At 38.3% G+C, this 72089-nt stretch overlaps 1 protein-coding gene across 1 annotated transcript; it reads right to left on the reverse strand.

Moving 5' to 3' along the window:
- Positions 1–7126: 7126 nt before the first annotated feature.
- On the reverse strand, positions 7127–19864 carry LOC107830426 (triacylglycerol lipase 1-like). The gene is made up of 9 exons (XM_075254737.1): positions 19495–19864; positions 18737–18847; positions 16751–16891; positions 13623–13733; positions 13396–13539; positions 13271–13311; positions 13099–13175; positions 8113–8208; positions 7127–7707 (listed from the first exon to the last, which is right to left on the reverse strand). Exons 1-9 carry the CDS (start codon positions 19663–19665, stop codon positions 7382–7384), a joined length of 1218 nt encoding a protein of 405 aa, XP_075110838.1. The 5' UTR covers positions 19666–19864; the 3' UTR covers positions 7127–7381.
- Positions 19865–72089: the final 52225 nt, after the last annotated feature.

Below are 72089 nucleotides of genomic sequence, written 5' to 3' on the forward strand. Positions count from 1 at the left end.
GTTACTTTTAATGATGATTCTCCACAAACCTTATGGGTTTATATTTTGAAAATCAAAGATCAGGTGTTTCAAGTTTTCCAGAAGTTTCATGCTCTGGTGGAAAGGGAGACGGGTCGAAAGCTAAAGCGACTCCGAAGTGACAATGGAGATGAGTACACTTCAAGGGAGTTTGAAAATTGGTATAATTCCTAACCTTGTTATTATTCCTTCTACTTCTAACGATCCCACAAGTACATAAAGCGGAACTGATGAGGTTGCCGAGTGGGGGAGCAACCTGATGAGGTTATTGAGCAGAAGGAGCAACTTGATGATGGTGTCGAGCAAGTGGAGTACCCCATTCAGGGAGAAGAACAACCTCAACCTCTGAGGATATCAGAAAGGCCAAAGGTAGAGTCATGCAAGTACCCTTCCATAGAGTATGTCCTCATCAGTGATGAGGGGGAGACAGAAAGTCTTAAGGAGGTGTTGTCCCATACAGAAAAGAACCAGTGGATAAAAGTCATGCAAGAAGAGATGGAATCTCTACAAAAAAATGGCACGTACAAGTTGGTTGAACTTCCAAAGGGTAAAAGACCACTCAAATGTTAGTGGGTCTTTAAGCCAAGAAAGATGGAAATGGAAAGTTGGTAAGATACAAAGCTCGATTGGTGGTTAAAGGTTTCGAATAGAAGAAAGGTATTGATTTTGACGAAATTTTCTCACATGCTGTCAAAATGACTTCTATTCGAACAATTTTGAGCTTAGCAGCTAGCCTAGATCTTGAAGTGGAGCAGTTGGATGTGAAAACTGCATTTCTTCATAGAGATTGGGAAGAGGAGATTTATATGGAGCAACCAGAAGGATTTGAAGTAGCTGGAAAGAAATACATGGTGTGGAAATTGAATAAGAGTCTTTATGGATTAAAGCAGGCACCAAGGCAGTGGTACATGGAGTTTGACTCATTCATGAAAAGTCAAACTTACATAAAGACATATTCTGATCCATGTGTATACTTCAAAAGATTTTCTGACAATAATTTTATTATTTTATTGTTGTATGTTGATGAATGTTAATTATAGGAAAAGACAAGGAGTTGATCGCAAAGTTGAAGGGAGATTTGTCCAAGTCATTTGATATGAAGGACTTGGGCTCAGCAAAACAAATTTTGGGGATGAAGATAGTTCGAGAGCAGACAAGCAGAAAGTTGTGTCTATCTCAGGAGAAGTACATTGAAAGCATATTGCAATGCTTCAACATGAAAAGTGGTAAGCCAGTCAACAGACCTCTTGCTAGTCATCTAAAGTTGAGTAAGAAGATGTATCCTACAGTAGTGGAGGAGTAAAGGAACATGGCTAGAGTTCCTTATTCTTCAGCATTCGGAAGCTTGATATATGCAATGGCAGGCAACAGACTTGATATTGCTCATGCAGTTGGTTTTGTTAGCTGATTCCTTGAAAATCCTGGAAAGAAACATTGGGAAGCAGTCAAGTGAATACTCAGGTACCTAAGATGTCACGACCCAAAATCCACTCTAGGTCGTGAAAGCGCCTAACGCTGCCGTCAGGCAAGCCTATGTTGATTTATCAATTTATTTACTCATTTTATTACTTTCGGAATCACAATCTTCATTAATTCAATGATATAAAATAGAATTTACTAGGAAAATGATGACAATTACGTGATCTATGATCAAAAAAACAACCAATAGTAAACGAATAGAGTGAGGAGAGAGAAACTCTGGCGATCATATTGGCTTTCAGGCGATTTTACTTTTAGTCGCTGCCATGGCCGTTCCGGCTGGCGGCCAGCCATCTTTACTGGCTGGTCAGCCTCCCCCTCCCTCGCCCCAAATGATTCAACTACAAACAACATTTCACAGCCCCTAGATTATTCAGATATCCTAAAACCTAATGCACTAAACACTGCCATACATGACAAGCAGCGTCAGTTGATCCTATACCCATGCGACGAGGTTCTTTTATGAATAGGCAGCCCCTAGTCAAGTTTACTGAAGCAGAAGTTAATTGTATGAATGTCATTGAAGGATTGCAATATGTTGTGGTATGCAAATTTTCATATGGATGACCAGATTTGCAAGAACTTCGAAGAATAATTCTTGCACAATGTGGTGTCAAGGGTGAATGCAATATTGGATTACTCAGAGATAGACATGTACTGATTCGACTAACTCTATGGCAAGATTTTATAGATTTTACATTGAAAAGTGCTTATTATGTGAAATCCAAGGATGGCTATGAATACCAGATGAGGACACTAATTTATGATGCTAAATTTAAGGCAGGTGAAGAAACTCCCAAGGCGATCGCTTGGATTTTGTTTCCTAGCTTGTTGCCTACTTATTTTTTCAAAGAATGTTTACTCTCTTTAGCATCATCTGTGGGGAAACCATTACACTTAGACATGGCAACAATTAATAAGACACGTACAAGTTGTGCAAGAGTTAAGGTGCTTAATGATTTGCTAACCGATTTGCCAAACAAAGTTCGTATGGATATATAGAACGAAGCTATTGGGTAGGTAAGAAATGAATGGGTAAAAATTCAATATGATTATTTACCTAAGTACTATAAAACGTGAAAGTTACAAGGCCATGATGATTTTGAATGCTGGAAATTGCATCCAGAACTTATGATGCAAGACAAGAAAGGGAATATTGCAACAGGTATTGTGAATTATAAGGATAATAATAAAGGAGCCTATAATGATTCTTACAAGTGGAAAGGTAGTTGGGAACATTGGGAAACAGTGGAAGGAAGTTAGGGATAATCGTGTCGAAAACAAGTCCAAGCAAGATGGTGTGCAAGAGATGACTGGAAAAGAAATTATTCCAGTTGAACATGGAATAGGAAAATAAGTACAAATTACTAACAAATTTTTTGCACTTTAAGAGAAGGAATATGGTAATGAAGCCAATAATCAGCTGGCAGTAGTGACATAAGAGAATGAAGATCGCAGCTCAAGACCTAATACTAATGAATATGGGAGATCATTAAATCCGGCAGCACCTATTTTTAATCTTATTTCACCTGGAAGTAGGGCAACAAAGTAAAGAGGCACAAGTAATGAAGATACTAATGGCAAAAGGAAAGAAAAAGCAACTGGGAAAGAGTCTACATCATAGTGGGTTGCTCGAACCTTTGGAAGTAATAAGGAAGCTACAGGTATACAAGTAGAGCAGTAGATGCCACATGAAAATAATAATGGAATGACTTAGCTGTTAACAAGGAGATACAGTGTGATTACATGGCCAAGTTTGTTACTACGAACCAATCATGTCAAGAAATTCCATCCTAGACCCTTGATGGAAGCAAAGTTCAGCTTGGAAAGTTATGGAGTGATCAAATTGAAAAGAGTTTTTAGAGGAAGAAGAAGGAGAATTTCAAGAGGATGATGAACAAGAACATGATTAAGAGGATGATGACCATTTAGTGGATAATGAATCTATAATACTGCCATAAGAGGAAGAAGATCAAGCAAATGTTGATGGTGGTTTTATTGTCAACAAAGAGGACAATGCAGTTAATATGGACAACATTCAACTGCCAAAGACAGGTGTTCAAGGTAGTAGTTCAAAACCAAAGCAAAAGGTACCAAACACCACTCAAACAGTACAACCATCCAACCCTAACCCTAACCCTAAATAGAACTCTAACCCTAACCCTAATCCTAAACATAACCCTAACCCTAACCATAGCCCAGAAGTTAGTAACATAACTGTTTTTAATCCTGAGATTGGTACAATGACTAAAGGTTCAGTTGGGAAAAGGTTAATAATGGTAGTTAGCTCTCCTAACAATCAACCTTTGAAGGTGGCCAAGGAGCATTTTAATAAGTTATTGATACCTAAGCCTATACATAATCAAATGGTGCAGCAGACTGATGGAATGGAGGAGGATGAGCAATGTGAAAGAGGAAGTAAGGACCTTGATGCAGAATCAACGATTCAAAACATTATGAATGCAGCATAACAATGAGACTTATCACCAACATTGTTGGATAAGGCTAAATCATCTGGCCGAGGGAAGAAGAAGAAGCAGAAGGAAATGTCTTGTTCCTAGCACTAGAGTACAAACAAGAAGGGCCCTTACAAAATCTAGTAATTAATGTTGAATGCCATTATCTGGAATATAAGGTCAGTCAACACAATGCAAGCCTTTGAAAGACTTGTTACAATGTATAGGCAGTATGAATTTCACTTTATTGGGGTGATGGAGCCAATGCAAAATCAAATTAGAAACATACAGGAGACAGTTGGGAATGTATCATGCTTTTGTTAATGTCTCAAACAAGGTATGGGCCTTTGTCGAAGAAGATTATGAAGTTAATATTTTATTTGACATAGAACAACATCTTACACTAAGATTAATTAATGCATTGTCTCAAAAGGAATTCATAATAACTTTAGTGTATGCAAAGTTTGATGCAACTGAGAGGATTGAGCTATGAATACGGTGTATGCACTAGCTAGTGAAATGTCTATTCCTTGGCTTGTTGGGGGACACTTTAATGTGATCGTTGATGAAGAGGAAAATTTTGGAGGTCGGCATGTATCAATGAATGAAGTAGAGGTAGTCAGACATTGTATAAATACTTGTAATCTCACTTATTTGAGTTTCAAGGAAAGCATATACACTTGGTGGAATGGTAGGACTGATGATGATTATATATTCAAGAGACTCGATAGATGTTTAGCCAATTTGGAGTTCCAGCAAATGTGGCGTGGATTAGAGATCACTCACTTATCTAAAACAGGCTCAGATCATTGCCCTCTCCTCATATCATGTGATCCAAATGCAGCATCGATTAAAAAATCATTTAGATTCTTGAAATTTTGGCTAAAGCATGAAACTTTTCAGGATGTTGTTAGAGAGAACTGGAAGGCTGATTTCAGTGGGAATCTATTTCATATGTTTAACCATAAGCTGAAAAATTAAAGAGAGCTTTATCAGTTTGGAGCAAAGTAACGTATGGCAATATTTTTCAGAAGGTAGCCAGTCTTGAGGAGTTAGCTATTGCACATGAAACTCAGTTTGAATTGAATCCTACTCCACACAATAGAAAATGTCTCTTGAAGGTACAAGCTAAATTTTTTAGATATCTTGCACTAGAGGAGGAATTCTGGAAGCAAAAAGCTGGGATGAATTAGTTTCAGGATGGGGATCGCAATACAAATTTTTTTCATGCCCAAGTCAATGGTCGAAGAAAGAGGTTACAAGTTAAAAGAATTCAAAATAGTCAAGGAAAATGGAGAGCTTCGGCTCTCATTTCTACACACCAACAGAGAAAGAAAGAGTGAGGTTTCACAGACAGGGTATAAGAAAATAGTGAGAGAGTGAGGCTTCGGCTATAAAAGGAGAGCTTCGTCTCTCATTTCTACACACCAACAAAGAGAAAGAAAGAGTGAGGTTTCACAGACAGGGTATAAGAAAATAGTTTGTGAGAAAAATAGAGTGTGAGCGATATTGTAGTGAGGTGGGAATATCAAAAGATGGTTATTTCTTTTGAGTATTGTAGTAGTCTTTGGAGTATTTTATTCGGACCTACAAAGTATAAAATTCTTTACTATAGTAATATCAGTTGCTCCTCTCGGAGCCGTGGTTTTCTCCCTTATTCAAAAGGGTTTTCTACGTAAAAATCTTAGTATCGTTATTACTCTTTTATTCTTGTTAATTACTGTATCTCGCTGCTACATTATTATTCCGCTTTTATTACCGTGAATATTATTTCTGTAGGGGATTTATTCCCAACATAAAGTTTACATGGCTCTCCACCATAATCTTGTGTTTAGAAACTATCCTTTCATCGAGTAAATATCTGAAAAACCTGTAAAATAGATGTCACTTTTAGAAGAATAATCGAATAGCATACTGCATTTTATTTTATCGTTCAAAAATAAAATAAAATTGGAAGGACACGTCTGTTGATGGCATATCCAGATAACCTAATCATGAGTATACAATTTTTCAGATAACATTTAGAATATCTGTGTTTAGAATGTATTTTAAGATAAAATACATAAAATAAAATGCAGTATGATAACATTTAGAATATCTGTGTTTTATAAGATAGTATAAAACTTTTAAATTAAATTAATACTACTTCGAAAAAGAGAAAAAAGAATTTTACTATCAAAATCTTTCAAAAAGAAAAAAAATTAAGCAGCACAGGTCTATGCATGGTGGGTTTATGCGGGGGCGGGGCGGTTTGAAAACAGTAAATTATGCTTTGTGGAGGGTGGGGGCAGTTAAAATCTTCACGGATATGCCCCACAGCTATATTCTTCGCACCGTTTGCCATCCCTATCACCTCTGTATAATTATCATCCAAAATGTAAAAACACGGCGGGAGAGGACATAAAACCTTACCTCCCAAAATAAAAGATATGAGTTGAACATTTCCAACACATTACACTGATGAGGCTTCCAAAATATAGGAGTTATAGTCCTAAAAAATATTAGTACATTGTACATTGTCACCAGAATTTCTCCTTCTCGTTTGTCTAATTCGAAAGTTTGGAATTCTTACAAACCTACGAAAGAATTGTCCATTCTTATAAACGTAGATTGACAACATTATATTTATATTTTGTTTCAGGCCTGAAAGTAGCATTTTCAACATTTGTCTATTCAATCCAGTGTTTTCCAGCTTGTTGGTTCCAGATTAGGTTTTCCATGTCAGGGTAGAGTGATTGGGTTCTGAATTATAGAATCTAGTTAAAACTTATGAATTACGAAAAGTAGAATCCCCTCAAAGAAAATCCCATGTTATGTTGCCGGCTTGTTCAGCAAGTGCAATGTTTTGAACTTTACATAGTACTAACTCAGAGCCATACAATAGTGGGTATAGTGTTACTATGTATCCTCTGATCATGCAAATCTATTTGCACAACAATTTGACGAACGAATCAGGATTCGGTAACCATCACAGATCCAATTTGAATGATAGGAGTACTACAGCCCATAATAATCGAGTGTTTGGCAAATAGCAAATGCTACATACCCTACACGAATATATACTGAATATTGATTGGTTGCTTGATTCCTGATTAGCTCTTGAATGTTGCATATGATTCAAGATGGAGGTAGGAGCATGTAAACAAAAATTTTCGAGTCCCTTGCTGCAATGAGTAGGAATGCAATACTTTTCATGGAAACATAATGTATTTTAGGAGTAGCTTTTACCTAGAAATTGGAGGGGCTGACAGACTTGTACACTCGTATACCACTAGTTTAAGGATTGGCAATGGATTTATATACACACCATATTTGCCAGAAGCTATTACAGTCTGAAGAGGTAGGTAGCACCAGCAACATCATCATGCTATATACAAGACTTTGAACATGGAATAGGCCAGCACCACCACACGTATACTAATCAGCCACTACTTAAAACTGCTTATCTTTTGTACAGAATTGAAAAACATAATCATGTCGTCATAAACATCTTCTTTTGCCCTTATACTTAGGAGGAAGTCAATATGACCATATTCCTCAATATAAAGCAGATCTGTCTTGCGCTTCAACTTTTTTAGGGTATGTTGGACGTCTATGACATCTGCTAATGCGTCATTGCCCCCATAACCCATCCACAATGGCAATGAAGTGGGAATCTGGCTGATATCAAATTCTGGGGGCTCAGGTTGCTTATAGTGCATGAGGTTTCTCCACATTCCATAATCATACATAGCAAAATTCCCTTTACGAATCACTGCAAAATTTTGATCAGGAATATAAGGACCATAATGACAATATGAGCAGTTAGACAACATGTGCACGCACTCCAAGTAGCAATGATCATAACAACATCAACATATTTGGCGAAACAAAGGAGGTAAAACAGTGCCCAAGAGGATGAAAGTCCTCATTTAAACTTCGACCAGGAGACATTAACAAAAACCTGAAGATAGCTGATTCAAGAAATTGAGATGAACAGGGAATAGGAGACAAACCCCACGGTATTGGTTCAGTGGTCGAGATTCTGGCTTTAAACCAGATCTGACATCCAGTCCTTGTAACCCCAACGGCCAAGCTTGCTATTCCCAATCCCACTTGGAAAAAGAAAATAAGAATAACATATAATGATATGTATAATAATCTGAACATATATACATACTCTGGAAGAGGTGATGCAAGTTTTTTGAGGATGATGGGTGAGGTTCATATTCAAGATAGAAATCAATCCGTGAATCATTGAAGCAACAATTCTTCCCTGCACGAATATTGATCAATGAGAAAACATGGGGAACGTAGTAAAGTTCATACATTTTGAGATAGTTTCATGCCTCAATTAGAAGACTGCAAAAATCATTGAGCAACAATTCTTTCCTGCAAGAATATCTTAGGTGCCATATCACATAAAGCTTGGTTTGTGAGGGAAGAAGAAAAAGGGCCCATAATGCCATCAATAGTGATGAAGGATATCAAGGATGAACAAAAGAATATAACTGAATTAACATGACCAAAGCAAGGAAATATTTTTACACCTTGGAATCACATATTTTGATACTGAATGCCATGACCAAATGCCACTACGCCATAAAACCAACCAACCTGCTATCTAAGGATAAGCAAACATGCTATTCATGAAGTTGAACATAACTATCAAGTATTTTTTTGATAAGGTAAGATAAATTTCATTAATAAAGTACCAAGAAGGTACTGCAAACAGCAAAAGAGAGATCACAGTGAAAGTATTTAAAGCAAACTTGCTCAGATTCACTCCATGCGTTTCTATTTATGCAACGTAGTTTGACTTGGTACGGGGTTTAAGAAAAAAAGGAAGACTTTTGAAACTTGTGGTTTTAAAAGCTTAAAGGGTAAAAACTTTTGTGGGCCTTCAATTTGTGTGGCTATAAAAGCTTCTCATTAAAGGTAAAATGGGTAAAATGAAAAGTTTTGTTTCCCAATATAGAAATATGTCGTTCTTTTTAGAATAGACTAATAAGGAAAGTGTGTCACATAAATTGAAAAGGAACGAGGAGTTGTTTTTCAACCACAGTATATAAGCTACGCAGAAAGCGTGAAAAAGCTTGAGAACAATGTCTCTTATTCCTTATGTATTTATAGACACAATGCTACATTATGCGAGAGGAAAACAAGTTAAGAAAGAAAGAATTGAGTGAAAATGCAACTTGATTATTCCCTCAAGCTACTGGGTCTTAAATAGTTAACATACAAGTGCTAAGATAGAAAGGAAAATATTCTACCTAATTACGAAATCAATCTAATTAAATTCGACTAATCATAATCGATACACTATCATTTACAATATTATTACAACATTCTTAACAATTCCTAATGCCATTGATTGTCTGATACCATTCGGAAGAAAGTTGCCTAGTTATGTTAAAACAACAATAACGCCTCAGTCGCAAACAAGTTGGAATCAGCGATATAAATTCTCCATTCTTCCTTTAAGCTTATTAATAGTTGCTAAAGAGAAGTAGGGATATCCAACGTGCTCAATGAAATCTAAAGGTATTGCTTCCAAGGCTAGTCATATATAACTGACAAAATAGAAGTTTCTAGTGGGTAGAGCAATAAAAACCTTAAGCAGCAAACTAAGTTCAAATAGAGGATATATTCAAATGACTTGGAGGCTGACTTTTAAGATGTTTCTAGGATCTACCTTCTATTTAACTGAAAAGCTGCTTATGCCAATCAGCTTTTTTTTGTTCTTTGCAAACAGCACAACCATTTACATATTGTTAGGGCCAATTCTTGCATAAGATAGTTGAACCATTCACCAGCAATTAACCTAGGTTATATGCTTATAATGGACAGCTAGTATCAGAAAATACTCATTTTGCCAAGCTGCAGAGACAAAAGAGCGAAAAAAATATCTCTTTCATATGCTAGTGCCAAAATAATGTACTTTCAAGGTTTTGCACCGCTCAAGCACAAAGAAGAGAGAAAAACAAAAGTATCCCGCTAAAGTTTTCCACAATACTAGTGAAAGCGTTCTTCAAACTCACGTGAGAAGAATGTAAAATGGAAAGAACCTTACCCACTCGTTCCTCAATCACGCAAGATTGCACTAAGTGTTGAATAATGGGAGAACGAAATAAAAGACAAATCACGTTTTTTAAGCAAGAGATTAGAAAAACTAATCACCGCCCTTTATTTTCAGCATATTGAGCCCTTTAAATAGGTCTTTCAACGAGTAAGATAGATGAGATTGTTAAGAAAAACCTATCCTAACTAAAATAGGAAAAAGAAATCTAGTAAGAATGGAATACCAACTAACAATCCTAGTTTGACTAGAACTACAAATATAATCCTACTAAAACAACAACAAAAAAAACCCCGATGTAATCCTTCAAGTGGGTCTAAAGAGGGTAGTGTGTAGGCAGACCTTACCCCTACCTTGTGAAGGTAGAGAGCTTGTTTCCGATACACCCTCAAGTCAGTGTTGTGTAAAGCGCTCGCTTCAGCGCTTAAAACGCAAAGCGAAGCGAGGCGACAAGTGAAGCGCTTCACCTATTTGAAGTGTATTAGGTAGTTGGATACGAGCGCTTCTGCCATAGTGGCGAGAAGCATAGGTGAAGCGCATTAGGTAGTTGGATGCGAGCGCTTCTGCCATAGTAGCGAGAAGCGGATGAGAAGCGTGAAGCAATAGAAGCGATCGCTTTTGTGTTTGAAATACTGCCAACGGTCTTCTTAAGGGAAAAAATAAAAAATAAAAACCAGTTCATTTATCACAAAATCAGCAGTACAGCGACAGAGCGACTAAAAAATCTAGGGTTTCCGGCACTCTTAAGTCTTCAAGGTTCTTCAAGGCTCAGGTATGATTTCTTTTCTTCCTCTTTCTCCTTCTCCTTCTTCTCCTCCTCCTCCCCCTCCTTGTTCTTCTTCTTCGTTTTTTTCTTTTCCTTTTCCTTGCTTAAAATTGCAGCGAAATGCTGCCAATTTTTTTTTTCTTCTTTGGTTCTTTTTCTCATTCTCTTCTTCTTTTTCTTTTCGCTTCTGGGCTAGAAATTGAAACGAGTTGCTGCCAATTTTTCTTAATGTTCTTCAGTTCTTCTTTTCTCCTTCCCTTCTTCTTCTTTTGCGTTTGTGTTGTGATTGCTTTGGTAGTTTCTATGTTGTTACTGCCAAATTTTTAATTAAAATTTTCAGCAGTTGAAGCTTTTGGAGAGCGTAGACGAGAAGGAGAAGAGGAAGAACAGGGAGCGGTATAAGGTGGCTAAGAAGGAAGCGAAGTTGGCAGTTACCACGACTAAGACTGTCGCGTTTGAACGCTTATATGAAAAACTTGGAGGCAAAGGAGGAGATAAGAAATTGTACAGGCTAACCAAGGTGCGAGAAAGGAAGGCTCGTGACCTGGACCAAGTGAAGTGCGTCAAGGACGAGGATGGTAGAGAATTGTTGAATGAGGCACTTATTCGACGGAGATGACAGACAAACTTCCATAAACTCTTGAACGAAGAGGGGGATAGGAACATTGTGCTGGGTGACTGGGTGACTTAGAACACTCCGAGAGTCATCGGGACTTTGGGTATTGCAGACGTATAAGAGCTGAGGAGGTAGATAGGGCTATGCGTAAGATGAGCAGGGGAAGAGAGACCGGGCTCCGGGCAAGACGAAATACCGGTTGAGTTTTGGAAGTGCATGGGTAGGGCGGGCTTAGAGTGGCTCACTAGGCCGAAGAAGTATTGGGGAGAGGTGATTAGGCGAGACATGGCGTTGCTCCAGCTTACTGAGGACATGACCATGGATAGGAAGGTGTGGAGGTTGAGAATAACGGTAAAGAGTTAGGTAGTCGAGCTTTGTCCGTATTTATAGCAGTAGCTTTGATACATCAATTAGAGCCCGTTTGGACATAAGAATTTTTTCACTATTTTTTCCGAAAGATTTTCATTTTTTTCGAAATCAGTGTTCGGCCATAAAAATTTCAATTTTCACTTGAAGATGAATTTTGGAATTTTTCGAAAATTTGAAAAATTCCAAAAAACTATTTTTCAAAATTCACTCAGATCACTCACAAAAATTCAAAAACAATCCAAAATTATATTCATGTCCAAACACAACTCTAATTTTCAAATATCATTTTCACTTAAAGAAATTTCACTTTTTGAATTTTACAATTTTTATGTCCAAACGCCCACTTAGTGTCCTTTGTGTATTTTTGTATCCCTAGACTTCTATTATTACTTGCTACTGGCTTTGTTTCGATTTTCTGTTTGCATTCCTTAGTGTTAGTTTTGTATTTTCGCTTCGGTTGTCAGATTTGGTTTGCTTGTTATTGCCTCTTCCATTTATCTTTCCTGAGATGAGGTTCTACTGGAAACAACCTTTAAAGGAAGGGGTAAGGACTGGGTACACGCTGCCCTCCCCAGACCCCACTTGTGGGATAACACTGGTATGTTATTGTTGTTGTTGTTAGTATTTATTTATTTTGGTTTTTCTTAATTCCACTTTACTTCAAAAAGGCAAGCGATTCGCTTCTCGCTACGCGCTTTAAGCGAAAAGAGGCTTGTCGCTTTTCCTCACGTCACGCTCCTCACAACACTGCCCTCAACTCAGGAAAAGCAATTCTTTTTATCAGAAGTCGTTCAACAATTAGTATGCCACCATTCACTTTGCTATTTTACCAAACTTAATTCGCATAGGATAGTAACCACTTTTAATTAGCATAGGATAATCCTACTAAAACAAGAACCATATAACTAGGAAATAAGAAATAAGAAATCCTAATCTTGAATGGATTCTTGGCCTTCTCGATCTTGCATCACAAAAGAAGCTAGAACCAACCAAATTCTTTTTCACATCACTAAGCTACAGCCAATCCTTCACATTCCAGCTTAAGAAGTATAATAATTATATAAGCAAGAAGGAAGTGCATAGAAAGTGAAAATAGATTCTTGGCCTTCTTGAATTTGCATCACAAAAGAATTGCTTTTTCTTGAACTTCTTGAATTTCTTGGATTCTTGGCCTTCTTGATCTTGCATCACAAAAGAAGCTAGAACCGATCAAATTCTTTTTCACATCACTAAGCTACAGCCAATCCTTCACATTCCAGCTTAAGAAGTATAATAAGAACTTGTAATAAGCAAGAAGGAAATGCATAGAAAGTGAGGATGGACAATGAAGAAGAACCTGTAATAGCACTGAGCCAGATGTCACAGTGAATATGCCCTTCACACATCATATCCATGATTTGAGTCCCCATATAACTGCAAACATTATAGTAAAATGTGTCATATCTTTAAATAAAGGCAATAGAAGATCATGAGAATACTGGACAAAGAAGTGAAAGATTTAGTGGAACCTTTTGAAATTAAGCTGATGGATGCCCAATCCAAGAATTATCTAATCCATAGCATAAAATTTGTCAGAGTATTGTTGAAGTCATATATGTAGTGAAACTAACATGGCGACACACTATTTCAGCACCTCATCAAGACGCATTTTGACCAATCTAAGGACAAAATTTGTGGTGATATGATCTAAATATGATATAGGACAAAGGAGTGCTGCAGCTTTGACCATCTCCACGATATCTGGCTTAGTAAAAGCAGCAAGAGACATGATTGTTCCCTGAAAAAAAAACATAAGATGCTATGACAAGGAGAGAACCCTTATAATTACATAAGAACATGGATGCTACGAAAGAATAAAACCTGTGAATGTCCAACAACCAAAATTTTTGCTTTTGTGATTGAATTTGCATATCGAATCATTTCGGCAAGATCATAAAGAGCCAACTCTTCCCAGCTCCAGTCCCAGAATTCCTAAGACAAATTCAACCGAGGAAGTAAGACGCTTCCATTACAAAAAGTTGTGTATATTTAGTAACTCGCACATCATCAGAAACTGCAAAGAAACAGGCAGGAACTGCATATGTGATTTCTGGAAGAAATTATTCGTTTGAGATGGCTTTTGGGGAAGAAATTATACTTATATAAGAACAAGGAAATGCATGAATCTCTGGCAGTAACTAGCACATCCTCTGTCAAATAGGAGAAAAATATTGGCTAAGCGTGGAAAAGAGTTTCACTGGCATATTCAACACCATTAATAGAAGTATATTAGACTGATTAAGCCGTGGAATTAACCACTGATGCTTGCATCAAGGCTGCCTAAACCACACCAGTGTTATCAAAGGCGCGCTTAAGCACTGAAGCGAGGCTCAAAACATGTTGAGCGCTTCACCTCCCTTAGCGAGCCTTCAGTGTAGTCACCAATGCTCTAAGGCATATTTTCCCTTGCCGATAAGCGTAATCCTGAAGAGGCGACACTAAACAATTGTTATTTCACTATATCGTAAATTTTATTCAATTTCTTTATCCTTATATTTGGTATTCATGCTTATAGATATTAGTGTTAGACTACACATACATATTTTTAGTTTTTCTCCATTTGCGCCTTTCTTCGTTAAAGTCCACTCTTTATTTGCGCTTTGCGCTTAAAGCCCCAACAGACCATAGAATTTTTTTGCGCTTTTCGCCTTTGATAACACTGCATCACACCCCCTTGGAGTGCAGTCCTTCCCTGGACCCTACGTGATCAGGGATGCTTTGTGCACCGGGCTGCCCATTTTTTTTATATTAGACTGATTAAAAAAGAAGAAAAAGTATACCAAATAATGACTTAGGTTTTCTATGAAGATTTAATTTGCAAAGAAGAACATCATCAAAGTTTCATCTTTCAAACTGAAATCTCAAGCCAATTTGAATTCTTAAAAAAATGTGTATAATATGCAAATCAGTATTACTAGTAAATTTGTCAATGTTCTGAGACAACGCTGAAATAAAGTGTCTCGTGAATTGCGGGATGAAAGAAGTACATTCATTTGCAAGCAAACCAAATCATGTCATTTCAAATCTAATGAAAACACTATATTAGGAGTGAAAGTAAGTAGGGTACTAAACAATCAACTGGGGCATGGCTCAGATTGCTTTCCATTTTTGAGATTGAACCATTGAATGAGGATTCAAGCAATTGACCCTTGATCTTTTTGAGGAAAAAAATAACATATTAACCTTGCCCCTTTCATCTTACAATCCACTTCAAATTAATTCTTATTTTCTTAATACAACACACACGCACACACCTCATCCTTTGTGAACGTATACCCTTGAATTGTTCCTTCAGCCCATTGAATATGTCTCTAAAAGATTACGTCGTTGTGCACACAAAAAATCATAAAAAGACCTACCGGTTTCTCTTCTATGCATTCTTGGAGAACCCTGGCCGTGAGGCTTTCCTGGTCCTTCATTATCAGCATTTCTCTAGCTTTTACCTCCCCCCCCCCCCATGCAACCAAAAAGTCTTAGGTGTAATCATGAATGGTCATCTCTCACCCCACCTCCATTGTCATCAATGTTGTACCCAGCATTCATACTGGAATTACCACTATTTTTCACCACATATACTTCAAACCAAAATTACACAGAAAAGAAAAGAAACTATGGAGAGGACTCGATGATGGTATCATGGAAAGAATATATTTTCTTCACGGACAACCTAAGGGGGGGTATTGATAGGATATTTGTTTAATTGTTTCTTGATAGGAAGATGTGGAGGTCGAGTATTAGGGTTGTGGGTTAGGAGGTAGTTGAGTCTTGCCTTACTTCGTACCTTTATGAGACTAGGCTGGTAGGGTTTGGTCTAAGATAGCTAGTGGCAATGTTGTGTCTCACTATTTCGCTTTTTTGTGCAAGACCTATTTACTAGCTATCGCTTTTGCTTTGCATCTTTCTTCTGGATTTCATGTTTCCCTATTTTTCCTATGATTTCTGTGGTGATATTAATATTGTCTCCTTTTGTCTTTTTATTTTTTTTGAGCCGAGGGTCTTTCGGAAACAGCCTCTCTACTCTTTCAGGGTAGGGGTAAGGTCTGCGTACACACTACCATCCCCAAACTCCACTAGTGGGATTTTATTGGGTTGTTGTTGTGGTTGTTGTATTTACTTGCAGCAAAGGTGTTTTTGTTGGAAGGTGAATTTACTTAGTACAGTTGTCGGTTAATCATTATCTGTCTTCGTTTTCCTTTGCTTCTTTTTCTTTTTTTTTTTTTTTTTGTGGAAAAGATGATGATCACGATAAATGTATTGAAAGAACTGAGCTCTAAATTCTTTGTGATACAGTAGCCTACCACCAGATCATGTACCACGTTCCTACATACGACATATTTAAAATTCATTTCAACTTTGTTCCAGTTGAGCATCTAAGCATCACACAGTTAAATTCCTCCTATGAAGCTGCTCTGCATATCATTTGATCTGTAAAGTCACTATCTGCTTTCTTCTTCTTCTTCCTTTTTTTTAATAAGCAAAACAAAACCACCATGGTCTACAGTAGACTTTCCATGACTCAGCCTTTTATTTCTCATGACAAAGATAGCCTACGCTTTAGTAAGCAGGAAAACAAAGGCTTGACCATGGCATGCAAAGCAAATCCAATGCTCAGAGCAAGAGTTCACAGCTTCCAATGGAGGATGCAATGTAAAATGAATGGGTTCAACACAATATCATTTTTGACACGGAATATGTATGTGTACATTACAGACACACATAATATATATAACTATATACTATGTGTCACTAAAATTTCAAAAAATATCAAATTTTGAACTTACAATTTTAAAAGTCAATTGGTTAAGTGCTAAAGAATAAAGTTTGAACCCATCAAGTATAAATCTTGCATTCGCCTTTGACAGCTGCTAGACTACCTCATGAAACACAAAACATACGCAAAACCAGAGAAATAATCATATACATTTGACAAACACAAGATCGAATGTTACCTTATTTTTCACTGATAAAGATACATGCCCATGACTCCAGCGTGTACCACGCACATTTCCAACCCAGACATCAAAACCTTGTTCAGCAAGGATAAAGCCCAATGACTCACTAGCAGAGTTCATGAACCATGCATCACCTGCCTCCATAAATCAAGATTCGACGTCAGTATTAAACTCTACCAGAAATGTAAGTAGCGGTCTGTACTCTCTTGCAGGATATTTGTGTGCTTCAAGCAAGGAAATCTAAAATTTAGTTTTACTTTTCAAATGACTTGTAAACAGGGCTTGCTACCTTAAAGAACTCCAACTTAACTCTTACTTTTCGATTGACTCGTAAACAGGGGCTTGCTACCTTTGGTGAATTAGGAAATGGTTAACAGCAGTTACTGAGCATGTGTCCAGATGCAGCTAGTGTATTTCAGACACTTCCTTTTTTTGCAGAAGATTTAAGATGATCTAGGTAGAGAATCTATATAAGTGATTTATTGTCAGAGAAACTATCAGTGGAAGCAGTACTAGCTGAAAATGAAATGATCTGAACTGTTAAGGCTGAAATTCCAATAAGATGGAGGTTAGTCAAAGTTCGCGCTTGTACTGGAAATTGGCCCAAAATAGACTTTGTCAGTAGTAAGTAAATATGGTTCACACTGTTTATACTGAGGAATGTGCCCATGGCATGTCTGTCGTCACACCATGTTCCACTATAACAGAAGAAACAGAGGATGACTTGTTTGCTTTTATTATACACTGAATGCCACGAAAAAGGATATTGTTTTTCTTATAAAGTCACTGAACAGGGTATTGTTATTTGTTTTTACTACATAACTGTTCAATTCATTGAGACTCCAAAACATGGCAAATACCCTGATTGGTTATTACTCAACATCTGCAGAATCTTACTGTTGATCATTAATATCCTGGATAGATGCAAAAGAAAATGAACCTGAATGAGCCATACTCCCAACCGTGAATATGAATCTTAACTCGAGCTCAATGTCCGTCCTTAAACTCGACCCCCAAAGCTAGCTCCAGAGGTGAGGATCATCTAAGACCATATAAGAAGACAACAACCCACTCCCTCAACCCATGTGGGACACTCTAATTAAGATCCGAATACATTAACTTCGAGTTGCATTTCTTAGGAAGTAAGGTTATAGAACAGATAAAATACTAAGCAATTATACACATATACCTAATAAGATTGAGCTACATTTGAGTTTCATAGTACAATTCTACTGACACATAATTTGCTTTATTTCTCAATTTCTATGAAAATGGAGAGAATAATTGTTACCTAAGATGCTTCAGCAGAAATTTTTTTTACCTTGTCATAGCTATCTGACCTAATATAAGATGCTTTCTCTGAAGGCATTCTTACACAAGATGCTCTCTCCAAAACATTCTTATACAATCTCCTTCACAAAGACACAATATCTCTTTTATCGGAAAAGAAGAAATTTACTTCTTGGTATCTGTTTGAACTTCAAGCTTCATTCTTCTTTAGGATTAAAAATTCATCCCAGAATGTGATAATTGAGCCAATTTAACCAGTAAGACCCGATATCAGATGTAGTCTACTGCTAACAAAGAAGAAATTTCAATTAAAAAAAAAAGGCAGCCCGGTGTTCAATTGATTGGAAGAAATGCCAGTGTTCAGAGTGGTCTAACCATTATAAGATTCAGTGCATAGATCCTACAACATAGGACTGTGCTGAAAATCAAACAAGCTAGGATGGGCCAAAAGAATGTTTTCTAAAAAAATATATAATAAGATGTTTCCTTGTTCTTTTTCTCCTTTGCTTGTGCCTAAGTTCTCATTTCTCCTTTTTCTTTTTCTTTGTGAGCACAGCGCAAGTGTGTTTCTTCTGGTAAGTTGGCCAATATATTAGGAATTTAATTCTGCTCCAAACAGGTGTACCAAAATGCAATAAAGTCCTAGTATTCAGAAGGTAGCAAAATGAAATTTGAGACTGGCAACAACATTACCATAAAGAGTCCATGGATGAGCAGGACCGGAGGACCCATTTCACCTCTGACAATTGTTGAGCGAGACGACACACGTTGAAGTCCAAGGAGGTAACCATCCTTTGTCTCAGTCTACACGGGATTCATTATACAAAAATATTTTTCAGCTGAATCAGCAACTAGAAGTATCACACAAGGCCTCTTATGATTGAATACAACAGGAAATAGAAAAAAAATAAAGATAACATTCCAAAGAACACTATGTCTATATCAACATACATCTCGAGTTCAAGTAATTCATATTTTTCATAGTTCCAAGATAGAAAATATCACATATCGATTAGGAACAGCTCGATTGCAAACTAGTTAGAGGCCGACTATATGAATCAGTTCAACTAAATCCCTCAGTTCAGGCACATTTACGAGTTCAATGTTAAGATAATTAATTATACTAGCTATGTTAGTTAAGTCCTCCCCTATCTCATTTTACATGGCACCCTTTTCCTTTTAGTTTGTCTGGAAAAGAATGTAACATTTTATTTTTAGAAAAATTTAACTTTAAACTACCATTGTATCCTGATACAAATGATTTGTTATATACCACAAATTTCAAAAGTTTTTTTTCTTTCTTAGACTCCTGACTAGTCAAATAGTGTCACATAAATTGGGATGAAAGGAGCAGTAACTTATGAGATTATGAGAAAAAGAAATTGCACAGAAGAAAAAGCAGAAAATGATCCGCATGTTATATATACATATCGATGGAGATTATAGTGTACCGAGTGTTCTGTGCAAGGGAAACCAGCAGGTTCTATGAGGTGAGCGCATAGACCTCCAGTCACTTGAGAGTTTCGCCGGAGCTTTGAAACGGCGGTGAAATCACCGGCGGAATCGGTAGCATAAGACAAGAGAAACATAGTAAGTGCTACAAGCGCCCGAGTATGCTCCATTTTCTCCAGCGACTAAGAGACCTGGAAGCGTCTTAACGTCCGGGAGAGACGAGCACAGCCGCACAGGGAAGACTGAGGTAGTGATGATAATGTTTTTGATCTCTGACACTAAGTTTAGATAATTGCTTTTGACTTTTTGCTCATGTAGGACGCGCTATCTCTGCGAGTTGTTCGCACTCTATTTCAAAGACCCAGCATGGTTTGCTATGGTTTGGTAGCATGCATTACATAACATAATGCGTGAATTAGCATTTGTATTAATAATATCTTGTTTGGTAGATATTTTAAACTTATGCATTAGTATACAAGCATTAGTTATACATTCTATTTGGTATTATCTTATGCATAACTAATGCATAAAAAACTATGATTAGCAATGCAATGGGTTTTAATGCATGTATTAGCTTAGTTAAAGACAAAATTGTCCTTCAATATTTATGCTTGATTAAAATATGCTAGCTATTATATTAATGCAAGTTTAAAATAATTCAAATAGTGAGAAATAAAATTATATCTCTAGTAAATAAATACTTAGCATATTTCCTTTTTTATAAATAAATATTTAGTTCTATTTTACAATATAGGTAGACAAATTAAATAATTTTTTAAAATTTTTTCATATAAAAATATTTCTCAACGTATGTTTCTTTTAAAAAGTTTGAGTGATGAATTAGTTTTGAAGGTATTTTTGTAAACAAGCAATTCTTTTAGAAAATGTGCAATGCTTTAATACATCAAACCAAACAATCGATAAAAAATATGTCAGCATAACTAATACAAGCATAACTAATACTAGCATTACTAATACACCATATTCAGCATTATTCTTATGCATTCTACTAAACGACCCCAATTACTTAACAATAAACTTAATTGTACTCAACGTTAACATCAGATCAACAAAGAAAAAATATATTTTGTGGAAACATTTACTTAATTATGGTTAGCAGTTCATAGTTCGATTTCATCAAAATCAAAATTAAATTAATTATTTTTGGGTTTTTAGTTTTTTTTCTTGGCACATGAAAATACAAAATTCATGATAATTGTCTAGGGAAAAGGACAAAAACTCGTTCGAAGCATAATATTGACCCGACGTGCCCCTGTTTACTAATTTCCTACAACTGCCCCCAAAGTAGCCCCGCCCAGTCCTCCCTTTCGTTCAACCCTTTGAAATTATTCAAGTAGTGCCCCCAATATTGTTGGTAGACTATATATTGGTGTATACGTATAAACTCGGGTCCGCACGCATCCCAAATTCTCGCGGCACAGGCAGTTCAACCCCATGCCACGAAAAGAGGCTGCTTTAAGCCTCGTAAAAATTAAAGGCCCCAAAAGCTACTCTTCTTATATGTAATTTAAATATTTATTATATTTATTATTAAATAGTAATAGAAAATTTTTTCAACCACCTTTTGCTGCCTTGTTACCAATCGTTAATAACATAGTGTTATATTTTATATTGTCTTTTTTCAGAGTTGGTTCAGAAAATTCAAATAATAGTGAAAGACAATTAAATCTGCAGTTACTTTCTAGTTCTTCCTCCAACTTAATAATATTTTTTATAACTCTAACTTTGTAAGATATTTTTTTTCAAGATATCTGTTGGCACGCTTTAAGCTAATTCGATCATAAAAAATTATATTTAATTTATTTATCATCTTTGTAAATACAAATTTTCAAATGATTGTTACTTTGGGAGGCAATGATATATAGTGAGTAATATTGACAGTCATGTAAAAAGAAAAAAATCAAAATTAAACTTAATAAAATCTTAACAATGGTTAGAATGTTTCAACAAAGATTAAAGGGGTTGGTTATATCATCAAGATTAAATTGCATCTCAAAAAGTAAAAGAATAAACTTCAACAAAAATATCTATTATTATTAAACAAGTTTAAGGCTTCTTATTACGGCTTGACTTTAGGCCTCTAATATAGTTGAGCCGCCTCTGAATCGAGGCTGAAACGACGTACTCGCCGCCAAGGCTGATGGTGCAACACCCCCGAACCTGGAACGAGCTCCGCGACCTCGGAAATCATTACAAATGGTTGCACACGACTAACAGAGGTCCGTGATTTTCGCGCCCAATCGGATATCACAATGCAGGTCTCGCTTGATGTCGGTAGCATATTAGTAATTGGTGTACAAGGAGAATTTTTACCTTTTTTGGATTGTACTAGATGTAAAACTCCCCTACTATATAAAGGGGAATTTTTTTTATCCAATTGACATATTGTAACACACATATCAAGGCAATACAAAATTGTTTCTTTGCTTTTCAGCTATTGAAAAGTCTCTACTTTATTTTTGTTCTTTGTTCTTGATTGGCCTCGAACCCAAGACTCAACCGAGGGCAGAAACTATTGTCCAATCCAGGTTCAAGCCAGGGCATAACGTTACGATTGTTTCTTTGTTCATACCTTTAACTCAATTATTTAACATTTTTGGTTATTTGTGTTGAATCAATCCACGTATCTTTAAAATCACGTATAAATTCAATTGTTATCCATTATAAGGGTAAACAGTTTGGCGCCCACCGTGGGTGTTACGCCCCATAGTATTACGTCGATATTACGCTCTGTAGTTTTATATTACGATGATCCTACGCTCCGCAGTATTATATTACGACGATGTTACACCTTGTAGTATTGTATGTTGAATTTGTTGTAAGATAATTGACATCAGTTCAAGAACAATATTATTTGGATATTATAAGTATTATGCTATTTCAAACAAGTGATAAGTAAATTTGTGAAGGTAAGAGGGTAAGCGAATCGAAGAAAGTGAGTTCTGTCGAAGTTTGTCGATTTGGGATAAAATACGGTCGGAGCTATAATACCCGGTATTTATGGACTAGTGTCATATAAGGTACCACATGACCATGATAGTAAGGTGTATAAAGTATGTTAAAAGTGAGTAGTATTTTAAGTAATTTTGAGATAATTCAAAATGACTGAGTGGATATGGGTTTTTATTTGGATTTTAGTGGAAGATTAACTAATTCTAATTATGTGTATAATTGGATAATTAGTGATTTTAGTGGAAGATTAACTAATTAATTTGTTTATTTGGATAAGGTTAAATAGTCCCCAATGCGGCAGCAAGAGTGGTCAATTAAATGACTCTTGAATCATAAGGCAAGGTGTCACAATTAAAGGATTATGTGGCTTAGTCATCTAAAGTGTGGTGCCCACACTCATTTATATAAAAGACCTCTCAAAACCATGAAATGGAGACTTATGACTACATGTAGTAACATATGGAGTTCAAGATTTGGATTAATTCAAAAAATTATGGAATTCACTAAAGCCATAAAGGACTTTCAACGTTATTACTTCAACAAATATAAACGGATATGATCCAATTCACAAAGAGATCATATGGAATTTGCTACAAAAATCCATACAATAGTATTTAGCAACGTGAGAATTTGCGATTCTAAGAGAGTACGGTGCAATCTTTCTCAAGAATATCATAAGGATTTTTCCCTACTTCGATCCGTCATTACGTGTTTTATCACAAAAAATGTGTGTTAGAGGGATTGTCAAGAGAATCGACTCAGGTATGTTAAGAATATTCCTTCTTTCTTTTTGGCATGATCCATAAGATACAAATGAAACAAGTAAATACACAACTTCCATAAATGACTCTATTCATAAAAGTATTAGAGGTGCTTATATTCTTGATTCCCCATATGTCTTATTATTCCATCGTCTGTTCATAGGTCTCAAAAAATACGTAAGTTTAAAAAGTTTACTTCATGATATTGCTCAAAGGCATAATGGTCTTATGACATTCCGAGAGATTTTATTGATGTATTTCTCATGCATTGCATTCATTTACATGCACATTAACTCATGACCAGATGGTGTTGTATACGTATATATATGTATATTATATGTATATGGGATATGAGAAAATGTTACGGCATTATATACGTACCACCACTTGATCAGCTAGTATACGTTGATGATTTTGCCCACAGTGGCCGAGATGATATGATGGGAGGCTTGCAGAGGCTTGATAATGTTATGAACACATGTGCCTATGTACGACATGACATTCATACGCATATGCATGACACTATAAGTATTTCATGATTTACAGAGTTATCCAGACTTACAGGTTGAGTTATTTACTCCATGTTTCTTCCATGTCTTTTATATACTTATTTATGTGCCTTACATACTCGGTACATTATTCGTACTGACGTCCTTTTGTTGGGAATGTTGCATTCATTCCAACAGGTATAAACAATCAGTTTGACGAGCCTTTATAGTAGATGAGGTTAGCATTCAATGAAGGATCGGTAAGACTCCACCTCATTCGGAGTGCAGCCGAGTCTATGAGTCATCGTATTAGAATTTTGCTACAGACTTATGGGTCGGTCGGTACCCTGTCCCATTTGATGTCTAATACTCTTAGAGGCATTGTAGATAGAGGTTCATTTTATATAGTATATCAGAGGCCCATATGTATACATGTCTTAAGAAAGATGGTTCATTGATACAGTGCTTTCCCACTTATAGTTATACATTACGAGTTGTGGCCATGTTGGCCCAGTTACTAGCACACCTCCTTTTTACACACCCGAGGGTATATAAGGGAGTTTTTCCAATTAAAGTGACATTATTCGAAATGGGATTATTTATTTATTTTTTAGAGTCGCCACTTGGAATATTTTAATTGGTGTCCCAAGTCACCGATTTATTTTAAAATCCCAAATCGAAAAAATTTGACTTTTTTTTTTAAGTCTGTGAACCAGAAATTCTAAGTAAGGAATTATGTTAATCCGGGAGAAGGTGTTAGGCATTCTCAGGTTCCATGGTTCTAGCACGGTCGCTTAAACTATTAATATTAGCCTATTATCCGATTTATTACATGTTTTAGCCTATGGTACAATTTAACTTATTAACCGCTTTTAATTATTTTAGGAAGATTCAACGTTATCTAAAACACGTCTTAAACCACGCCACATGAAATGCACCCGCGGTCCACGACTCCTTTTATTTAACGTTGTTGAGAATTGGAGTTGGGTCACATGAAATGCACACCCGAACTTGTTTGCTAGGTCAGTCCTTTTTCCACCTTGCAGGAAATTTCCTAAATCAGTTATAAAAGATTCTCTTGCTTAAAATCCCTAGACTAACCTTAGAACCCTCTATTTTTACTTCAGCAGACCACATGGGTCAAGACCGACCCAAGAATACAAACCAAAATGGGTGGGCTTCACTCTAAACTGGGTCAGAAATGACCCTAAAGCCCAACCCAAATCAGCAAGCAATTTTAGTAATTCATGAAAAGCAGAAGAGAAAACAACTTGAATGATTTTAACAATAAAAGCTTGACTAATTTTTTACAAACTAACATAAATAAGCTGGAATTAAACTAGATGACCAAATCAAAACAAAATCTAATTAAATTAACTCGGATTAATATGATTAAGCTAATGGACTACAAAAAAAAAATCAGAAACCCTGATGACATGAATAAAAGCTAAACAAAGCAAATGAACAAACCAAACAAAATCAACGAACAACCTTTAAAAAATGGAAAAGAAACTGGGAAACAGATGGAACAAATATGAACACAAACAAAACAAGGGAAAGGTTTAGGTTCAGAATTGTAACCTCTACCAAATTTTGGTTAGAAGAAAACTACCTAAAGAAAGAGTAGAAGAAAGGGAATGGAAGGTGAAACAAAAATAAAAATGAAAGAAAGATTACCTAATTAAACTTGAAACCAACATTGGATGCTCTGATTTAAATAAAACCAATGTTAATCGCTTGTTCTTTGTCAAGAACAAGCGGACAACATTAATTTTGCGCTAAATCAAACTTCGAAACTCGAAAACTCGAAGGTTTAGGTTTTGCATGCTAGAAATTCGAGGGAAGTTGTTTTTGGGGTTTAGGGCTTCAACCTTAGATTCAAGATTCGAAAAGATGTAGAAGGATTCAAGGGAAATGGTTTTGGGTTATGGAAAAAGGAAGGGCTAGGGGTTATGGGGTGTGATTTCAGGGGTGATTTGAGGCGGCGCTGCCATCGGAGAGGGCGAGGAATATTAGGGCGACGCTTAGGGTTTTTTGGTCTCTGAAGAGATGATGAAGAGTGAAGGGAAATGAAACCGGGAGGGGCGGGGGATGAGGCCATTCAGACAGTTTTATATTGTATTTGAGATCAGTTCCCATCCGTTCGATGATAAGAAAATCGACGGATGGGATGCGCTTGAACGAAACGACACTGTTTGGCCTAAGGAAAGGCTGTACCGGGTTTAGATGGAGCTTGGGCCAGGTCTGAGACGGGTTTAAAGGGGAAATTTATTTGGGCCTGAGGGAATCTCATTAAAATGGCCCAACAAAATCAGACTTCTTTTATTTTCTTTTCTCTTCTCTTTTTTAATTTCAAATTTTTTCTTTTCTTTTTCCAAATTAATTTAAAACCCTAAATTAACTTTTGAAACTAAATTAACCTACCAAATTAAGCTAATTACTAGTCAAAGTATTTATAAAAATTAAATAACTCCTAGATTGAAGGAAAAATTATAAAATTCAAAAATTAAAAGTTAAAAAATGCAAAGTGAGTTATTTTTTGTGATTTTTTCTATTTTTGTAAAATGACTAATTTACTAATTAATCTAAAATGTAAAATTAAATCCTAAATGAAAATGTAATGCATTTTTGTATTTTTCATGAATTAAATAAAATTAAACATGCACAGAAAAAATGCAAATAATTAGAAAAATTCTACAATAATACCTAAAATAATAAACAATTAAAAGAAAAAAATCTAATTCTTTGGGATTATGTAGGAGTAATTCATGTGGGACAAAAATCACGTGCTCACAACTGTCCCTCTTTGCTCATAGACACGAAGGGTTTTCGGACAAAAATAAAATGAGCAATTATGAGGGATTTTTGCCCGTTTGAAACTCCATGAGAAGCATTTTAGAAAGAGTCTGACCGAAACCTTGCTTCAGAGGTTGCCTACATATCCTTGTATATAAAGGAATCAGGTCAGTGTAGTTCTGGAAGTTTCGGTAGCTGAGACTACAGGAAGCTGTGATTTCACTATTGCTGTTGCCGCTACTGCTTGCTGAACTCCTTATTACTCCAAAATGGAAAATAAAAAGCTAAACTGGCTAAGTCTATCAACTACGAGTTACAAGATTCCTATTTATAAATCTTCTGAAGCTTGATCTTGACTCTTGGCTGGTTCTTGCTGCAGAATCCGATTTGAATCTTGATATGCTCGTTAGCTGCAGGTCAGTTCATTCTTCAGCTTTGGATCAAGGCGGGACATGCGAAGCTCGTGACTTCAATCACATCTTGAGCAGTCTACATCTTGCTCTGCTTCAGCATTTTGAGTTTACTTCTTTTTGCTCTTTTTTTTCTCTTCTTTATTCTGGATTGAGACTCATTCTTTTTGTCGTCTCGAACCCTGTGCCTCGAGGTAAAACCTGCTCAGACACCAAAATAAACAAACGAACGAAATTTTTTTGCCCCAGTTTTCACTAGGAAAATTTCATGAGTTATTTGTAACTAAAAATCTAAACTATTTCTTTATTTGAAAGCAACAAAAATCAGGGTCGTGTATCCTTGGGAAAGAGATTAGTGAGTGGAGCCCTATATCTATACTAAAATCAACTAGGGAGTGGAAACATATGGTTGGAAAAAATGACTAGGGATTGGAGACTCCATGTCAAGAATAAACTCAACTAGGGAGCGGGGACCCTATGTTGGCAAAAGGTGACTAGGGAGTGGAGACCCTATGTCTAAAATAATCTCAATTAGGGAGTGGAGACCCTATGTTTGCAAAAGGCAATGTGGAGACCCTATGTCTAAAAATAATCTCAACTAGGGATTGGAGACCCTATGTTGGCAAAAAGGCGACTAGGCAGTGGAGACCCTATGTCTAAAAATAATCTCAACTAGGGATTGGAGAACCTATGTTGGCAAAAAGGCGACTAGGCAGTGGAGACCCTATATCTAAAAAATATCTCAACTAGGGATTGGAGACCCTATGTTGGCAAAAGATGACTAGGGAGTGAAGACCCTATGTCTAAAATAATCTCAACTAGGAAGTGGAGACCTTATGTTGGCAAAAGGCGACTAGGGAGTGGATACCCTATATCTAAAATAGTCTCAACTAGGGATTGGAGACCCTATGTTGGCAAAAGGCGACTAGGGAGTGGAGACCCTATGTCTAAAAATAATCTCAACTAGGGATTGGAGACCCTATGTTGGCAAAAGCATGAAAGATTGAGAGATCATACGTCTAAAAATCTCAACTAGGGAGTGGAGACCCTATGTTGGCAAAAGGCAACTAGGGAGTGGACACCCTATGTCAAAAAATCTCAACTAGGGAGTGGAGGCCCTATGTAGGCAAAATGCGACTAGGGAGTGGAGACCCTATGTCTAAAATCTCAACTAGGGAGTGAAAACCCTATATTGGCAAAAAGTGACTAGGGAGTGGAGACCCTAAGTCTAAAATCTCAACTAGGGATTGGAGACCCTATGTTGGCAAAAGGCGACTAGGGAGTGGAGACCCTATGTCTAAAATAATCTTAACTAGGGATTGGAGACCCTATGTTGGCAAAAGGTGACTAGGGAGTGGAGACCCTATGTCTAAAAATCTCAACTAGGGATTGGGGACCCTATGTTGGTAAAAGGTGACCAGCGAGTGGAGACCCTATGCCTGAAAATAATCTCAACTAGGGAGGGGAGACCCTATGTTGTCAAAAGGCGACTAGGGAGTAGAGACCCTATATCTAAAATGATCTCAACTAGGGATTGGAGACCCTATGTTGGCAAAAAGGGTAAAAGATTGAGATTGGAGATCCTAAACTACTATTTTTTTTTTTGAATTTTCTTCTTATCTCTTTTTTTTCATCTTGTTTTGTTTTCTCTATTTTTACTTATTTCATGGAATGAGTAAATGCGAAAAAAATTTGGAGGGGACTTCCCTTTTTTGTGGACTATTGCTGCAAAGCTGTTTCTAGCACTTGCGCATTTCTTTTTGGTTGCACCTGCTTCTCGTACGGTTGCCTTAGATTGCACCTGTTTCAAGTTTTCAAACAAAGAACAATTGTTAGTTTGAAACGGTGGTTGGTTTTGTGACCTTGATTGTTTTTAATCACTTGATCTCGGCCCAACTCTTTTGGTGAGAACCTCTGTTGCTTGCTGGCTTTTCTGAAGATTGACCTCTCTCCTAAAACCGAAGAACTCAACTTCCCAAAATTTCACATGACGGTTCACCCGTGTGGGACTTTGGCCCTTTCATCTTATTCTGCCTTTATGGGCATTTGACTTCGGATTTCTTTCATTTTCAATAATTTGACTTCAGAGCATCGGCCATCAAGGCCAGTCGGGATCGACTTGATGCACCCGCTGAGGCTGGGTATTTTCTTTGGACTTGGCTTTTGTTAAGCAGAACCTTGTAAAACCAATCTTGCCACCTTTTCTTTGTATTAGTTTCAGAACAGAGTTAAACCCAAAAGGATTCAAAGGAAAGTACACGAAGGACAAGAAAGTGAATTTAAGGAGAAGTGACCCTTTTGGGGAGGAAAGAAGGACTTATCTGGAGTGCATGCAGACTTCAATAGACATGACATGCTTCTTGGACTGGATACTTGATCTGCACAACTATCCAACTTCTCGTAAACCCATTACGACCCGTATTTTAAAAATGAGAAACCTTGCCAAGACTCTTTCAGTGCCAATGGTGGTGAGAGATTTCTTCTTTTCGATCAACGGCGCCCTTTGCAGGTTTTCGCCAATCGACCTCTCTCATTTCTCTTCTCACCGTCGCCTTATAGTGCTCTTTACGAGGTTTCACTAACAAGACTCTCTCATTTTGATTTCCTTGCTTATTGTTGCCTCACGGTGCCCGTATGGGTTTTCACCAATAAGACTCTCTCATTTTATTTCTCTCATTTTGACTATATCGAATCCAAGCAACTGTATTCTTCGGTCCTTGAACATTCTCACCGATTGATTAGAAGGACTTGAACAGGGTTTGGGTAAAAAGAATTTGGATCAAATTATAACTTTGGAACCATTTAGGCGGGATTATTGCCTAACTATTATAACATCTGCCCCAGTTTCATTTTTAGGGGAAATTGGATTTTTGTTTGGTGTGACTGAACCCCAAAGAGAGGCTGCCTACGTATCCTTTCAGAATCAAGTCGAACGTAGTTCAGGAAAACATTTTTTTTTGTTGTTTTGTTGTTTTTCTTTTTCTTTTCTTTTCTTTTGATGATTTTTTGTACAAATGTCTTCAAGTTCCAAAGAGGGTAATGAAAGAAAGGTAACCGGCTCAAAGGGTTAGCAAAGGATTGGAGTGTTTGGGGTAGCGAGAATGAAAGCCTTCATCATCCCAATCGGATAATGTTGTTGCTGTAGAAGGATTAGACATAGTACCATTTGATTGCGTCTGCATTTACAGCTGTTTCGGGGTCATTCCCTTCGATGTCTCCCAGGTATAACGCCCTTTTTGGCAACAATTTTCTGATAATGTATGATCCTTTCCAGTTAGGAGCAAACTTTTCTTTTGCTTCCTAATGATGAGGGAGAATATGCCTTAAAATGAGTTGCCCCACTTCAAAGTTTCTAGGTCACACTTCCTTGTTGTAGGTACGGGCCATTCTTTGTTGATACAACTACTCGTGGCAGACTGCGGCATTCGCTTTTCATTAATTAGAGTTAACTGCTCTAGACGAGTTTTGACCCACTCACTGTCCTTAATTTAAGCTTCAACAATGATTCGAAGGGATGGAATTTCAACCTCTGTGGGTATTACGGCTTTAGTGCCGTAAACCAATAGATATGGGGTTGCTCCGACTGATGTGCGCACAATAGTGCGATATCCTAATAGGGCAAATGACAACTTTTTATGCCATTGCCTAGAACTTTGGATCATCTTTCTCAAAATCTTCTTGATGTTCTTATTTGTTGCTTCGACAACACGACTGGCTTTGGGCCGATAAGGAGTAGAATTTTGATGCGTGATTTTAAACTACTCACATATCTCCCCCATCAAGTGACTATTCAAGTTTACAGCATTATCTGTAATGATAGTTGCAGGAATACCGAACCGGCAAATGAGATTGGAGTGCACGAAGTCTACCATAGCTTTCTTGGTGACATATTTGAGAGTAATTGCTTTAACCTACTTTGTGAAGTAGTTGATAGCGACCAATATGAATCTATGCCCATTTGAAGCTTTTGGCTCAATCGGCCCAATGACATCCATTTCCCAGGCAGCAAATGGCCAAGGTGCTGACATGGGATGCAGTTCTGTAGGCGGTGCTTGAATCAAATCATCGTGCACCTGACATTGATGACATTTCCGGATGAAACTGAAGCAATCTTTTTCCATAGTCATCTAATAATAGCCTGTTCAGAGGATTTTCTTTGCCAAAACATATCAATTCATGTGAGGTCCACACACTCATGCGTGCACTTCATACATGATTCTTCCGGCCTCTTCGGCGTCAACACATCTTAACAAGTTGAGATCTGGAGTCCTTTTGTACAAAACCTCGCTGCTCAGGAAGAAACTGCTTGCAAGTCGTCTAATAGTCTCTTTTGGTCTCCACTGGCTTGATCGGGATATTCTTTATTTTTCAAAAATCTCTTGATATTATGATTCCATGGTTGAAAATTCAGTTCTGCCTCAACCATATTGAAGTAGTCATGCCTTTCCTGGATTTGGATTTCCAATGGGTCAATGTGGGCATTGCCCGGGTATGGCAGCATCGAGGCCAAAGTAGCGAGCGCATCGGCTAACTCATTGTGACAACGAGGAATGTACCTGAACTCTACTGACTTGAACCGCTTGCTAAGAGCTTCCTCATGTTGCCTATAGGGAATAAGCTTGACATCTCGAGTTTCCCATTCTCCCTGAGCTTGTCGGATAATCAGATCTGAATCTTCCATAATCAATAATTCTTCGACATCTTGGTCGATTTCCATATTTATACCCATAATGCAAGCTTCATACCCGACAGTGTTGTTTGTGCAGAAAAACCGAAGCTGGGCCGTGGCTGGATAATGCTGACCAGTGGGTGAGATCAAGATTGCCCCAATTCCAATGCCTTTTGCGTTCACAGCTCCATCAAAGAACATTTTCCAAGCATTGGTGTCTTCTGATGTTATCTCAATTGAATTCACCTCTTCATCCAGAAAGTAAGTACTCAGGGGTTGGTATTTATCATCAACATGGTTTTCAGCTAGGTGATCTGCTAAAGCCTGGGCTTTCATTGCCTGTGCGGGTGACATAAACAATGTCAAATTCAGTGAGCAGGATCTGCCATTTTTCTAACCTCCCTGTGGGCATTGGCTTCTGGAATATGTACTTTAGAGGGTCCAACCTAGTAATGAGGTAGGTGGTGTAGGCCAACAAGTAGTGCCTAAGCTTCTGAGCGACCCAATTCCAACAAAGTGTATTTGGCTTCATAACCGGTAAACTTCTTGCTCAGATAATAGATTGCCTGCTCTGTCTTCCCGGTCACATCGTGTTGTCCGAGGACACAACCAAAGGAGTTTTCCAGGACCGTTAGATACAAGAACAAAGGCCTCCCCCAGGTGGGAACAAGACTGGCGGGTTTGATAGATATTCTTTGATTTTGTCAAAGGCTTCTTGACACTCCTCCGTCCATTTAATCACTGCATCTTTCTTTAAAAGCTTGAATATGGGTTTACATGTGGAAGTCAACTGAGCAATGAATCGGCTAATGTAGTTCAACCTTCCCACCAGGCTCATGACCTCTTTCTTGGTTCTTGGAGGAGTCAAATACCGAATAGACTTTATCTTTGTTAGGTCTAACTCGATGCCCCTCCGACTGACTATAAATCCCAAGAGTTTGCCGGACGGAACCCCAAATGCACATTTCGCCGGATTTAGCTTCAAATCATATTTACGCAGCCGCTCAAAGAATTTTCTCAGGTCCCAAACATGGTCGTCCTGGGTCCTAGATTTGATGATCACATCGTCCACATACACATATATCTCTTGGTGCATCATGTCATGAAAAATGGTAGTCATGGCCCTCATATAGGTTGCCCCGACGTTCTTCCGACCAAAAGGCATGACCCTATAACAGTAGGTGCCCTAGGGTGTGGTGAAAGCTATATTTTCCGCATCCTCTTCATCCATCAACACCTGGTGATATCCTGCATAACAATCCACGAAGGACTGTATCTCATGTTTGGCGCAGTTATCAACAAGGATGTGGATGTTTAGCATAGGGAAATTGTCCTTGGGACATGCTTTGTTCAGATCTCTGTAGTCCACACACACTCGAGTTTTCCCATCTTTCTTTGGCACTGGAACTACATTGGCTAATCATGTGGTGTATCGAACCACTGGGATCACCCCCACTTTCAATTGTTTTGTGACCTCTTCTTTAATCTTGTCACTAATATCAGTTTTGAACTTTCTTTGCTTTTGCTGGACATGGGGATAATCGGGGTAGGTTGGCAACTTTTGAACCACCAAATCGATACTTATCCTGGCATGTAATCGTATGACCAAGCAAACACATCTTTGACTTCAAACAAAAGTTGGATCAATGCGTCCTGGGTTTTTTCATCTGTGTGAATGCTTATCTTGGTTTCTTTGACTTCTTCAGAACTACCCAAATTAACCGGCTCGGTATCATTTAAGTTCGGCTTAGGTTTATTCTCAAATTGTTCCAATTCTCGATTTATTTCCCTAAAAGCCCCTTCTTCATCATATTCCGGTTCTTGGTTCATTATTTCACAATTAGACAGCATGTTTGGATACGAGAACGAAGTTCGCAAGCATGTTATGTTATTTAAAGCCGCATTATTAGAATTGAAAGAAGAAATAAGAGAAAAATAACAAAAATCAGAAAGAATAAAGAGAGATGAACGATGAAATATTAATTTCATTTCATTGAATTTTGAATATAACAGGGTTTACATTGGAAATTAAAGACAAGAAGCTAAAAAAAACATTTGAGTTACACCCTGAAATAACTCGTGGTGCAGAAAAGGGTGGCAGGACTGGACTACCAGAATTCCTGCCTGATTGGGAAAGGAGTAGCCTTCTAATTTTGCAACTTGTCATTGGGCCCCATATACAGCACCTTAGCGGTGCTCGAGCCTTCTCCCGGCTGAACCATGTGGGTTTCGTACAACATCTGCCTCATAGCCCCACATATTTCTTCAATTTCCTCGGCCGTGAAGGCCTCATCTTCCTCTTTCTCATTGTACTTGGGCCTGATGAATGTTCTATAAAGATGTGGAACCGGCCGAGGCAAGACCCAACCATTGTTCTTTCGTTTATCTGCCCATTTTTCATCAGCTGACGTGGGTTAGAAACCTACCCCAAAGAACTTCTCGCTAGCAACCAGAGTGATAGGTTCGGTGATTCCTTGCAATGACGTCCCGAGTCCCTTCCCGGGTTTGTAACCATGCCTGATCATTTCCTTGGCAGCCATAATTGACGCATTTGAGAGAAAGGGTTGAGGACAAGGGCTTCCCTCTTCACATTGGTCTGCAACCACAACCTCGAAAGCTTGATAGACTATGTGTTCACTTCCTTCCCTAACTTCGAGACATGGGACTGACAGGTCCCGGTAAATTGACTGCTTATCCTCTCCATGGACTACAATCTCCTGATCTTCATGTTCAAATTTCACCATCTGGTAGAGAGTGGAAGTTACAGCCCCTGCTGCGTGAATCCAAGGTCTTCCCAAGAGGATATTATAGGAAGTATCCATGTCCAAGACCTGAAAGGTCATCTCGAAATCTACCGGACCAATAGTCAAGATCAGATCGATCTCACCTATGGTGTCTCTTTTGATACCATCAAAGGCACGCACACAGACATTGTTGGGCCTGATTCTCTCGGTACCGATCTCCATTCTTTGCAGAGTTGAGAGAGGGAAAATATCTACTCCGGAACCACCATCCATGATGGCCCTTTTCATATAATATCCCTCGCATTTAACTGTCAGATGAAGGGCTTTGTTGTGGGCAGCCCCTTCCGGGGGCAAATCACTCTTGCTGAAAGAAATTTGATTGACTACAAAAAATCTTTCTGCCATCCTTTCCAGCTATTCCACAGTGGTTTCAATGGGAACATACGCTTCGTTGAGAGTTTTGATCAACACTTTATGATGTTCAGTTGAATTCATTAGCAAAGACAACAAAGAGACCTGAGTAGGAGTCTTCTGGAGTCGGTCAATTATCTCATAGTCTACCATTTTCATTTTTCAGAAGAACTCTTCTACTTTTTCAGCACTAACTGGCTTCTTGGGTGGGAAACGCTTCTTCGTGGCATTATTCACTTCTTCCAGATTAAGGTATTTCTCGGCCGGGTTAAATTCATTTGCTTCTCCCGAGATCTCTTTACCCATGTAAGTTACTACCGACTTATTGTAATTCCATGGGACGGTAGTGGGATATGTCATGGGCCTCTACGGTGTGCGGCCAATAACCACGGGCTCATTTAGCCTTGGTGAAATTACTGGCTCCCGTACCACATAGGTCCCTTTAGGAACATACATTTTAGATCCTTTGTTCAACTCAAACCTTCTTGGAGGGCTCAATGTCACTTGTCCTTTCCTGTGACCCCGGGGAACATAGACAACGACATCTTTTGAGGGTGCTGCCCCGCTTTGGTTTCCTCTTTCTTTTCTGTATTCTGAGGGGTGGGTTTACGCTTCTTCTCCCCCTTATCTTGTTTTGCGACAGCCTTTGGATATTTTTCCACATCAGCTATGGCAATGATGGATTTTAGAGCTGGGTCAAACTCTTTATCTTCACAAATTATTCCAATAACCGGTCCATTGTTGTGGCCCGATAATGGATTGTTGGTCATATTAGGAACATCTTCGTCCTTTAGCACTATCCGTTTTTGTTCTATAAGATTTTCAACAGCCCTTTTCAGGGTCCAACAATCGTTTGTATCATGCCCTTCCGCTCTTAAATGGTAAGCACATTGAGTGTCGGCTCTGTAGGAGGGCGATTCTGGGTTCTTCCTGCTTTGGGGTACGGGCTGCAACAGACCTATCTGGACAAGTTTGGGGAAAAGGATGGAATATGACTCACCAATGGACGTGAAGTTTGCCATCCTAGGTGGTTCCCAGGCACGTGCATTGTAGGGGAAGTTATTCTGTAGAGGTCGAGGGTTATACTGAGCTTGGCGAGGAGGTTGATTTCTGGGAAATGGAGCTTGGTTTTGATTGAATTGTTGTTGTGGCCTAACGTAGGGGTGGGCATTCATCACTGCGTATGGCTGAGGAACCATAGCATAGGCCACATCCTGATGGGGATAGTAATGTTGTGGGGTTCTTGCAGGGAAGTAAGGTCTGGGTGGACGGGGTTTTCTTACACTTGAAGTTGCCATTGCCACTTCTTCCTTCTTCTTTCGGTTTGCCACACCTCCAGACCCGCCTTGAATTGTTTGGGAGGTAGCCCTTATAGCAGATTGACTCAATATTCGCCCTATTTTAAACCTTTCTCGACCATTTCACCAATTTTGATGGCCTCGGCAAACGGTTTCCCTATCGCAGACATCATATTCTGATAATAATCAGCCTCTTGGGCTTTAAGAAAAATGCTAACCATCTCTGTTTCATCCATTGGAGGCTTGACTCTGGCCGCTTGTTCATGCCATTTGACAGCATACTCTCGGAAGCTTTCCGAGGACTTTTTCTTTAGATTTGACAATGAATTCCTGTCAGGGGCAATGTCGATGTTATATTGAAATTACTTGACAAAATCCCGAGCTAGGTCATCCCAAATATGCCAACAAGATATATCCTGATCCATGTACCATTCAAAAGCAATGCCGACCAGGCTCTCTCCAAAATAAAGCCATGAGAAGCTCTTCTTTTCCACCTGCTCCTCTCAGTTGATTGCAGTACCTCTTGAGGTGGGCTATGGGATTCCCATGCCCGTCATACTTTTCAAACTTTGGGGTCTTTGAAACCCAAGGGTAGATGCACGTGTGGGAATATACATAGTTCAGCGTAAGCTACGCTCTTTTGCCCGCTCAAACCTTATATATTTTTGAGACTCTGCTCCATGCTCCTTATCTTTCGGGTAATCTCCTCTTGTTCAGGGTTTTTATGGTTTTCTCCTGCCCCGCGGTAAACTCGTACCGGGGTGGCTAAGGGTAAGCATTGGTAGTAAACTAGGTAGGTTCTAGTGGGAAAGATGGCTCTTGAAAGGTAAAAGATGATGGATCAAAACTAGGCCTGGGCAGAGTTGGTTGTGCCGTGCTAAACAAGGTGGCGCGGTGAATATGTTTGAGGCCGCACCTGACATTAACACCTGGGGGCAAGCCTCAGAAGGTGTTCCAGCAAAGTGGGCTGAGATGGTAGGATATCCCAGTGTGGTATTTGGATAACTTATGGGGACGTTGGAAGTCCCACTTGCCCTGGGAAATAGCTCAGGGAATTTAGGTATCTCACTTGGTGGTTCTCTGCCGTTGGACCAGGCGTACCACATTTCCATCACACGGAGACGCAAAATTCTATTTTCCTCAGCAGTTGCTGACTCAGAAGTTGGGATGACCGAGATCGGGCTATCCTCCGGGATAGGAACTGTTGGTAGATGACTTTCCGAAGACATTTCAACACTTCCTTTTGACCTTGTGAAGTACGGATGTGAAGACAGATTACTACAAAACCAACCACCTTAATATAGAACTTGTACTTAACATTAGACAATAAACCAGTCAGTTTGAAGCAATTAACACATAGGTAATCGTACATTGGGGTGTGATGCACCTATACAATTGAATGTGTTTCTACATGTTTCGCAACGATTGCGTGTTTCATCTCGGCTCTTGCCTATTTTTCCCAATTTTCTTTTCTTTCCACTTTGGCTCTTTGATGCTTCTCCTCTTATTCCTGTTTTTCTCTCTTTTTCTTTCCTCTCTTTTCTTGCCTTTTTTTCCGTTTTTCTTTTGGCTCTCTTTTTCTTTCTTTTTGTTTTTTCTTTCGGTTCTTTCTTCCACATCCCTCTTTTATTTGAGTTATTTACAAAATCATGATCGGATCCAATGAGGATTGCCTACGTATCATGACATCGCATGAATCAGATCATCACGTAGTTCAAGAAATAAGGAAACAATTTTCTTTTTGGGAATTTTCAATTTTCATTAATAAAACTCCTAAATTTTTCTATTACAAAAGACTCGAACATACTCATTTCTTGGAATTTTAAAAAACTACAAATAGACTCAAAACAATATTTTAAATTAAAAACTGAAATACAGACTCGATAAATGATAATCAAGAGTACATAAGTGCTTCTACTTCTGGGGCCCGTGGGACATCATTCGGTCTTGCCATGGGTCTATGTGCAAGGTCCCCTTGAAGACACTCCAGATCACTCATTATTTGGCGAACAAATGTCATTACTGCAGCAAAGAAAGTGGTTCGAGTCATGTCTTCACATTCGTGGCATTTCATGACAATGTAATCAACATTTGCTCTAACCCTCTCCAATATTAATAACCCTTTTCTTGGAGCAAACGCTCGATTTGTTGAGTCCTAACTTCTAGCACTTGAGTGTCATGATGGTTTTGACTCTGCAACTGTTGCATATCTTCCTCCATTTGGGACATTAAGTCATAACAATGTTCCCTTTCAGATTTGAAGCTCCTAACCTGCTTGGCCACCTCGTTTTCAAGGGTAGTTAACTATCTCTTCAAATCTGTGACTGTTCCCTTATATTTTCTTTTCAATTGCCACACAAATTTTGCCCGTCCTTCTGCATTCTTTGTCAGCTGTGCTCGGGCTCTTGCTAGACTAGCCTCAGACTTTTCCAAGTCATCTTGACACTCGATTACTTTCTTTCTAAGACCAATTATACGCCTTTCATCTGCCCGACTTCTTTCCTGGTTCTTAGCAGCTATTCTCATTTTCTGGATCTAATCTCTAAGGGCTTTGTTTTCTTGAACCACCTTCTTCTTTTCCCCTTCATCGGCAGCAGCTTGGACACTATTGTCAAATTTGAGGTCCCTGATTTGTCCGTCCAATTTACTTATCTTGGCCCTATAGCTTGTTTCTTTTGCCAGCCAGCCCCATTGCTCTTGCGAATCGTCAGTGAATTGCTGGACGTGAGGTCTTTTAGCTGGCCTTTTGGGCTCCCATGGGGTTTGAAACCTCTTACCAAACCAAGCCATGTAATTAGGGTCTACCTCACCTTTAGATAGATCCCGCACCAGAGTCTTAGGTTCTAGAAATCTGCACTCATTCCAAATTTGATGAACTTTTCCTTCTGGGAATATAGCTTTTGGGCCCAATTTTATGACTTGTCGGCTAAGATTTGCATCTTGGGGAATAGTTTGAAATCTTCCTAATTGGCATAACACCCCGTGAGGAGCGTATGGCTAAACGCTCCGGAGACCCATTAGGAGAAGATAGCATACCTCGACTGACATGTATATGAATTCGGTGACAGGGAGCCATCCGAAAGTCCACTCAATTTTGTCCAAAGTTAAAGAACTCAAGTCTACAAACCAAGCCTCTGTACCTTCTAGAAATTCAACACCCACCACTCGATTTCCGTACTCTTCAATGCAATTCAGACCAGTCTAGTTCATATACCCGATATGGTGACAAAGATGGTCTTGTATCCAAAGTTGTAGTAGCAGGTTACAACCCTGGAAGAATCTTCCCCCTTCTCGGCATATGGTTAAGGTTCGGTAAATCTAAGCTAAGATCATTGGAACAAGGGTGGCATTAGCTTTCTTAATCATGACATCAACCATTCCCACGAGACCCAATTCTATATTGCCATCTTTTCTTGGGCAGATTATGACACCCAAAAATGCTACTATAAAGGCCAAACCCCGCCGTGCCTCCCATTTATCTTTGTTTCCTGAATGGGTTAGGCTAGTATCTGGTGCTTCAAAACCATGGGGATTGCCATAGCGCTGGTACAAGAAGTGGAAAGTGCAAAATCTTTTGGATAAATTCCATCCTGAACCTCTCGACTAATACTCAACATATCTAGAAACTTGTGAGGAGACACTATTCTAGGTGACACCAGGTATCGACTTCTAAGATTTCCACTAAGACCGGCATAGCCTGCAACTTCCTCCAGCGTGGGGGTGAGCTCAAAATCAGAAAAGTGAAACACATTATGAGTCGAGTCCCAGAAAGGTATCAAGGCCTCAATCACATCCAATCTCGGATTGATTTTCAGAAGTCCCACGAGACCACCCAAAACTTTTACCACAGTCCCTCTACTGACTTTTCCTAAGTCATTCCACCACATATGGAGCTGTAAGGGTATTTCCTCAAGAACTGCGAAGGGTTCATTTTCATTTGTGCTTATCCTGCACATTTATTAGGGTGATTGGTTAAGAAATCATAATTTATTTGACTCAAGAAAAGGTTTTCAATTTTTTTTCTTTTTTTTTTCAAAAATTTTCAATTCAAAATAAAAACCCGGTCTTTGCAAATACGGCCCTTGAGCACTTCGAAAAAGAAGATTTTAGGGCTGTGTATGCTAACCGGCTAAAAATTTAAACAAGAGACCGTAGGTGGTTGTTTTTGTAAAAATAGTCTTCCGACGTCCTTTTGGGAACATTTGGCTATTTTAGACAAGAATGACATCACCTTACTTATTTATGACAAAACAATAAAATTTTTGTTCTTTTTGAGTTATTTTTGCAAAAATGAAGTTGGACCCGATGGGGGTTGCCTACGTATCCCACTTCCGGTGAGAATCAAACTGGCGTAGTTCGGGCAGATTTGACATCATAAAAACAAAACTAAATATTTTTTTTAAAACAAATTTTCTTTATTTTCAAAATTTTAGCAGAGTTTCGGTATCTTTTGGACATCGAGTTTTTAAAAACAGGTAATTCTCTCTCTCAGCCCTCACATTGATTTTCTTTTTTCCAACTTTTCTCCTATTATTCATAAGCCGGTCAACATGCAAATCCGAAGCAAATAAATGCACAAGTAGCAAGTAGAATGCATCAGGATGGTCTTTTCATTTCGGGTACACCTGTCCTAGACAGACCCAACCTCTGTGTTGAGTCTCCAAAGTCAAATGCACATTGCAAACAAGCATTTCTACTAGGGATCTGGCATGAGGTTTTGTTATACTAGCTTTAAAACTTGGGTGTATTGTTCTAGACTTGGCTTACACGAGCGGACAGCTCGAGCCGGGGGGGGGGGGCAGCGTACCGGGAATACAGAAGCTTCACCGGCTTTGCAACTTGTCCGAACCTCATTCTAAATTTGGGATAAGACTCTAATAGAAAAGAAGTCACACGAAGTGAACACTTCCCAGATGATATAGAAGATTCAGAGAGAAGAGGGTTTCATAGAAATTTATATACAATCCAAACAATATCAAAGCGGTAAAAGCGGCATGTAGCACGTTAGACTTAACATGTAAAAATCAGATAAAACAAGCCAACTATAACAGTTATTCTAAGCTCGAATTCTTGAACCTTGAACCGAAGTTCTAGGTTTGGATCCCTAGCAGAGTCGTCGGAGTTGTCATACCTCCTTTTTACACACCCGAGGGTATATAAGGGAGTTTTTCCAATTAAAGTGACATTATTCGAAATGAGATTATTTATTTATTTTTAGAGTCGCCAGTTGGAGTATTTTAATTGGTGTCCCAAGTCACCGATTTATTATAAAATCCCAAATCGAGGAAATTCGACTTTCCTTTTGAATTCTGCGAACCAGAAATTCTAAGTAAAGAATTCTGTTAACCCGGGAGAAGGTGTTAGGCATTCTCGGGTTCCGTGGTTCTAGCACGATCGCTTAAACTATTAATATTGGCCTATTATCCGATTTATTACATGTTTTAGCCTATGGTACAATTTAACTTATTAACCGCTTTTAATTATTTTAGGAAGATTCAACGTTATCTAAAACACGTCTTGAACCACGCCACATGAAATGCACCCGCGCTCCACGACACCTTTTATTTAACGTTGTTGAGAATTGGAGTTGGGTCACATGAAATGCACACCCAAGTTTAGATGAATAAAGGAAATTAATTCAAAATAGTGCACCTAAATCAACTACGAGATTTCAAATTAATAACAATGTTTGCGAGGGCCATGAAAAATTCAATTGATGGCACGCCTCATTTTTAAAGAGTAAAAATTAATTACGTAAGGGCCATGGGTTATCTAATTTTGCTTTATGACATACCTCAAGTCTAATTTTAAAGGATGTTTGAACTAATTTTTTGAGGGCCATAAATTATGCATTTGGCTAATACGACACACCTCAAACTAATCAAAGGAGTCTAATTAATTAAAAACTAAGAGAATTTGAATTTTATTTTTAGGCTAATGGTTCAAGCTAACTTAATAATTATTGGGCTTGTGTTAAATTGAGGCTAAGCATTTGGTTGCCTGGAAAGACTAAACTAGTAACGGGACCAACCTTTCTCTTGAGCGTTTATCTATCCAGACACAAAGGGGAGACTGGGCTCATTTGAAGCTCATAACGGTAAGTGAACATCAGAAGGACATTTTTGTCACAATTGGGCCAAACACTATAGCCCAGTTGCATGATTCATCACATATAATTGATGCAAACTACATTTCCTTATGAAACTCTGGAGATTAAAACGAATAATGACTATCTTTAAACAGATGCAAAGTGCATTCTGGTGCCAAATCACATTTTATGATGAAGATATAATCCTAATGTGACAATAACTCATTCACAATCATCCTATCATCTAAAATCTAATACAATTCATGACTTTTAACCAAAACACTACATGGTTTCAAATAGAAGAATACACTTACTAGTATAGACTCCAACTGAATGTTTTTATCCCAACCCTATACGTATCACTTCAGCAGATTCAAGCCAAAATCCCTACAAACAAACTCTGATTTCAATAGACTAAACTATATCTAAAACATATTTAATTATACTGAACTTTCTAACTGCACTGACCCTCATAGACCATACATACAAACAGGATTTCAATTCATTTAAACCAAACGACTGAAGAACAACCCATACATACGAAACAAAACTTTAACTCATTTAAACCAAACGACTGAAGGAAGGTATTTATCCAGTACTACAAACAGAACTTAAAGCTACAATATCAAAGAGCAAACATACATATGAAGAAAAATTAATTAATTACAGAAGCAAATGGTTATAGAAATAACATCTAATAAACAAATATGTCATTGATTTTCGACTCAATCAAACAACTTTGAACCCTTCCATTTCAACATGTCAATGAGGTGCAGTGATCACCTGGTTACATTAACAAAGAACAAGACAAATGAGCCTGAGATTAGGAGGAAACAACAGCAATGTATCAGCAGTACCAACACAGTCAAATAACAACAACAATCAATCTTTCCAAGCTATTATAAACCCAGAATAAACCAGAAAACTCTTGAAAGGCTTCAAACTTATGAAGATAGACAGCAAACCAAACTAATTTCTACCAAAATGCAAAGGATTTGCAGTATTTTAAACTCAGCCGTTTTTCTTAGCTTTCTAGTATTGTAATTCTCTAAAATCTCTACTTGAGAAAGAAGTAACAGGCCTTTTATAAAGGCTTCTTAGGGCAGCAGAAAATGGTTCAGACTTTGCCTATTACTCCTTTTTTTAATTTTTATTTTTGCAAGCTAAACCCTGAAATTCTAACTTGTTTGCTAGGTCAGTCCTTTTCCCACCTTCTAGGAAATTTCCTAAATCAGTTATAAGAGATTCTCTTGCTTAAAATCCCTAGAATAACCTTAGAACCCTCTGTTTTTACTTCAGCAGACCATATGGGTCAAGTCCGACACAAGATTCCAAACCAAAATGGGTGGGCTTCCCTCAAAACTAGGTCAGAAATGACCCTAAAGCCCAAGCCAAATCAGCAAGCAATTTTAGTAATTCATGAACAGCAGAAGAGAAAACAACTTAAATAATTTTAACAACAAAAGCTTAACTAATTTTTTAAAAACTAACATAAATAAGCTGGAATTAAACTAGATGACCAAATCAAAATAAAATCTAATTAGATTGAAGGAAAAACTATAAAATTCAAAAAATTAATGTTATAAAATGCAAAGTGAGTTATGTTTTGTGATTTTTTCTATTTTTGTAAAACGACTAATTTACTAATTAATCTAAAATGAAAAATTAAATCCTAAATGCAAATGCAATGTATTTTTGTATTTTTCACGAATTAAATAAAATTAAACATGCACAGAAAAAATGCAAATAATTAGAAAAATTCTACAATAATACCTAAAATAACAAAGAATTAAAAGAAAAAATCTAATTCTTTGGAATTCTGTAGGAGTAATTCATGTGGGCAAAAATCACGTGCTCACAGTTACCAATGATTGTACTATAAGAAATATATGTTACGTTGATACTTGGTTGAGTAAGACACTAGGTGGCCATCGTGACCCTTCGATTTGGGTCATGACAATGGGGCTAAGGATAATAGTGGTAATTTGATACAAATTTGCATAACACACCCGATTTTACGCTTGTTCTGTAAGGTATCAATTTCAGGTCAGCGTAAAAATGTCAAACTCTCAGTCTACTCACTTGAATGTTGAGGCTAAGTCTGGCCATCATGGTAAAAACACACCCTGATGCCTAGCAATGAGGTGCCCCTTGTTGATCCCAATGGAGTCCTAGCCGTCAATCCAATCAACGCCAATTTACAGATTGCTATCGACGCCTACCTGCCAATTGACCCCGAAAATAACTTCGCGGAAGCCCTCGACCAATAGTTTGAGAAACACCCGAAGGCAAAGGTGATGGGATAAGCATGTGGCTAATCTTCGAAATGTTGCAGGCTCAATAGGCGACGATAGCACAGCTATAGAATCAGGGCCACCCTTCCGTTAGGGTCGAGCCCAAAAGGTCCCCAGAGAATACCCGAAGAAATGAACAAACCACCGAGAGGTCGGATGAAGTTGAGCCTGGGGCCAACCCCAAGATGATGAAAATGCATGAAGCATTGATGAAACAGGTGGAATTAGGTGAGAAGAAAATTGAGACCAACGACAAAAAGGTAGAGACATATAACTCTAGGGACGACTAAATCTGGGGGCACCCCCGATATTAAAAGGGTCGGATTCCAAGAAGTTTATCCAAAAGCCTTTCCCTCCGAGCGCTGCGCCGAAGCTGATACCGAAAAGGTTTCGTATGCCCGATATTCTAAAGTACAATGGAACCACAGATCTAAAAAAACATGTGACCTCCTAACATGTGCCATCAAGGGAAATGACTTGGAAGATGACAAAATCGAGTTGATACTACTAAAGAAGTCCGGGGAAACTCTATCGAAATGAGCAATGATATTATATCACAACCTACCCCCAAATTCTATTGATTTGTTTGCTATGCTTGTAGATGACTTTGTGAAGGTTCACGTCGGGGCCATAAAGGTCGAGACCAGGAAAATTGGACCTTTTCAAAGTTAGACAAAGAGATAGTGAGATTCTTAGGGAGTTCGTGTCGATGTTTCAGATGGAATGAATGGAACTACCTCCGATTGCCGATGATTGGGCCGTTCAGGCATTCACTCAAGGACTTAACCCCCGAAGCTCCTTGGCTTCGAAGCAACTAAAACAAAATTTGGTGGAGTGTCCGGCGGTAGCTTGGGCTGATGTCCACAATAGATCCCAATCAAAAATCAGACTTGAGGATGACTAACTCGGAGCCCCTTCTACGTCCATTTATCCCGTTAGCACCGACGGCAGGTCTAAGATTGTAGTCGATCATGAACCAAAATCGATCAGAGACCAGTATCAACCATACAGCGGAGATCGAAGGGGAAACGGGTCCAGGCATCACCTTACAAGGAGCGGAAGGAGAAGGAATTGAGGGACCAGTAGCCGAGTTCTGATGAGAAAAAATGGCTTCGACAGGCCACTCGGGGCTAGGGAGGCACCAAGGTTGTCAAATATAACTTCAATGTCGATACTGCCAGTTTCGTATCGGCCATCAAGCGTATCAAGGATACCAAGTGGCCTCGACCATTGCAGTCTGACCCTACCCAGAGAGACCCTAACTTGATATGTAAGTATCATGGCACTCATGGCCACATGACCGAGGATTGCGGCAATTGGGAGAAGAAATTGCCTGGTTGTTTAATAACGGGCACCTACGAGAATTTCTATGTGATCGAGCCAAGAACCACTTCAGAAACATGGACGCCAGCAAACAAACCGAACATGAGAAACCTCAACATATCATCAACATGATCACTGGAGGGGTTGATGTCCCTCAAGGGCCGATAGAAAATGCACTAAAGTATCTATCACGAGGGAAAAATTCACCCGAGATTATATTCCGGAGGGAACCATTTTGTTCAACGACGACAATGTCGAGGGCATCGTGCAGCCTCATAATGAAGCACTGTTAATATCCGTACTTATCAATAAATCTCGAGTTAAACGTGTGTTGATTGATCTAGGTAGCTTGGCCAACATCATGAGATCGAGGGTCGTAGAGCAGCTAGGACTGCAAGGCCAAATAGTGTCAGCGGTTCGGGTGTTGAACATATTTAACATGGCATGCTAAACTACTAAAGGCGAGATAACCCTACTAGCGAACACTGCCGGGACCATCCAAGAAACAAAGTTCTATGTGATCGAATGGGACATGAGATATAACACTCTATTCAGAAGACCATGGGTTCACAACATGAGGGCGGTACCTTCGACCTTACACCAGGCATTAAAGCTCCCTACTCCATGAGGAATCAAGACTGTTGTGCCCCCTTTTTAAATGCGGAATCCGATTTTGACATTTTGGGACAACTCATTTCCTTTTAGGATTGGGTATGAGATTTGAAGAGTTTCCACCTAACGGATTAAGGTGTGTTAGGTCACCTAGAGCAAATAACTCATGTACTAGTTTACATCACCAGAGATTGGGTAAGGGATCAAAATTACCTTGAGGGGAAGGTGTTACACACCCCTTGAGGTCCATAATGGTGGGTCCCGACAAAACTCAATTAAGCGAATTAGTCTTTAAGGGAAAGTTAACAATTTAAAACAAATAGATAACTACATTAAAATAAAAATTAAAGGGGTCCTGCATTTTCTAGCCTATAGGATCATTTCCTGCAATACTTGGTAACTTTCCCCAAATTGGGGTGTTACGCATAGCATTACCGCACATGTCATCATTTCCTTTACTACCCCGTTACTATCTTTCAGCTGTTACCTAAGCGTTCTAATAGCTTCTAATGCGTACCTTATAAGTTCACTACCCGCCCCTTACCTATAGTCTTGGAGGTATTAGGAATTCTATTTTGGATAGATCTAGACTTACCTACGTTGCTTAAAAATGAGAAAACTAAGCGACAAACAAAATTCAGATAGGACAATCATGTAAGGAGCAAATAAGGGGGCTCATGTTAACCTCCACAAATAGCCAATCAATGCATGCAATTCAAACAAACAAAATTTTATAGTTTAGGTTCTTATAGGCAGGATATCTAGATGAGCATGAACATAATATATAATAGCTTTACTAAAGCGAGCAGCAATACCTATCCGTTTGCCTACTAATTTGATTAAGCTCTGAATCTGGGCATGTTTCAAGTAGTAAGAAATCATAGTTTTTAGACCTAGAATTCTTAATTACCCTACATACTTGCCTAAGTGAGGACCAGAGCAGAATCTTATAGGCATGGTATCTAAAACTGTTAATTAACGACTATAGTTTATGAACTAGTTACTGATTTTAACAAATAGGTTTTTATCTCTTTAAATCCTATAGACATGCTTTCTAATTTACAGAATCAGTTAATTCCTATAAACATGATTTCTAGGTGTTGGGACTAATTTATATTGAGGCATGGTATCTAAATTGAAACTGACTTTACCTCCTATAGCCATGATATCTATTGTCTGACCGAGTTAAAACCCTATAGGCATAATATCTAACTGATTGAGTCAAAACCCTATAGGCATGATATATAACTGATTGAGTTAAAACCCTATAGGCATGATATCTAACTAATTGAGTTAAAACCCTATAGGCATAATATCTATGAACCGGATATGGGCAAAAATCATACAGATTACCAGAAAATCAAACATAGAAATCCTATAGGCATAGTCACTAATGCACTTTTAATTGAAACATGTGTAAATCCCATATGCATGATTGCTAATGGCAGATTTAACGAAAGACCTAGAGGTAGTATTTCTAGTAGGCCAAGAATGTGGAAATAGACAACAGAATAATCCTATTGGCATGATCTCTAAACAAGTAATAACATTCACATAATTAAACCAATGAACTTATAGGCAGGATTTCTACCCGAGTTTGAAGATATAAAAGAACCCCCCTGATTTTACTAGTAAGCCCCAAATTTGTTTATTACAAAGATTATTATAGCCCAGAATGAATAAATTATAACAGTATCCATTGCAATATAGGGAGCCTTAGCAGGCCCAATATAAATCTAAGAGCCAGGCCTTCAAACACAATAGCTCTGAAACAATAGCAGGGATCCACAATACCTTAAACCAGGCTTCTAGTGTGTCAAAGTTCCCAAAGAGCCTCGAGAACCCCGGGCAATGCTCACACTAGAACCACCGAATTCAAGAGAGATTGGAAAACCAGCCCCAATGTGTCAGAGTTCCAATGAGTCTCAGGGACCCTAGACAGTGCTCACATTGGGGGTGGTAAGAACCTCGATAACCAAGAGTAGAAGTTTGAAAGCCAGTATGTAGAGGGTGGGGGAACAAGTTTAGAAGACAACTAATTTTCAAAAGGATAAGGGTAAGGGGACAGATTCAGAAACTAGTACATACAAGACAGTATCAGAATTGCACAAACAAACTCATGTTTAGCATATAATTTAACTAAGTTGACACTGATTCAGACTAGATACTCATACTAGCATTTAAAGTGATCACAAAAACTAACATACAGGATTAGCCACACATTGTTGCAGTATCTAACAAAATGATCAGAACAGGAAGCATACATCTGAATTGTATAGGGTTTTACATTATTGGAGATAGCAAAATTCAGTATTGACACTAAGTGGAACCACAGAGTCAAATAGCAAACATAATCATGCTGAAATCTTAAACTAATAAGCACATAGGATTGAATAGACTAAAGTATGCCAGTTGAGAGAGCAATAATAGAAAACATGATGAGGTTGAAATAAACTATAAGACAAAATAAGATAACATGAACTGAAGCATGCCAGTTGAGAGTGGAGAAAACAGGAATCATAGATTGCACAGAAACATGCTGAGGTTTGAAATTAAACTAACCAAATAAGCACATAGAACAGAATAGGATAATAGTAGTTAACACATACTAGTTAGGAAGAAAGTAAATATGAATGTAATGGCAATTTGGATCCAAGAGTCTAGTTTTTGCTTTTAGCCAACTAGACAATGCAACAAATCAGAGTGATAGAAAGAACTCAAGTTGTGTGAGTGTAAATTAATAAGTGTAGGTGTGAACTTGTGTGTCTCAGCGTGTATGTCTAAGTCTGAGTGTGTGTTAAAATCAGAGTAATGCAAGATTTTTATAGTACACAGTAGAGTAAAACCAAATAAGGTAGGAGAATCAATGGCACATACATAAGGCAAAGAGATTAGTTAATCAGTCAATTAGGGCTAACAGGAATCAATTAATAGGTAGAATCACGGAAATATCACACGGAATAAATCAACAGTCAAGATTGAGATCTGAATAAGGTAAGTAGTAAGTCCGAATATCAATTAAAAGTCGATCCGAGTAATCAAAGTACAGAAATCAGGCTAGCAAAAGAATTAAGGAAAGTAGTACCAATTATGAATCACACATAAGGAAAGAATATGTAAAAATTTGTCAAAGAAATATCAACATAATTTCGAACCCAAATTAGGCGAGTAAATCAAGTTATCACTTTAATTAACAGCCAAAGTAAATGGGCAAACATTATCGCAAACATCAGAATAATTGAAAACCCTAGGGCATACAGACATAGAGATGAAAATCAGTCGAAAAGTAAAGGAAGAAAACCAGAGTTAAACATTTAGACATTTTGAAATATTTTTGCAGAAATCTCTTAGAACCAAAACCCTAGCTTTAGGAAAAAAATGAAATTGTTTGACAATAGTAAGTAAAACAGAAGGATCTTAAAGGAAAAGTAACAAACAAACTCAAATCACTTCAGATCTTAAAGGGATCTGACCTGATTTAGCCAGAAATTGTTAGGTTTTGTAAAAAAATAAACAAAGGTGAAAAAAATCTGGTTTGAACGAGAGATTTGAAGCTATAAACACGAAGATATTAGTACTCATAGACGTATGAGCGAACACAGATGGACTAATTGAGAAAAAATGGGAGATTTGAACCAAATCCGGTTCGAATCTCTTTGAGATTTCATCAAGTATCATGAAAATCGAACAACCACTAGATATATGAATCCGGATAAGGCTTGATATTGAAGAAAGAACCCATGAATCGAAGAGGTTTCAGTGACGGCGGGCTAGGGTTAGAAGGAAAGTGAGAGAGACGAGAGGAGGGAGGGGTTTTAAGGGCATCAGATTTGGAAAATGAGGTAGGGTCAGGGTTGTTTGGTTAAGTTAAAAAAGGAAAATTGATCCTGGACCGTTGATCTTCTGAGATCAACGGTCAGGATTAAATTTTGGGCTGGGTCGGGTTAGTGGGTATTTGGGCTGGGTTAGGTTAGTGGGTATTTGGGTTGGGTTAGGTTAGAAAATTTAATTAAGAAAGGGGCTATTTTAAATACCCATTTAACTTAACAAAAATAATTTTATAAAATGATTTATAAATGACAAAAATGTGATTTATGCATGAAAATAATTTAAAATAATTACTTAACATTATTAAAATATAAAAGGTCATTTTCTGTACACACACACACACACACACACACACACACACACACACACATATATATATATATATATATATATATATATATATATATATATATATATATATATATATATATAGAGAGAGAGAGAGAGAGAGAGAGAGAGAGAGAGAGAGAGAGAGAGAGAGAGAGAGAGAGAGAGAGAGAGAGAGAGAGAGAGAGAGAGAGAGAGAGAAACGCTATATAGCATAAATGATGAATTTAGATGATTAAATCATCATAAAATAATATGGGGGATCATTATTTGATATTTGTATGATAAAAAATGCAGAAATAAATTGATTTAAAGCCCTTAAAATTATAGAAAAATTGTAAAAACACTTGTGCATGTTTGTAAATACCTGTGCACTATTTTAAAAATATATATACATATTTAAAATATATGAGGAAAAAATTGGGTATCAACAGCTGCCCCTCTTTACCCGGGAAGGATGAAAGAGTTTTCGGGTAAAAAAATGATGACCGGTTTTGACTGAATGGGATGTTTTGAAAAATATTGGCCGCACCCTGGTTTCTAAGCTGCCTACATATTCTTGGTTTTATAGGAATCAGGCCATGTATAGTTCTGGACCCAACGGTGAATAAAATCGATGGAATTATTATGGAACGGTAGTATGTTTCGGAAAAGGTTCTTTTGTGAAGGGTGGTATCGGATGGATTTGTGCGGAGTTATGAAGGAGAATCTGAATTGTAACGGACATATCACAGGGTAGGTGTCTGAACGGTCGTGGGGTGAAGGTGAGTAATTGATGAGAATCAGTTACATGTGAGATGATGGCAGGGTGTAAGCGGAAACTGGAGCGAAGACTGCTCCCGTTTAAAGAACGGATACTTCCTGGATTACCTGCAAAAACTTGAAATGCAGTGCATGCAAGTATATAGATTATTATGATGCAAATTCCCTTTGGACCATGAAGGTTGTCTTCGGACAAAGAGGATGACGTCCTTAGACTATGACATCCTGGGCCATGAATCATGAGATAAGAGATTCGCAGGCCATGAAATTATGCTCTCGGGCCATGATAATGGTGCCTCTGAACCATGACGCCTTTGAATAATGATGTACAGTATTGAGAGATCCTCAGGCAATGACATGGTGTCTTCAAGCTATGAGGATGATGCCTTCGGACTATGGTGCCTTTGGACAAATTGGCTATACATCAACCCATGAAATGTGGAGACATGATACCAAAGGCAATAACAAGGCAAAGCTTAGCCTTGTGCAGAGTTTGGGGGCAGAGCTTAGCCCGGAGAGAAGAAAATAATGCAAATTTTAGTATAGAGCAACACTTATGCAGAGGGAGACAATACTTAGCCTTATGCAAATAGGGAGGTAGGGCTTAGCCTCATGCGAGATTTGAGACAGGTCTTAGTCTCATGCAAAGATAAGGCAATGCTTAGCCTTATGAAAATAGGGAGGCAGGGCTTAGCCTTATGCAAGGATCGAGATAGAGCATAGTCTCATGCAAAGAAAAGGCAATGCTTAGCCTTATGTAAATATGGAGGGAGGTCTTAGCCTCATGCAAGTAGTCTCATGCAAAGAGAAGGCAATGCTTAGCCTTATGAAAATATGGAGGCAGGGCTTAGCGTCATGCAAGATTTGAGACATGGCTTAGTCTCATGTGAGAGAAGGAAATGTTTAGCCTTGTACAAATATGGAGGCAGGGCTTAGCCTCATGCAAGGAGAAGGCAATGCTTAGCCTTATGCAGAGAGAAGGAAGTGCTTAGCCTTATGCAAATATGGGGGAAGGGCTTAGCCTCATGCAAGATCGAGACAGAGCTTAATCTCATGCAAAGAGAAGGCAGTGCTTAGCCTTATGCAAATATGGAGGTAGGGCTTAGCCTCATGCAAGATTTGAGACAAGTCTTAGTCTCATGCGAGGGAAGGCAATATAACCTTATGCGAATATGGAGGTAGGGCTTAGCCTCATGCGAGATTTGAGATAGGGCTTAGTCTCATGCAAAGGGAAGGCAATGCTTAGCCTTATGCGAATATGGAGGCAGGGCTTAGCCTCATGCAAGATTTGAGACAGGGCTTAGTCTCATGCAAAGAGAAGGCAATGCTTAGCCTTATGCGAATATGGAGGCAGGGCTTAGCCTCATGCAAGATTTGAGACCGGGCTTAGTCTCATGCAAAGAGAAGGCAATTCTTAGCCTTATGTAGTGAACACGTAGCAAATATGAGTAGAATATTTCTTAGTTGGAGATATATTTGTGTCTGGTGGCCTGATTGATAGTGATTTTGATATGTGTATTTTTGCAAATACTCCTGTTAGGTTCACCGTTCCTGCATCCAAAGAAAAATCATTAGTTTTGTAGGGGAGGTTGGTTCGTACCTTTGTCTGCTTGCTTTGCTTTACTCTGGAGATCCTGATCGAGATACCCTGGGTAGCACCTGGCTACTATGGGAATAAAGTTTTCGAAAAGTATGCACTTATTGATGAAATAGAATCATTTTGGAAAACATAGTGGTATATAGTATCAAGTAAATTAGATGAACTAATGACTGTAACACTTTTAGAGACATTGCGGCCCTTTTGCTTTAGAATTTTGAGGGTCCTCTTCAAAATTCTGCCCCAGTTTGGTGAGTGATCCTTCGGTCATTCTGCATGCAATGAAGTTTGTTTGATCTGCTCCGGAATTTTGAAAATCCTTCTCAAAATTCTACCCCAGTTACTTAATCGATTTCTGACTGTCTTGCATATGATGGCATCGGCTGGACTTGATCTGAAATTTTGAGGGTCCTCTTCAAAATTCTGCCCCAATTTCTGGTTTTGGGAAAATGAAGATTTTATTAAGATATGACCGAACCCACAGAGCTACCTACATATCTCCTCTTAAACGGGAATCAGGTCTAGCGTAGTTCAGTTACATCATATGAATGAATGCAAATAATCTAAGCATAGTATCTCTTGACTGCATCTGAATTGATAGGTTTTGGCCAAATTTATTCTTCCATTTCTACAAGTATGAGTGCTCTTCCAGTTATTACCCTGTGAACCATGTAGGGACCTTGCTAGTTGGGTGAAAATTTCCCTTTGGCTTCATCCTGATACGGGAAGATCCGCTTCAGCACCAGCTACCCCGGTGCGAATTGCCTTGGTCTGATCCTTTTGTTGAAAGCTTTGGACATTCTATTCTAATAAAGCTAACCGTGACATACTGTGTTCATTCTTTTTTCGTCTATGAGGGCTAGTTGCTCATAGTGGATCCTTATCCATTCTGCATCACTGAGTTTGGCTTCTTGTATGATCCTTAAAGAAGGAATTTCTACCTCGACTGGAATCATAGCTTCGGTACCATAAACCAGTAAATAGGGAGTTTCCCCAGTTGATGTGCGAACCGTAGTGCGGTACCCCAATAGGGCAAATGGTAACTTCTCGTGCCATTGTTTGTGATTTTATACCATTTTCCTTAGTATCTTCTTGATGTTCTTGTTGGCAGCTTTCACAGCTCCATTCATTTGAGGCATGTATGATGTTGAGTTTTTGTGCTTGCTTTTGAAGGTTTCAGACATGGATTTCATCAGATCACTATTGAGATTGGCGACATTATCAGTGATAATGGACTCCAGAACCCCGAATCGATAAACAATATGATCCTTGACAAAATCTGCGATGACTTTCCTTGTTACAACTTTGTAAGATGCAGCCTCTACCCATTTTGTGAAATAGTCGATAGCCACTAAAATGAACCGGTGCCCGTTAGAAGCGGTGGGCTCGATTGGACCGATGACATCCATTCCCCAGGCAGCAAAAGGCCAAGGTGCACTTGTTGCATTGAGCTCGTTTGGTGGTACCTTTATCATGTCTGCATGTACCTGACATTGGTGATATTTTTAGACGTACCTGATGCAATCCGTTCCTATGGTCATCCAAAAATATCCAGCTCTAAGTATCTTTTTGGCTAGAACAAAACTGCTCATATGTGGTCTGCAAGTTCCGGCATGTATCTCCACAAGCAATCTGGAGGCCTCCTTTGCGTCAACACACCTTAACAACCCCAGATCAGGAGTTATTCTATATAGGGTCCCTCTGCTTTGGAAGAAGTGATTAGACAGCCTCTACAGTGTGTGTTTCTAAGTATGGTTCTCTTGTTATAGGTATTCTCCTTTTGCCAAGTATTCTTTGATGTTGTGGAACCAAGGTTTTCCATCCGTTCTTCTTCAACATGACCATAGTAAGCCGGCTAGTTATGGATTTTCACCAAGATGGGATCAATGAAATTCTTGTCCGGATGTTGTATCATTGATGACAAGGTGGCCAGTGCTTCTGCAAACTCGTTCTGGACTCTTGGAACATGTTTGAATTCTATCTTTGTGAACCTCTTCATTAATTCTTGCACATGATACAAGTATGGTAGTGTATTGGTGTTTTTCGTAGTCCATTCTCCTTGAACTAGTTGTACCAGAAGATCCGAATCACAATTACTAGTAACTCTTGTATATTTATATCGATGGCCAGATTGAGCCCCATAATGCAAGTCATATTCTGCCATATTGTTGGTGCACGGAAACTTAAGCTATGCAGATACCGGGTAATGTTAACCTATTTCTGATACCAAAACTTCTCCAATACCCACTCCTTTGAAGTTTGCATCTCCATCGAAGAACATTCTCCAACCGTCGTAGGCTTCAGCAATGTCCTCTCCTACGAATGACACTTATTCATCAGGAAAATACATTTTTAATAGTTCGTATTCTCCTCCCACAGGATTTTCAGCAAGATGATCTGCCAATGCTTGTCCTTTGACTGACTTCTAAGTTACATAAATGATATCGAACTCACTTAGTAATATCTGTTGTCGCGCCCCCTTTTTTCCCTTTTGACGGGGAAGTCCGGGTTTCGACATTCTTGGGGGAAATAACTCGTTTCCTTTTGGGATTTGGGTATTTGGAGAGTTGCCACCTAAAGAATTATGGTGCGTTAGGGAACCTTGAGCAATTAACTCATGGACTAGTTTATATTACCATAGATTTAGGGTAAGGGCTCGAAATAACCTTGAGGAGAAGGTGTTAGGCACCCCTCACGGTCCACAATAGTGGGTCCCGGCCAAACTTAAACTATGTGAATTAGTCATTTTAACAAATAAGTAGTTTTAACACATACTCTCAAGTAAGCATGTTTTGACATTCTAAGCACACACATGATTCAAGTAATGAAACAAAGGAAAAGGTTTGAACAAGTTGCACATACATAAAGAAAAGTAAATTCATTTAAACAACGGGAGTTGGGAAAGAGGGGTCCTAGGTTGATTAGCCTACAGGATCATACCCACACAACGAGAGTATACAGTATTGAATTAGGACCAAATTGTCAAGCAACTGTATCCTACTTGCCTACTGATTCTTTTAAACCTGTTGAATGTGAGCAGTCTCAAATAACAAGGCGCAATTTTATAGTTTATAGGGTTTTAGTCACCCTACAGGCTTGCCTAGACGCGTAATGGTGATATCCTAGGAGCATGATATCTATTATTGATTAAGAATGCAACGAAACAGCAAACAATTTTTTTAACAGCAGTTTAGATCTTATAGGCATGTTCTCTAGTAATATTAATTAAGGCAGCGTTGAAACTTATTAAAAGAGCGGACAGATTAATTAACTAAACTGATTCAGAATAAACATGAATTAAACTGACTTTCTAACCAAACTTGTTTTAAGTCCTATAGGCATGATTTCTAATCAAACGTAATGTGAAGCAAGTAGAATTCATTTGACCAAAGTGAAACCCATATAGGCATGATTTCTATTAAAACTGATTTTAACTCCTATAGGCATGGTATCTAATTATTAAAAGCTAATTTAGATCCTATAGGCATGACTTCTAATTGTGTGAAAGTAAAGCAAATGGAACTTATTTAAACCAAAGCAGATCCTATAGGCATGTTATCTGACAAACATATTTGAATCAACATGGACCCTATAGGCATGGTATCTACCCAACTTTACCTACATTATATAACTACACTCCCTTTTTACTAGTCACCCTACTGTTTATTTACAATAATTATTACAGACCAATGATTTGAATAAAAATACATAAATAGAATAGAAATTAATCTATAGGGAGCCTGAGGTAGGCCCAAATAATTTCCAAGCCTTTAGTAGTCTCAAATGCCAAAGTTCCATAGCCAATTTCATGTCTAGGTGTGTTAGAGTTCCCTAAGGACCTCAAGGATCCTGGGCAGTGCTCACACCTAGACCTTTCTCAAATAACAACTGATTATTGTGCAGTGTGGAAGTGCCAACCCTGATATGCCAGAGTTCAAAGAGATCTCAAGGGTCTCTAAGCAGTACACATACCAGAGGGGTAGGACCTAGTATTCTAGGAGTAAGTGAAAGTGCATAATGGTTTGAAAGAGTTTAAAAGAAAGGTCTTAGGACTGAAAAGAACTTCTGAAAACCATTAGTGATAAAACAGTTTGAGGAAAGTGTAAAGAAACAATTTTGCAATCAGAACACAAGTCATAGAACAAACAGTTTTAGGGAGTACTTTGGCAAGCAGCCTTCACACAAGGGAAGAGGGATTGGGAACATAGAGAGTACACCTCAATGGAGAACAAACAACAGGATACATGGAGTTTGAAGAAGGGATTTCTATAGAACTAGTAGGTAGAATGCAGGTCATGCAGCAAAGATCACAACAGAACATGTTGAAGCCATTCTAGGGAGAGAATTAACTTAGCAGAAGTGAGGAAGAACATGCAAAGACTTAGATGAGCATGCTATGCAAGTATTAACAGGTGAAAGCATGTTAATTACACAAAGGCAGAGTCTAGGCATGCTAGATAAATAGTAGTCAGTCAAACAAGCTTAGTTTCATATGTAGACATGTTAAACAAGATAGCAAACGAGCAAGTAAAGTGGAAACATGCTAATTACAAATTTAATAGGTAGTATTAGGCATGCTGGGTAAGCAGAAAATTGGGGCAAGAATGGACTCTGTCCATATGGACTAAAGCAGTAAGTAAACACATAGGTTTTGATTCTTAAAATTAATCAGAAGCATACCTAGTTAAAGATAGAAAACACAATTTGTGTGAAAGGTACTGTGCAATTTCCAGCCTTGGCTTGCAGCTGGCTAGAATAATAGAGACCACAAATAGCAGAGAGAGCCTTTTAAAGTGTAAAAGTGGTAGTTTTTGAACTATTGTTCGTGTCTAAAAGTTAAAATAAGAGGGAGTTTATATAGTAATCAAGAGTTAAAGAAAATAAGGTAAGTGATCAATTATGTAGCAATTAGGGAAATTCACAGAATCAGTCACACACGTAAAATCAGTAAGTCTTCCCCTTAATCAAGCGATAATCAATCAACGGTAAAATCATGACAGATATTTAAGGAAGGGAATCAAGTAAGGCTTGGGGTATAGAGTAGGTAATTAGGGGTGAATGAACATGAGTTCAATTAAGGAAATAATTGGCAAGAATCAGTGAATAACAAACCGAGTAGAGCAGTCAGAATCAAAGGTTTTGTAAAGGAAAAGAGTTTCAATCAAACCGAAATAAGAACTTCAGAATAGTCTAGGGTTTAAGAGAAAATCACGTAAAGAGTCAGTAAATATTGCAGACAATCCAAACAGGCAAGAAAGGAATAGTCAGGGCTTAACACATAGTATTTTAACGAAGCAATTTGGTAAATCAAAATTCAAAACAACCCTGATTTAAGGAGAAAAATATTGGTTTACCATGAATAGTCGGAATGAACATATAGATATAGAGTCAGTTGACAAGTTGAACCAAGAAACTCAGTAGAGGCATATTAGGATAAGAAAATCACAAGACATATAATTGGCTAAAGAAAAATCACAGAACCAAAGCAAGGACAAAGTCAGTACACAAGTAGCTCAAAAACCAAACAAAAAATGCCAAAAAATTAGGGCGTTTAGTATAAACGAGTTAATGTTAGAGCAAACCTAACAAAATTGGTTAAAACATATAGGAAACAGAAGATTAAACACTCAAAATTATCAAATTTTTGGAAAAAGAAATTTCCGAAAACCCTAATTTAGAGAAAAATGAAAAATCATTCAAAAATCAGACGATTCTAGTAAAAAATCAAAAGGTTCTTGTAAAACTTATAAGAAATAGGTCCAAACCATCTCAGATCTGTACAGATCTAAGAAGTTCAGAAGGAAGAAATTAGGGTTTCGAGAAGAACAACACAAAGGTGAAGAAGCAAGCTTAGAAACCCATTGATATAGGAATATCTTACTCAGAATCAAATTGGAATAGCCTGAAATAGGTGAGAAAGGGCCATAGATGCAAGCAGACTGACCATGGTCCCTCGAGGACCTTAGAGATGGCAATACCAACGTAAGAGAGGCCATTAGAGGCCTGATGGTGGTGGGGAAATACCATGAAGGGCAGCAGATGACCGGCGATGTGGGTAAATTAGGGTTAGGGCTTGAGAGCTTTTGGAGAGGAAAGGGATTCCAGGTCGGCGGTTGGTGAGAAATGGTCGGGTTTTGGGGGGTCGTCTGGTTAAAAAAAGAAAGGGTTAATTGTGGCCGTTGATCTCTATGATCAACGACCGATATTGAATGAGATTGGGGCTGAGTTGGGCATTAAGTTTTGAGCTGGATAGGTTTAGGTTAAAAATTGGGGTGGGTATTGGGTCAAATTTGAATAAAAATAGGGCCAGATTTTAAATATCTAATTTTAATAACTAAATAATTTATAAAAATAATAAATGAATAACAAAAATATCTTTGTGTACTAAAATAATTTTAAATAGTTATTTAACATTTTAAAAATATAAAAGACTATTTTATGCATAAATAATATAATTATACATTAGTATGGGCTATTATTGTAAAGATGTGTAATTTAGCCTAAAAATATAAATGTAATTACAAAAAATGCACTAAAAATTTTCAAACACTATGTTGGAATAAATAGTGAATTTAGATGGCGAAATCATCACAAAAGTAATTTAAAGGATAATTATTGGATATTTATATAATAAAAGAGAAGAAATAAATTGATTCGGAGCTTTTAAAACTATGAAAAAATTATAAAAAAACTTATGCATGCTTGTAACTGCATATGTACTATTTTGGAAGTAATATATGTGTTTAAAATATGTGAGAAAAAATTGGGTATCAACATCTGTCACTTGGCTAACTTCCCGGTTGGCATGGGCTTCTGAAAGAGGTACTTCAGAGGATCTATCCTGGATATGAGGTATGTGGTATAGGCACAGAAGTAATGCCTCAATTTCTGAGTTGTCCATGTCAAAGCACAACAAGTGCGTTCCAGTAGAGCGTATCGTGCTTCATAAGGTGTGAACTTCTTACTCAATAGTATATGGCTTGCTCCTTTCTTCCCGTCTCGTCATGTTGTCCAAAAACACATCCGAAAGTCCCATCTAATACAGACATATAGAGTATCAAAGGTCTCCTAGGTTCTGGCGGGACTAGGACTGGCATTGTAGATAGGTATTCCTTGATTTTGTCAAAAGCCTTCTGACAATCCTCGGTCCAACTGGTTTCAGCATCCTTCTTCAACATTTTGAAGATGGGTTCACATATTACTATGGATTGTGCTATGGAGCGACTGATGTAGTTGAGGTGTCCTAGGAAGCTCATCACGTCCTTTTTGCTCTTTGGTGGTGGTAACTCTTGGATAGCCTTAACTTTGGACAGGTCCAACTCGATTCCTCAGCGACTGACAATGAATCCCAATAGCTTTCCTATAGGAACCCTGAATGCACATTTTGCGGGGTTCAGTTTTAGATTGTACCTCCTTAGCCTGTCAAAGAACTTTCTCAAGTCTGCTATGTGATCTGCGACCCTCTTGGATTTGATGATGACATCATCAACATACACCTCTATTTCCTTGTGTATCATATCATGGAAGATGATCAATAGCCCCAACATTCTTTAGACCAAATGGAATCATTTTGTAGCAGTACACTCCCCACGGTGTAATGAAAGCTATTTTCTCTGCGCCTTCTTCGTCCATCCAGATCTGGTGATAAATCACGAATCAATCTACAAAGGATTAGAGTTCATGTTTGGCGAAATTGTCGATCAGGATGTGTATATTTGGCAGTGGAAAATCATTGTTGGGACTTGCTCTATTTATATCCCGAGTAGTCAACACACACCCTGACTTTCCCATTTTTCTTCGAAACCAGTATGATGTTGGCTAACTAGGTTGGGTATTTAACTACCCTGAGGACTTTGGCTTTGATCTGCTTAGTGACTTCTTACTTGATTTTTAGGCTCATATCTGGTTTGAATTTTCTGAGTTTATGCTTCATAGGTGGACATATTGGATTGGTGGACAACTTATGAGCCACTATGGATGTGCTCAAACCGGTCATGTCATCATATGACCATGCAAAAATATCCTCATATTCTTTCAGGAAACAAGTGTATTCTTCTTTCTCTATCAGTGATAAGTGAATGCTTATGGGAGTCTCTTTGACGGTTTCGGAATCTCCCAAATTGATTTCTTCGGTCTCATCCAGATTGGACTTAGGTTTGTTCTCAAAATTCTCAACTTCTCTGACAACTTCCTCATGTATTTGATCTTCTTCTTCTTCTGAGTCACTATCCTTATATTGCGTTGTCTCATTACATGTCACAATCATCAGTTCATCAGGAAAAGTAATAATAATGCTGTAGAAGAAAAATGTGAAAGATAATAATGAATAATAAATAGCAATTCATTAATTAAATTTGAAAATATCCAAAACAGGTACGGCACGATGACTCGAGCAATTATTTCGAAACAAAATGCATCTTTAAAATAAAATACTGAAAATATCTTAAATGCCTAGAATGGCTATTAAAATAAGTCAGGCTAATTGCCAAGCTACCCAGGAACTCGGCGGGCCCGGGATTGTGTGGCAATCCAATTCTTGAGGAAAACTCCTTTCTCTACGATCTGAATGGTGAGGCCTTCTTCCTCCTCCTTCTTCACTATCACACTGCAATCCATATCCTCGTCTTCTAGAAACAGGTTCCTTAGCCCAGCCAAAGCTTCTTCCTCTGTAGATCCCCATATTGTATCGGCCTGGTGAAAAGTCTGACTTAGATGGGGCACTGGCTGATCGAGAGGGTAATAAGGACCACGCTATGGTGGCGACCAATCATTATATTCTTGCTAGGTGTATGGATATCCCAGCCCAAAAGTTGTGCCGTGACGTTTCAACTGTATCGGTTTGGTAATGCCTTGGATTTTCTTCCCAAGCTTTGCCGGGTTCATACCCAGACCATGCCAGTATGCTTTCTATTTTGTTACTCCACCACTTGTCCTTCTCAATTGCGTTGACATGTTCAATGTGGTGATAAGTCTCTCCACCTAGCCTTCTTCTATTCTCAACAACCGGAACAGTTTGACCGGTATAAATGGGATTGCTTCCATCCCTGTGAATGATTACCTCCTAATGGTTCCATTCGAATTTCACGGCCTGATTTAGTGTGGAAGCCACATCCCCAGTGGCATGTATCCAAGGTAGTCCTAATAGAAGATTGTATGTAGCTGATATGTCTAGTACTTGGAACTCAACATTGAACCAAGTTGGTCCCGTCTGCAGACAAAGGTTAATCTCTCCAATCGTGGTCCTTTGAGATCCATCAAATGCTTTCACGTTCATATTCCCTGCTCGTATCTCATGGAAATCTTTGCCCAACCTTTTTAGAGTAATTAATGGACAAATGTGGAGGCTTGAACCCCCATCTATTAAGAACCTGACGATGAATTTGTCCTCGAACTATACTGTGATATGCAATGCCCTGTTGTGACATAATCCTTCAGGTGGTAGTTCATCTTCATGGAAGGTGATCTTGTAACTTTCCAGTATTTGCCCTACCATGTTGGCCATCTCTCTACTGGTGATATTGTTGGGCACATAAGCTTCATTCAACACTTCATCAGAGCACTCCTATGCGCCTCTAAATTTTGCAGTAGCGACAGGATGGATATCTGGGCGGGAGTCTTGTTTAAATGATCGACGACAGAGTATTCTCTCACCTGTACTTTCCTCCAAAGATTGTCTATTCCAGTTTCAATGGCGGGTTGTTTGATTGTAGCCTCCTTACTTGATCCTCCCAATTTTTTGGGTGTATAGATCCTTCTAGTTCTAGTCATTCCCTATGCGACACCAGATTCTTCCATCTTTGTTTTTCCCTTTCTCTTAGCATCGGCAATGTAATCCCAATGTATGGTGTTAGACTTGAAAGGAGGTGTGGTTGCTACTATCACTGTGAAAGGTGTGGCCGTTTCTACCTCAAATAGAACAGGTGTGGCTGTAGGTGGTGTTACTTCTACCTCAAATGGAACCGATGCGGTTACCTCAACCTCAACTGGCGGCTGTACCTGGACCACAATAGGATTGAGCGTGACGGCATGCTTCTTAGGATCGTCACCCTATTTGATAAGCCAAATTAATCCCTCGGGATCCCACTCCTTGTCAGTTTCTATCACGTTGATCCCTTCACCCCTATGATCTAGAAGAGGATTGTTGAGGACGTTAGGTGAATCTTCCTTTGCCTATATGACCTTATTATCAATCAATGTCTGGATCTTATCTTTCAATGTCCGGCACTTGTCAATAGTGTACCTTTTAATACCAGAATGATATGCACAAGTTTTATTCGGGTTGACCCATTGAGATGAATTCTCCAATGCCATAGCGGGAATAGGGACAACATAACCAATAGCCTTCAACCTTTCGTACAACTTGTCGATGGGTTCAGCAATGGCGGCGTACTATCTGGGTGGTTTGCGATCAAAATTAGGTCTAGGTTTTTGATAGTTTTAACGGATTAGAGGCGATTGGTAATAAGCTGGTTGGGCGTTATAAGTGTGATAGATGGTGGTAGGTTGAGAATATCTAGGCGGTGAGGGTTGGTATGTAGGTTGAGGTGTTTGGTATGTGAGTGGAGATTTTGGGCCTTGGGCCACCATTACTGCCCCTACTTCTTTCTTCTTCAATATGCCACCTGATTGCAATGCTTTGTTCGTGGCCTGCAGTGCCTCAAAATTTGTCACCATCCCGCTTTTAATACCCTCTTCAATCCTTTCTCTAAGTTTAATGATATCAGAGAACTTATGGTCCTCAACAACCATTAGCCTTTCATAATACTGTGGGTCTTGTGCCCTGACAAAGAACTTGTTCATCTGTTCCTCGTCCAATGCTAGTCTGACCTTGGCTGCTTCCAATCTCCACCGAGTAGCATACTCGCAGAAAGTCTCAGTTGGCTTCTTCTTTAGGTTCTAGATATAGAAGACATCCGGTGCATTCTCCATATTAAACCTGAACCGGTCCATAAAATCTGATGCCATGCTCACCCAATTGGCCCACTTCTTAGGATTCTGGCTTATGTACCAGGGCAGGCATCTTCGGTAAGACTTCATATGAAGAGCTTCATTTGAATCCTTTCATCTTTACCGACCCCCACGAGCTTGTCACAATAAGTTCTCAGATGAACCTTAGGATCACCTGTTCCGTCAAACATTTCGAACTTGGGAGGTTTGTAACCCTCCGACAGTTCCACATCTGGTTGTATGCATAAATCCTCATAGTTTAGACCCTCTATCCCTTTGCCTCCTTCAATACCCTGAACTCGACTTGTCAACTTCTTGAGTTCCTCGGCCATGTTCTTGATGAGCAGGTCCTTCTTAGCAGATTCCGGTGTATAGGAGATTGGTTGAGTGGAGTGAGGTAAGGTTTCCACGTATATAAGGTTATTTTGGTGGGTGCTAGGGATTTGGGTATAGTGGTGGTCGTTGGTCAAGTTTTGAGGATTGGGAATAGGTTGTGGTGTGTTCTGAGGAGTGTGATAGGTAGTGGTTTGTGGGTATTGGGTTGGTTGATGATGCTGTTGTGGAGGAGTTGGTACCGGTAGAGGATTGGTATTTTGAGGCGGTGTGGCGTACTGATGGGGTGCAAAAGGATTTTGTGGATGATGGTTTGGCGTATTTTGGGGAGGTGCTGGGTTTTGAGCATTTTGTTGGCTAACGTCTGGAATGTTTAGGGTAAGGGAGAGGTTTTCCAAGTTGCGGACCTGCTCAAGTTCCCCTTGTAACTCCAGTATTTTCTTCTCCAATCGTAGGACCAACTTATTCTGGGCCGGAGTACTCCGACCGTCTAAAGTTTCAATATTCTTAGCATTTTCTTTTTTGGATACCACTCAAATCATCCATCTTGGCTTTTTCTCTGCTTTTCGGATTACTCGGAGGAGGACGATGTGGAGGGCGTCTAGGTCTAATGTGATATGCTGATAATGCCAGTATGTGTGAACCTACCTTAGGGGATGGGAATAATAAAAATAAAGAAAAATAAAAGGTAAACAAGCCAATAAGGATTCTAAAAATGTTTGCAGTATTTAAACACATATTGTGGGAATGTAAATCCACATCCTAATTTGGGAGCCTCGTTGTGCCCGAGGTAGGCCTAGCGACAAATAGATTTGGAGAATTTCAGTGCCAATAATTGCCTCATTTCATTAATGTAAAAAATAGATGAATCTAAAACGACACTAAATAAAATAAGTCACTGATGGCACTTGTCCTTATTACATCTGAAAAAGTAAATAAACCTAATCTACTTGGTCCCAGAAGGACCTTCTACAGGCTTGATGTTTTTGGCTTCGTCGATCAAATTCCCCAATTCGTGCAGGTTCAGCAATAGGTATGCCCTTGCTAAATGTCCTCCTTCACTTCCTTCGGCGTTTTGGTAATAAGTGACTCTCTTCCTCATTTTTCCCTCCAATTCCATCAGATTGTATTCCAGATATTCCAATCTTTCACTTGATCTAATAGCCATCTCCCTCCATTCATTAATTAGTTCCATATCGGTCTTGTGTCATTCCAGATGCTCGACCTCGGACTTGTGAACTCTTTTGCGTAGTTTGTTATATTTCACTATGCTTCGGCAACTTCATCTATGACTCTACTTCCTGGACCAACCCTTGGCTCGAATATTCCTGCTATGTTATCTTCTAACCATGATAGGTAGAAGTACACATGACCGACGTGATATCGATCTGGCTCGATGGTATCGTTTTCCACGATAATTTTCAAATGCCATATATGTTGAGCTTCACATTTGTATGGGACATCGTCATCCTGAAAATCTGCCCTGTAGTGACTCATTTTGGAAACTCGCAGTATGACCTGCTTTCTGCCTGCCTGTCTCATAACCTTGATGGGAGCATAAGGGTATATGCCCCTTAACCCAATCAGTACCAAGTGTGTGTCGCACCTCCTTTTTGCCGTGCCCGCGGGGCGCATGAGGAGTTTTCTCCAATTAAAGGACAGTCGAAACGGGATTTGTTTATTTGTTTCAGAGTCGCCACCTGGGAATTTTGAGGCGTCCCAAGTCACCAATCATAATCCCTGAATCGAGGAGAATATGACTCTGTTTATTTTTCTACGAACCAAAAATCCTGAGTAAGGAATTCTGTTAATCCGGAAGAAGGTGTTAGGCATTTCCGAATTCCGTGGTTCTAGCACGGTCGCTTAACTGTTTTTATTATTGGCTTAATCATCTTGATTTTATTAAATATATTTATGTTATCTGATTTTACTACCGCTTATACTTATCGTGATTAAGGACCCTTCTTCGAATCGAATTACGCGTACGTATATTCGTGTTACAAATTTAAAATGCGGAATTGTGTCACGCGTACGTGTACACAATAATTTTTTGATAATATTTTAAACAATCATTTTTTTTTAGATTGTGTTTAATCAAGGATATTTATTTTTATTGAATAGTGAACCGTACATCTCGGGTTTTTATGAAATTGATTTAACGCCTTTGGAAAAATCCTTTATTAAATATTCGCTCGAAATTGCGCGTACGCATAATCCGAATTTTTGCTTTTAAAAATATAATCAGGGTACGCGAACGTATCCCTAATTGCGCAAAATATTTATAATGATATTAGGGATTTTTCCACAAATTGTTTATTATATTATGAGAAATCTTCATTTAAAATACTCTTAATTCTTAAAAAAAATCACAATTTATTGATTGTCGCCCATTGATTATAATTTCGCGTATGAATTACATTCCTCCAAACTATTCAAATTTAAAGAAAAGAATAAACATATGATTAACACTATTTTTAGTAAATACAACATATGTATACTAAAATGTGAATAACGTATGAAATTAAAAAAAATTTCAATTCTTGAAAGGAAATGATATTTTCGAAGAGTTTTCAATATTCTTTTTGCAACGAATGCTACTATTTACACTCTTAAACTTGTTATACATTATAAATCTAATCTCTTTCTACATTGCTTGTTCTTAATTTGATAGGCCTAATTATTTTTGATTAATTGCTATTAATTGAATTCGAAATATACTTAATCAACCCAATTTTTATTCTCAACCTATACGAGTTATTTGGCTGACATAAAAAAAATTCGTTGACTTAAGAAGGCAATATCACATATAACATGAATATACCCCTACACCATTCACCATATGCCAATATCGTGAATATAACAGATTTTATCGATGCATCTTTCGGCTATTGATTATGAACATGAACATTATTATGCTAAATATGAACAAGACACAATCAATACTATCTTAGCCTTAAAAATCAGATGTTTAACAACATAGACTAGTAATGCTGTTATCTTGAAATTTCCATACTAGTCTATACTAGCAATTTTAAGAGATGCGATTAATGGCCAGTTTTCTGCCATGTTCCCTATTTTGATGATTAAAATACAACTTATACTGAATGAAAATTCGAAATAAATAACTTTGTTACAATATTTATACAAAACTTCAAACGGAAATAATTAGCTAATAGTTATCGTATCAAGCATATTGTCATATTAACCTACACGAAACAAAACAGAAGTTTGAACTACTGAATTTAAACACGTGGAAGACAAAATTATAATTCTCAAACTTCATCTATTCATCATGTTGGTGCTTTTCACCACATGATTTTAAAAGACATGTACCTGGAAAACAAAGGCAGAAGGAGAAAATTTCAGCAGTAGCAGCAGTAACAAAATCAGCAGAATACCAGTTTTTCCACAGATTTGAGCAATAATAAGACCCAAGGAACCCAGATGAATAGTGACAGAAACTTGAGAAAAATTTCAGATTTGAACCGAACAATATTCCCAAGCAAACAATGGACAGATTCTAGAAAAATAACATTTTTCAGATTTCAGTTTCTTTCCTCTATCTGTTTCAAATTCCTATTTCTGATTTTTCTGTTTCTGCTTTTGTATCTGCTTCAGATTACTATTTCTTTTTCTGTTTTCTTCCTCTATTTCCTTTTCTTAAAAAAAAATCGCAGTCCTTAAAATCTGAGTAAATTTCCCTTTTCAAATCTGATTTCTTCTCTTAAAATCTCTTCAAGTCTCTCCAACTCTCCTAAAACTGATCTTAAAAAAAACTGGCTGCCCTCTATTATAAAAAGCTGATTTCCCTCTCTTCTGAAACTGATCCCTTTCTGTCTGTCCAGCTCCTGTATTTATACAGGGCTGGTTGCACCCTTTTAGTGTTGGATGGACCCTTTATCCCTTTAAAAAATTAGAAAGTTTCCATTAAAAACTACTTTTTAATACTTTATGATCCTAACATGATTTTCAGCAGCCCCATTATCCCTTGTTCCCCATTAGTATTTTTAACTAATAGCAACTAACATTACATTATAATATACTAGTACTAACACCCTGTTTTTACTGTTTCATTCCCATAAGTGCCCCTGAAATCTTAATGTTATTACTGAAAAATCAGAACCTTCAGCAAAACATATTCTAAAATCTGTACAGACTCAGTTATCTTTCTGATTTACAGCTAAATCAATCCTATTAACCTCCTAAACACAATTGTATTTGACCAACTTTTGTAAACTGGAATTCAAACTGGACATTACAACACTGAATTCAGAACTAACATCATAACAGCATATTTCTGAAATTATCAAAATCATTCAGACTGGACTTAACATTAAACCAAAATCAAACACACACAGGATCATTGTCAATGCTGACAATGCCCTGAAACTTTTAATGTTCAGACAATAACATATACAACATACATTTGAATTCACTGATTCACAGACAATCATGATTTAATTGACGAGCATTAATCAATTGACTATTTACAACATTTGTCAATAACTAGTCTAAAATAGAAGCAGACTGTTTTAGTCAACATTTTCATAAATGAAAAAATTCGTAATATAACTAATCGACGAACTTAATCGAGTCGATTACACATATTGTAAATAACCGCAACCAACAGAAACAATTTACATTCGGATCAAATAGATAGAAATGACAGAATTGATGAAAAATTAACAAGCTATTAATACGGACAACAATACACGTAGAATACACAAAAATAAATAGAAAAAATACCTCTGAACTTTAATTAAATTCTGACTCGAACTCAACTTGGACTTCGGATTTTTTTTTGAAATCAAACTGACCTTAGTCGAAGTATTTTCCACTGAAAATACTTCGACTAAGGTCGATTAAACCTCAATCTTCATCATAATCTGAACCGAATCCAGAAGTTTGGTATTTTTTAGGTTTCTTAAAAACTCGATTTGGGATCTAATCATTTCTGGTTAGATTCGAGAGAAACCAGGTACGACACAAGGGTGACGGAAGCCTAGGGGTTATTTGGTGTCACTTTGGAACAGATCTGGGTAATTTTTGTTTGACTCGAATCTTCAAAAGAAGATTCGAGAAGCTCTGAAGTGATTCGAGCCAAACTGTCTTCAGATCCATAACAAGGGTTGTTAGGGGAAGCCATGGTGTTAATTTGGAGTTGATTGGTTCAAGTCTGAACTTGGCTCGAATCTTCAAATGAAGATTCGAGAACCTTCAGGGAGATTCGAACCAAGCAGGTAACATATACAGATAGAGGGTGTTCAGAGGGTTCTGGGGTGTCAAGGTGGTGACCGACGGCGTTGATGCCGTCGGGTTTCAGGCGGTGGAATCCTAAGGCGGCTAGGGTTAGGAGTGGGGGGTCTGGGGGACGATGATGAACAGTGTAGGAGGGGGGGTGTTCAGTTGGGGGCCGGGTAAGGCTTGGGGACTTATATAGGGGTGGGGTGGGTTAGTATCGTCCGTTGGATCAAGTAGAATGGATGGCTAGGATCAATCCACTTAACCAAACGACATTGTTTGGTTTAAGTTGGGGAAAGGGGTCAACCCGGGGGTGAAATGGATCGGGTCTCGGTGAGTTTTTGAGGCCGTAGGATCAGGATGGATGAACGGTTCAGATTTGATTGCCCTAAACGTCGTCGTTCCTTTTGTGAAGGGGCTGAACTGGACCGTTTGATTGACATGAATCAACGGCCCAGATTAAAAATCCAGAAGCGACGTCGTTTGGTCTGGTCTAAATTGGACCGGACAGGGGATGTTGGATTGGGCTGTTGGGGTAATTGGGCCTAGATTTAAATCCAGGTCCGATTTTTTATTCCTTTTTCAACTAATTTATTTTTCTAATTTAAATTTCAATTTTAATTATAAAACAATTTTAACTTCACAAAAATATATTGATTAATCTATAACAACTATTTAACACATAGTCAAAACATTAATCACACAGTAACACATTTAAAAATAGAACGAATGCATATTTTTTGTGATTTTATTTAAATTATCTCTTAAATGCGTACTTAAATCCTAGATATACATGAAACATGTATTTTTTTCATTTTATTATGATAAAATAAACATTTACGGACATAACACAAATATTTAACACCACGCAAATTCAAAAAATTACATAGTAAATGAAATTTATTTTATTTTTTGATTTATTTTAGGAGTAGTTTTCGTAAGGCAAAAATTACGTGCTCACAGCTGCCCCTCTTTGTGCGGAAACTTGAAGAGTTTTCGTACAAAGATAAAGTGAGCGGACACGAGCGATTTTTGCCCGTTCGAATACTCCGTGGGAAGCATTTTTTGAAAGATTTGACCGAACCTCTGCTTCAAAGGTTTCCTACATATCCTTGGCTATAAAGGAATCAGGTCAATGTAGTTCGGGAATTTTTGGGTAGCTGGGACTACCGTGGTACTGTGATGTTACTGCTGCTTCATGCTGTTTTTTACTGCTTGCTGACCTCCTTATTACACCTTACTTTAAAGGAAATACAAAATTAGACTAGACTATGGTACATGAATTATAAAAATCTTATCTAGATCATGCCCTTGCGTTTCTTGTTGTCTTGATATCTTGGTGACTCTTGGGCATTTGGCTTATTCCGTATTCCTTTTGGAACTCTTGTTGTTTCTTGCTGGGGATTCTGTTGGACTTCTCTGTTTTATTGATTCTAAGTGTGCTCCTTTATCATATGAGCGGGCTTTTGATTTCAACACTTCAATTGTATTCCCTCGTTCTTCAGGTGGGTGTCTTGACTGCTTTAATTCTTTGTCCTCATTCTCCAGGTGGAAGCCTGACTTCTTCTTTTCTTTATCCTCGTTCTCCAGGTGGATGCCTGATTTCTTCAATTCTTTGTCCTCATTCTCCAGGTGGACGCCTGACTTCTTCTTTTCTCATCCTCATTCTCCAGGTGGACGCCTGACTTCTTCAATTCTTTGTCCTTATTCTCCAGGTGGACGCCTGACTTCTTCTTTTCTCATCCTCATTCTCCAGGTGGACGCCTGACTTCTTCAATTCTTTGTCCTTATTCTCCAGGTGGACGCCTGACTTCTTCTTTTTCTCATCCTCATTCTCCAGGTGGACGCCTGACTTCTTCAATTCTTTGTCCTTATTCTCCAGGTGGACGCCTGACTTCTTCTTTTCTCATCCTCATTTTCCAGGTGGACGCCTGACTTCTTCAATTCTTTGTCCTTATTCTCCAGGTGGACGCCTGACTTCTTCTTTTTCTCATCCTCATTTTCCAGGTGGACGCCTGACTTCTTCAATTCTTTGTCCTCATTTTCCAGGTGGACGCCTGACTTCTTCTTTTCTCATCCTCATTCTCCAGGTGGACGCCTGACTTCTTCAATTCTTTGTCCTTATTCTCCAGGTGGACGCCTGACTTCTTCTTTTCTCATCCTCATTTTCCAGGTGGACGCCTGACTTTTTCAATTCTTTGTCCTTATTCTCCAGGTGGACGCCTGACTTCTTCTTTTTCTCATCCTCATTTTCCAGGTGGACGCCTGACTTCTTCAATTCTTTGTCCTCATTTTCCAGGTGGACGCATGACTTCTTCTTTTCTCATCCTCATTCTCCAGGTGGACGCCTGACTTCTTCAATTCCTTGTACTCATTCTCTAGGTGGACGCCTGACTTCTTCTTTCCTCATCCTCATTCTCTAGGTGGACGCCTGACTTCTTCAATTCTTTGTCCTCATTCTCCAGGTGGACGCCTGACTTCTTCTTTTCTCATCCTCATTCTCCAGGTGGACGCCTGACTTCTTCAATTCTTTGTCCTCATTCTCCAGGTGGACGCCTGACTTCTTCTTTTCTCATCCAGGTATTTCCTGACACAAATATTGTATTTGCCCCTGTTTTAAATCAAAGAAAACTTCGTTAGTTTAAAACAGGATGGCTGGTTGTGGTATTCTTGCCGATGGTGATGTTTCTCT

The sequence above is a fragment of the Nicotiana tabacum genome, chromosome 6 (genome assembly GCF_000715075.1).
Source record: "Nicotiana tabacum cultivar K326 chromosome 6, ASM71507v2, whole genome shotgun sequence".
Lineage (NCBI taxonomy): Eukaryota > Viridiplantae > Streptophyta > Magnoliopsida > Solanales > Solanaceae > Nicotiana > Nicotiana tabacum.

Bases quoted from the DNA above. Each gene is read 5' to 3' on its own strand.
- LOC107830426 (XM_075254737.1), bottom strand. From the start codon at position 19,665: ATGGAGCATACTCGGGCGCTTGTAGCACTTACTATGTTTCTCTTGTCT. The intron at 13,734-16,750 runs GTAACATTCGAT...AATTTGTCTTAG, and splicing joins CTTTATCAGTGAAAAATAAG to GAATTCTGGGACTGGAGCTG. The intron at 13,312-13,395 runs GTGCTGAAATAG...GCTATGGATTAG, and splicing joins TCAAAATGCGTCTTGATGAG to ATAATTCTTGGATTGGGCAT.